Source organism: Nilaparvata lugens, chromosome 3, assembly GCF_014356525.2.
Source record: "Nilaparvata lugens isolate BPH chromosome 3, ASM1435652v1, whole genome shotgun sequence".
Classification (NCBI taxonomy): Eukaryota; Metazoa; Arthropoda; class Insecta; order Hemiptera; family Delphacidae; genus Nilaparvata; species Nilaparvata lugens.
This window is the reverse complement of record NC_052506.1, coordinates 95,150,529-95,216,548: the sequence shown is the minus strand read 5'-3', so window position 1 is coordinate 95,216,548 and position 66,020 is coordinate 95,150,529. Positions and strand designations below refer to the sequence as shown.

The 66,020-nt window shown below is 34.7% G+C and overlaps 3 protein-coding genes across 5 annotated transcripts; all 3 read left to right on the top strand.

The window, feature by feature from the left end:
* Window positions 1–9,968: 9,968 nt before the first annotated feature.
* LOC120350315 (gastrula zinc finger protein XlCGF49.1-like) lies at window positions 9,969–12,394 on the top strand. The gene has a single exon (XM_039422977.1). The coding sequence runs from the start codon at window positions 9,969–9,971 to the stop codon at window positions 10,740–10,742; it is 774 nt and encodes a 257-aa protein (XP_039278911.1). The 3' UTR covers window positions 10,743–12,394.
* A 19,610-nt stretch (window positions 12,395–32,004) lies between these two features.
* On the top strand, window positions 32,005–40,149 carry LOC120350659 (RE1-silencing transcription factor-like). 2 transcript variants are annotated; one of them, XM_039425152.1, is made up of 4 exons: window positions 32,005–32,117; window positions 33,544–33,645; window positions 35,554–35,701; window positions 38,315–40,149. In XM_039425152.1, the coding sequence occupies exons 3-4, from the start codon at window positions 35,554–35,556 to the stop codon at window positions 38,749–38,751; spliced, it is 585 nt and encodes a 194-aa protein (XP_039281086.1). In that variant the 5' UTR covers window positions 32,005–32,117; window positions 33,544–33,645; the 3' UTR covers window positions 38,752–40,149. The 2 variants fall into 2 exon arrangements, with proteins under 2 accessions (XP_039281086.1, XP_039281085.1); XM_039425151.1 differs by lacking the exon at window positions 32,005–32,117 and adding an exon at window positions 32,330–32,529.
* Window positions 40,150–53,354: 13,205 nt separating this feature from the next.
* On the top strand, window positions 53,355–65,119 carry LOC111055119 (alpha-ketoglutarate-dependent dioxygenase alkB homolog 7, mitochondrial). 2 transcript variants are annotated; one of them, XM_039425139.1, is made up of 4 exons: window positions 53,355–53,866; window positions 56,457–56,630; window positions 62,986–63,110; window positions 64,951–65,119. In XM_039425139.1, the coding sequence occupies exons 1-4, from the start codon at window positions 53,525–53,527 to the stop codon at window positions 65,075–65,077; spliced, it is 768 nt and encodes a 255-aa protein (XP_039281073.1). In that variant the 5' UTR covers window positions 53,355–53,524; the 3' UTR covers window positions 65,078–65,119. The 2 variants fall into 2 exon arrangements, with proteins under 2 accessions (XP_039281073.1, XP_039281074.1); XM_039425140.1 differs by having other exon boundaries at window positions 53,426–53,866; window positions 56,447–56,630.
* The last annotated feature ends 901 nt before the right edge of the window (window positions 65,120–66,020 follow it).

The following is a 66,020-nucleotide window of genomic DNA, read 5'->3' as shown; positions in this document are numbered from 1 at the left end:
AAAAAGGTTAAAGTGTTAACAGTCCGTCAATTATATATTAAAAACGTCATAATTTTCATTAGAAATAATTAAGATATTTTTCTATTCCGTGAATCAAACCTCAATTCACGACCCTCCAGAAATAGGTTTGAAAATATAAGAATGGATCTTAATGTTTGCCGGAGACAATACTTTACCTAGCTAATAAATTAATCAATAAAATTTCAGATTACCTTACAGAGCATATTAATCGAAATTCTGTTACATTGCTTAAAAAAAGAACTATTGAATAGATAACTACCAGTAAAATCAAGAGCATACTGTTTGAGTGGCTCTTATCTTTGTTTCAATAATATGTTGGCCATTTCTCATTCTTTCTCTTCTCCTCCTTTCTCTCTTTCTTTCACCCTTATTCCACTTACTCATCATCTTCTTTTATTAAATATTATAATTATTATATAATTTCTTATACTATACTATTAAACGAGCAACTTCTGTTTATATGTTTGTATTTCACCGGATCTCGAAAACGACTCTAACGATTCTCACGAAATTCAGAACATAATATATATTATTATAATATAATATATTATACTATAAACATAATAAATATATTCGATTGCACAGGGATGAGAACCTGGGAAAACTTGCCCAGGGAGTGAGCGAGTTTGTGTGTGGGACTGTGTCAAAATTATGACTCAGCTGTTGAACGTTTGTAATCATTCAATCAGGTACTTAGTGCCGGTTGCAAAAAGCCGGGTTATTTTCAATCCTTATTAATTCCAGTAGATTCGTCTTCTTGAAATGGTCTTCTCTGATTTGGTTCACGTGAATTTAATCAGGATTAAAATTTAACCGGCTTTTGTGCAACTGGGCCTTTGTGAGGGAATTTTTGCATTCCTCTGGGAATTAATCTCAATTTACTGTGATTAGATAGAACATTTCTGTATGAAGGTTATTATAATTTCTTCTTTCGTAATAAAGTTTTTATGCTTATGTGAGTTCTTAATGACTCATATTGAATTTGTATTAGCATTTCTCACCTGCACACAGGATTTTCCTTGCAGGTGATTGGTTTCCTATATTTTTGCTGAAAGTTTTTATTTATATTTATTCATATATATTTATTATGAGAAAACAAATAATAGTTTTTGAGAGTAAATTATGATTCAACTGTGAATCATATCACAGTAAATTGTGGTTCAACTGAATCAACTAGAACAGGTGACATCAGATACTTGTGGATGAGAAAACTGCGTGAGCTCTACTACGGCAATCTGTGAATTTAGAATTCAATGAAAATCCCTGCACATAAAGATCGATTTTTGTTTGTACTATATTTTGCCGTCTTTATAAATTCTATCTTATAAAATTGAAATTGACAAATATAATCTGTTTAATCATATAGAATTTATAAGGACGGCAAAATATGAAACAAAAATCGATGTGTGTGTGCAGGGCTCAACAGTGATCTCATTGAATGTGAAATAATGTCCATATGCCAATAATAAAATCTTGTCCATATGCCTGGGTGGTTGCGATATTTGATTCATATATCATGTAGTACAAACAAGGAAGCAACTGTCATTTGTTATTAAAATATCGAGGCACCGAGCTTCGCTCGTTATTTTCATTTATTGATAAACAACACAATTCTCTAAAATGATCTTTTTTATATTTCACAGCTGGCTACACGTCATCTTATGAATTTCGGGGATGCGATATTTTGATTTTTCACATACTAACTTTTTTACTATCCACAGCTGTTTCAGCCAAGGATGAATATTATCCTTTTAATGTCGTCAGTGAGTTTTCTCAAGGATGAGACCTAGTGCAATCGAATCTTTATAACATAAACCTTCTATGTTCCAAATTTCTTGAAAATCGTTAGAGCCGTTTTCGAGATCCGTTAAACAGATATAAAAATAACCAGATATATAAATACAGAAATTGCTCGCTTAATATAACAGGATTAGTACAGATATGTAAACGATATAATAATGTTTTTATGAAGATCATGTGAAACATTGAAACTATTAGTGCAGTTTGTGTTTTCAATTTATTATTTTATGTTGAAAACTTTTCAAAGAAATGGAAACTTACTATAATGTCATTTTATGAAATAAGCTTCTATATTTGGTTTTGAATAAACATGATATACTTACTAACGTAATTATTGATAAAGTGAGTTTCATTTGTAAATGAATATAAATTAAGTTTATTGATGTTGTTGTAGAGAGCATTTGCAATAAATTTTAGTTATTCAATAACTGAGCTGTTTTATTTAATTTTACCCATAATCTATATAAATAAAAATCGAACCTCAAATTTTGACATTCAATAACTTTTAGTATTATCTTCATGTATAGAATTTTCTGAGGATTTAAATAAGAACTAAGAATGATAATTGAGTTCCAAAAACCCTATTACTCTTATTGACCAAGGTAATAAACCTTACATATTGACTAGCCTTCATAGGTACTGCTGTACTTGATTGTTGTTTATAATGTCGTTTTCACAGTAACATTTTGCATTGCGCACCTGGTGTAGATAAGGCTTACGATGTACAGTAAATACAATGGGCAACCTCATCCAAAAATATATATATATATATAAATTTCAATTTAAATACATTTTATTATTATATATCACACATGTAAACTTGAGAGTAGAAATATTTTTAAAGCTCATGTTAGTGACGACCGTTTCGTTGTGTGCTGCATCATCAAACTAAATTATGTTCAAACAGTAGACTCTCAAAATTTGAGGGTTGTGGTGGGGGAATTGAACTCAGCCATATAAATGAGTTTTAAAAATAAGGTAGCTATTATACTTTAAAGTTTACATTTGTGATAAATATTCAACAAGTAAAAAAATTATGGATATTCAATAAAGAGAAACAAAAATAATTTATTAAAATAGAAACAAATAAATAATATACAAGCATAAAATTGTGAACTGAACGAATCATACAATAATCAAGAATTATTTGAATCATACAAGGATTGAAATAAAAATCTGATGAAATTATTGGTATTTTACCAGTCCCTTCAACACTGAAAGTCGCGTTCAAAGAAAAGTTTAGTTTTTTCTAGTTCAAACCATTTAATCAAGTGTTTTAAAAAAATACTGAAAATATTACTGCGTGCTGTAACAAAATATGCGGCAAACCTAACACTATTTATAGCATTTTTGTTTCTTTTAACTGTAGAAGTGTGTGTGTGACCACCATTAGACAATACTCCTGCGTGACATTGTCTCTTATCTCAACCTTATTTAGTTCTATTGCTTACTCTCTCTCATTCTCTCTCTCCCCCTCACTCACCCTCTCTCTATCACTCCTGCGCCTTTCTATCACTCTCTCTCTGTCTCACACACACACTCATTCACTCTCTCACCCGGTTGTGTGCTAATGCTCTTCTTTCTTTAAAACCCCTCAGGGTTTTGTTATTATTCCATATAACAAACAGACATATTAGACATATTATCATCAACCTATTTTGAATTTGACTTTCCCATGCCTAGATTTGTAAATTTTTTTGTGTCAATAATATTCATTACTATCAACTCTTGCTTGTAATATTGTGAATTCTCCCATTCCACTGAGTAGGATTGTATAATATAGTTAATGTAGCATCGTACTGGAAGGTTGATGGTTGAATGTGAGAGAGGGCCGGCCGTGCAAAAAAACTAAAACTGCAATCCAAATGAATCCTCACTTCTTCACTTTCTCACTATAGGCCTATATCCCTCAGAAACACACTCTCTTGTAAAATACTCAATCCCCTACACTGAAATAATTTGACTCCTTCAAGTTATGCGCTCCCAACTTGATAATACCGCCCGTTATTTTCTCAATAATATTTGTTGAACGAGCGTTAGCAAGTTCTTACTTTTTACTCAAGTTCAAAGTTGTTGCCAGTCTGTGGGTTTGCTTGTTTGTTTGAATGCACTACAATAACTCTAGAAAGAGTTGATCGATCAGCTTCAAATTTTGAACACGCACTCTTCGAACCTTTTTACAGGTCAAGTTCGTTGAACAACAAAATATTTTACTCACTTCTTCGTCCTTTTTCAGGATATAAAAGTAACATTGAAAGTACTACATGAGACAAAATAACTTGCTTCTGAGTGTCTGCCTGACTATTATCTTTCAGTAGCATACACGTAATATTAATGATACAAATTGTGATGGCAGTTGCTATGTCGTTGGTATTATTAATTTGAATTTCGATTCTGAATAATTTACCCATACGGAGAAACCTATGAAGTTCTATGGATTCACGTAGGCCTACAGCGTAATATTAATAGGAAAACAGCTTGATGTTCCTTTTCCAAAGATAATTTGACAGTGAGCTCCACTGGGATTCCTATTCAAATTAAAAAAAAATTCTGTAGGTAGCTTCAAAATTTAGGTCTGCCATCTTCGTTCCGCCACATTGAATCAAACATTTTCTTTGGGAAGGTTTTAATATAAGATTCAAATAGAGAATTTCAAGAGACAATGAATGGTGGAAATCGCTCATCAATATATCAAACCGTTTCAAAGATATTCACATTTTAGTGTTGAAGTTTTTGGATATCTGTGATACAGAAATATTTAATAATAGTCAATAATCAAAATACTTTATTACATATTCTTCAAGAATAGCATTGTTGTCAAGAATAAAAAAAATATATAATTATATATACCGTATTTGAATTGTTTGTATTTACAATTATATATTTTGTTCACTGCCAGTCTGTGTCTCCTGTTTCAAGAAATTCACATAGTTCGTACATGGGTCTTCCTTTGAGAAACTCACTAAGTCTTTTTTTCAATGTCACACAATCCAGTCATACATAGCCTATCTGCCTGCCGAGTGACGTATTTATGAACATCTGTGCCTCTCTGGAGATTTAGTCGGCTAACATGGGTGATGACTTCCATGATGTAGATGTTGGTCACCGTCATGATGCCCAGATGACGGAAGGCATCTCGACATGTCTCTTTTTGTTTGAGACTTGCCAGTGTATTAAATACTATTAAATACTATATTCGACTAAACAACGAGTGACCCAAATGAAACGATTTAAAATATGAAAAAAGAAAAATGGGAATGCGAAAAATATTATAATATTTGGAACTCCATAACTTATCATTTAATTAACAGACATTTATGGGATTAGTAATTTTCTGGAAAACACTATTAATTGGCAATACTAATTTAGCAATATTGCACTAATAGTTTTAATTTTAGATGACTCTCTCCTGGATTATTGAAATCTGTGCTGGAGATTCCTCAGTGATTGCTGCATCATCTGAGAAAACCCCGTGAAAGTGAGCTCAGTTCGAAATTAACAGAATACTCAAGTATAGACATTTAGAAGAAAACAACCATTTCATTTAAATCGTTTAAATAATTAAATAAACCATTCCATTTAAATAATTTGTTCATTGAAATCGACCACATCAGTATTTACTCGTGAATTACCGGTAGTGTATTGTTAATGTATTAAGATTTGAGAAAATAATATAAGCATCTTATTGGTTTTTCTCTCAATGATTGTAATGTATGGCTTAATTGCTTTTATATAATTATACAAATATCACAGTTCATTACATTACAGTACAATTATCTTGTTTCACATTCCATTTCTAAGTAGAGCTCATAAGTATCGTAATCTTGCCATACAATTACCATACAATAATTGAAGTTGATTTCATTCAACTTTAGTGGCGCCATTTCATCATACTGCTAGGGAGGGGGAGGGGCAAAAACCAAGAGGTATGGGGGGGGGAGGAATACCCCCAAAGGATAGAGGGACCTGGGTTTTTCCCCATAAACGAAGATTTTTTATTCGAAGATGTTATTATATGCTTCATTTTTTCCAGTTTTATATAAATGTGGTTGAAGTTTCAATACAAACATATACATTATCACTTATTAAATTCAATCATGAAATATTTATTAGAAATATAGGTCTACAAAGAGGCCATGAAGTAGGAATACACTAAAACAGATTTCTTAAAAATCATGGAAAAAGATAAATTTTTCTTTTACAATGACAATTTCAACAATTTCATTGAGGGATCATATTTTTATTGGAAAATAACTTTTAGTGGAAAACTAAAGATACATCAAGCTGTTCCCATAATTCTCCTCAACAACTCTACATACATTTTTGATTGTCTGATTGTGCCATATTTATTTATTTTTATTTATTTATACAATATGACAATTTCCACTGAGTCTAACAAGACCCATAGTGGTACAAAACAAAATAGCACTGTACATCAATAAACTATACGGTAAGTATTAATGTAAAACTAAAAGTATAATAGATGAGCACAGTAAAAATTAATATAGATTACTACAAAAACAAGATAGAAATAGAAAAATGAGGAGGGAAAAAAAGAAAAAAAAAAGTCATGCAGTTTGTGAACCCATGCAAAAAGCATTATCCACATTTCATAAGTAAGTAATTATAAAAAAAAGGAATACAATTTCTCCTCATATGGTACTGTCCTAAATGTAAAGTTAAAATAGCCAACCTGATCAAAGAAAATAAACATGAATCTATCAAAGTTGAAAAAACTAAAAATGAGAAAATAGAAAATGAGACTCTCTCGGAAATACTCTATGTTATCGGAAAGATTAGCGGAAATCTCGCAACACTAACAGGAAAAGTTAGAGTGCTTGAAGTGGGTAATGTAAACAAAACCCCATAGCCTACATTTCATTGCAGAATGACAAAAAACAAGAGCAGTTGCCCTTAAATTTGACTCAACAAGATTTGTTGCAAAATTTGACACCTTCTTTGTAGTGATAAGAATAATGACAATTCAGTTGTTGAAATACATGACCTAATTCAAATTAATTTCGATGAAATTCAAAATGGACAAAAGACAAATAGTCTAGCAGCAAACTGTGATAATATCTGTGATAATTTAAATGTGAATTTATGTGATAACTTTTATGTAAATGACTGTGAGATTGTTAGAGGTCAGAAGGTGAAGGACAGCTCTATGCTGAAGTGGTCGTTGCATCAGGTAAAAGAGCAAAAGAAATTCAAAAAAATCCAAACAATAAAGAACCAAGGAGCAAAGAAAATAAAACTTCAAATGCAAAGCCCCTGATGGTTGGTTCAAACAATATACAGCAAGACACAGAATTAATATCAGGTTTCACTGGGGATAAGAGAGCATGGTATCATCTTGGAAAGGTGAAAGGAGGTACTTCTGTTGATACTGTTGACAATTTTTTAAAAACCACTTTTCCAGGGTTGAGATTTGTTCTTGAAAGTCTGGAAAGTAAGAGTACAGCATACTGCAGTTTCAAGTTGGGTGTGGACTTTGAACAAAAGGAGCTTATTTTAGATCACACAAAATGGCCCAAATATGTGACAGTGAGACGTTTTTTATTGAAACACCCCTAAAGGGAAATATGGAAATAGATTGGAATAGTATCCAGGGTATAGGCCAGATGACCAAATTGACTGTTATAGCCTTGAATATTCAGTGCATTAGGACAAAGATGGACCTTCTTGAAATGTTCTTTGAAGAAATACTCCCAGAATTTTTTTGTGTAAAGAAGAAGCTGAGTTTTATGAAACTATTCTGAATCTCAATATGGCAAGCGCTTACTTCAGGCAGTTGCAAAAAAATGGCGGGTCAGCTATATACGTGAGGAACAACATTAGATTCAATCCTTTGGTAAACTTGGATGAATTCTGTAGTGAGTTGATACTGGAAGTGGCAGCTGTGGATTTGTTGGACTATTCAATAATAGTTGTTTCAGTCTATCGTTCACCAGATAGTGATTTCAAGCAGTTTCTGCAGCATTTTGAGATATGCCTTGTGAATTTATGTAAGAGGAATAAAAAAATTGTAGTTTGTGGCGACTTCAATGTTCATCTCGAATGTAAAACAAGGGAGAGTTTAAATTAATTTTACTTGCTTACTTAGGAGCTTTGGGCTTTTCATAACACATCAAACCCCAACCAGAGGAGATGCCTGCTTAGACGTGATAGCAACAAATTTAGACTTGTGGGAACACAAGACAAATTAATGTTGTTCAACCAATGATTTCTGACCACAGTGCAGTAGTTTTTGAAGTAATTGGACAGCAAAACATACATATAGTCAAGAGGAAACATGGACAAACAACTACTTGTTTCACAAGAGAATTGTCAGCGATGACCGCATAACCCAATTTAAAAAGAACTTGAAAAACTGAATTGGGGCTCAATATTTGAAAATAGTAGTCCTGAATCGCACATTGATTCTAACATACATCAACAAATTCAATGATATGTTCCCCAAACTATAACCAAAGCTCCAAAGACATATACGAAACAAACTATTCTCAGAGATAAGTCATGGTTCAATGAAAGTCTACAGGTCTACAGAGTAATGTAGTTCTAATGCATTCCCACTACAAAGCAGCAAATGCACCTGAGGAGAGAAACATTTTCTTCAAAGCATACTCTAACCTGAACAAAGCTTACCGGAAAGCAGTAAATGTTGCTAAGAAAAAGTCTATTGAGGAAAGAATAAAGTCAGCATCAAATCAATAAACAGTCATCGACCCAAAAGACCAGGAGTTAAACCACCACTGGATCCTGACAAGTTTAATGATTTTTTCATCACCACAGTTGAAAACATTGTTGCTAGTTTACCGGCTGTAAACATCAATCATCCTACTCCAAATCTCAGAGCAACCACTACCAGGTTAGACAAATGGAAGGAAATAAGCCATGTACAGATTATAAAAATGGTGAATAGCTTCAAGAGTTCAAGAGCTCAAGATGTCCATGGAATATCTTGTTCAGTTCCTAAAAAGACAATTGAGAATATTGCTGAGCCCATGGCAGAGGCAATAAACAACTGCTTAAGAAAGGGGAGATTTCCAGATATACTGAAATTGTCTAAAACTATTCCAATTTATAAAAAAGGGGATACAGTACAAATCAACCCTCAAACTTTAGACCAGTGTCAATTCCTCCAACAATGTCAAAGGTTATCGAAACTATTATGAAGCTGCAGCTTGTGGATTACTTCGACACACATTATCTGTTCTCCAGCTCACAGCATGGCTTCAGAAGCGGCCGATCAACAACTAGCGCACTGATATCAGTGTCAGAAAGAGTTCAAGAAGTCTTTGAATCAGGTGAATGCCTTGCTCTTACTCTATTTGACCTGAGCAAGGCATTCGACTGTGTCCCACACAAAATTTTAATTGAGAAATTGGAGCACTATGGAATTGGTGGTGCAGTGCTGAGTACCCTCAGTGACTACCTTAAGGATAGGAGGCAAGTAGTCTCTATAGGAGGAGCAACATCAGAAGTGAAAGCAAACTGTCACGGCGTGCCACAGGGTTCTGTGCTGGGCCCTCTGCTGTTTATCATACTCATGAACGACTTTACACCACAAGATGGCTCAGTACTATTTGCAGACGATACTGCAATCAGATACATATCCAGAGGTAAAACTATCAATCAGACAATGGATATAAGCAGATCTCGAACATGTGAGGCAAGGCAATGGTTCAACAATCACAGGCTGAAATTGAATGAAGACAAAACCCAGGTATTAGTCTGTACAAAGAAAAATGATATTAGACATACAGACAATGCCCCAGTGAAATTACTCGGTTTCTGGATTGACAGCAAATGATGTTGGAGTGTTGGAAGTAATGTCTCCATTAAATTGAGGAACATTGTCTCTGCAAACTACCTGCTTACAGTATATCACGCACTGTTCCATACACATGTCACATATGGCCTCCTAATGTGGGGACACACTCCATATTGCAAGGATGTGCTACTGATTCAAAAAAAGCTCTGAGAATAATGACGTTCTCCAATTATTTGGAACATTGCAGGCCGCTGTTCAGAAAGCTTCAAATAATGACTGTTTACAGCCAATATATTTTCGTTGCATTGATGCATGTGAGGAAGAATAATGAACAAATGAAAAGGAGAAATGAGGTCCACAACTACAATACATGGTCAGCAGGGAACCTGGAAATTCCACGAACTCGATTGACAAGCAATCAGAAGAGCTTCCAGATAGCGGCATTGAAGATCTTTCCCACCGATGTTCAGGGAATGGAACTGGTACTCAATCTGGTACTTTAAATAGGCATATCAAAACACATACAGGAGGAGAAACACCTTTCAGTTGTGAGTATTGTGACTATAAATGTACTCAATCTGGTCATTTGAAGGAACATATCAGAACGCATACAGGAGAAAGACCTTTCAGTTGTGAGTTATGTGACTATAAATGTGCTGGATCAAGTGCTTTGATGAAACATATCAAAACTCATACAGGAGAAACACCTTTCAGCTGCGAGTATTGTGACTATAAATGTGCTCAATCAAGTGATTTGAAATCACATATCAGAACACATACAGGAGAAACACCTTTCAGCTGCGAGTATTGTGACTATAAATGTGCTCAATCTGGTACTTTAAATAGGCATATCAAAACACATACAGGAGGAGAAACACCTTTCAGCTGCGAGTATTGTGATTATAAATGTGCTCAATCTGGTCATTTGAAGGTACATATCAGAACACATACAGGAGAAAAACCTTTCAGTTGTGAGCTATGTGACTATAAATGTGCTCAATCAAGTGCTTTGATGAATCATATCAAAACTCATACAGGAGAAACACCTTTCAGCTGCAAGTATTGTGACTATAAATGTGCTCGATCAAGTAATTTGAAAAGACATATAAGAACACATTGTAAAGGAGAAACAACTACTAGCTGAAAATTTCTGACTTTACGTGTGCTCATTCAAATTCATTTTACTGTGTTCCCAGTAAGGGGGTCACTAATAACAGGACAAGTGTGTTGAACATGTGTGTGCACACAAATGTCGTCCATACATTGTCGTGTCATCACAGCTAAAGGCTTTAAACAAGATTTTTTGAGGTTCTGAGTAAGTATCGGCTCACACCTCCCCCTCCTCTATTTAAATTTCCAGGGTCGCCCTGGGCTGGCATCTGTGGAGGGGCGGAGTGGGGGATGCTGCTCACAGTGTGGTGTGTGCCGGCGGGTGGTTGGGGACGGCTGGGCTCCTCGCGGTGTTGGGTGTCCTCCACATACACCACGGTTGTCATCTCACAACACTGAAATTCTCTCTTTTCTAAGGGTACAACCACACTGAAAGCGGAGCGTGGCGTGGCGTTGAGGAGCGTCGTGAACAATATGTTAAGTAATGAGCTAAAACACACTGCAAGCGTCTACTCGCAGAGCGGAGCGGAGCGTCAAATTTTGGAGCAAGCTGGTTTGTTTTTTGAAGCGTCAAAGCGCGAGTTGCATACTGATGTACATACTAGTAGTCTACTCTTGTACATAATAATACACTTGTTCTACTACATTTTCTATTACCATCTAGTACACTAGTATATTAAATTTAATGTTTGCCCAAATTCCCCTGTAATGTGTATTATTTGCTTATTCAAAAGAGAACATTCATCTATTGCACTTTGAATTCAAATGTAAGGCTATTCTAATCCATTTAATTCAATTTTTTATGAAATATAGTGCTATCTATTACAATGAAAATGACACTCATGTAATAGCATTGGTAGATAAAATAATAAAGTAGTCCTTGTGCTATTTTTCTTCCAAATTTATAGGTGACAAAGTCCTTTTTATACAATTTTAGTCCAAAATAAACATGAAAACTATGAATTTTGAATTTAGATGGCTTTAATTAATAAATTTACTACAAATATATATATATATAGATTTATTATGAAATAAATTTGGAACCACTGAAGAAACATAAACTTTTAAACTTTGTAATTAATTTTTAATTAAAAGGCTTTCTTCAGCAGATATTGGATTCCTCTAATAATTGAGAAGGTTGTTTCCAAAAGGTTACTAGCCTACAGTATATCCGTTTGGTGAAAAATTTCAGGGTATGATTAATTCCTCTCAACAATTAGTAGTAATAATATTTATTTTGATCATATGTTCAAACGAATCGGCATGAATTGTTATTGTCATTTAAATATTCACTTGTATTATATCATGACTACTAAAATTAATAAAAATAAAAAACTAATTTGAAATTTTTGGATATAGTACTTTTTGGAATAAAACTAGATGGATATAGTACATTTTAAAACATAAGAGAATCATTATTGAGAAGAGGGCTCGTTTGAAAAGCTAGCAATCTGTGTTAGCTTAAAACATTGGACCAAATTTATTCTTCATTAAAAATATATTCAAATATACCGCTCAAGGTTCTCATCTCTATTAATAACTTTAAGTTTTCTAAGTGAAAATATTAGTAAATATTCCCTCAAAACATATTTTCCTCATAAAATTGAGGTTGTTAATAGTGATGAAAAACTCAATGAAACTTTTCAGTTTCTCATGGATAAAAAATTCAAATAATCTATTATCTCGTATGTAGAAAAATAAAATCGATTGACCACTTTTTAAAAATATTATCATGGTATTTTATTATTGCACTCTAATTTCATGACAGATACAGTAGAAATAATGTGAAAATGTTGAATGCAAACAATATCAATGAATATTATTCAAAATTTAAAAAAGATCCTCATTCATAACATCTATATCATCTGAATTATTATTGCCTGGCACTTCTTGAGCAGATAGACAATCTCTGAAAAATTGATGATCTTGCCAGTTTATACCCAATTTCTGCAAGAGCGTTTTTACGTCCTTAATCTTGTCAACAGACATGTGATTGCATTTCTTCACTTGTCGAAGTGGCAAAGTAACTTTTGAAACATTTTTGAACTTACTTTTTAAAATAGAATGCTCAGTACCTGCGCCTTCTGTGTAGAACTGCCTAACGTTCACTTGTGATGGATTCTTGAATTTAAATGTAATCACTTTGGCATCCCTAATATTGAAACCCTTATTTGCTTTCAAATATGGTTGCACAGAGTCTTTCCAGTTTTAAATAATCACATCTCTAGTGTGAAGTGTCCCAATAGATGATAGGATCTCATCATATGGTCTGGGATCAATAACGTTTTGTAGTTTTCTCATCTTCTTTTCTACAAGTCGAAACGCACGATCCGCCGGGAGATAAGAATGTCCTCTTACAGGAAATGTCAATTTCAAATTAACACTCACTTTAAGGCAGTATTTCATCAGCATGAAGAGCATTGTATAGTTTTTATTTTGTCCCACACAACTGTCACAAAATACACGGAGCTCTTCTATTGATTATATTGGACCTCCAACTATATTGGGTAAAATCCTATTCAGAAAGTGCCACACACATGAGACAATTTCATTACAGCCTCTCCCATAGTTTGATTCAAGCCATCTGTAGAAATGAACATTTTGCTTGGTCAGTGTTGACGTATTATCATGTATTACAATACCAAATATGTAATACCACATTTGGCGAGAGTAAAAAGATTCGCCAATCTCAGCTCTTGGCAGAGGCTGATTTTGCATCAAATCAAAAACTATAGTAAGAGTCTTCTGTGGTCTCACATTCAGTTCCTTGTAGAATACTGCTGCTCTTTTCTTATGCACTAAAAGCTGCACCAGTAACACCTTTTTCTTCTCAATATCAGTTTCCATTTTTCGTTTAACTTTAAGACTGACACACTCACTACAAACGTATGTTTTATTAGTAACGAATCCCAAATTAAAATTGTGGGTAAAAACATTCCAGTAGATACCATATTTACAGTTCTCATCATTACATTTTTCTTTGTACATTTCCCACATTTTTCGAATAGATAAACTGGATGGAAGATAAGCTCGCCCTCGTGCATTGTTTCTACCATAATGTTTTTCCTTACACTTGAATTCACTTATATGTTCGATGATTTTCTTCCGTCTGTTGAGTTGAATACAAGAAACTCTTGCTCCACCTCTTCTCTCAGTCATTGATTCATCAGCAATAGAGATTTGTTTTGCAGCAATTTCAATTTTTCGCTGACCTATTGACAGAATACTCATAAACGTCTTTTTACAAACAGGGATAGGACCCTCAGGACCTTGAATAAAACAATTTATGGAAATTGATTGCTTCCTTTGAGCAGCATCTTCATCCACACGTCTCCTTTTCACTTGTGATACAGTAATTTGTCTCTGTATGAATTTTCTTTCATCGACAGCAGAAGTAAGGTTTTTATATTTTTCATGAAAAAATTGCATTGTCTCTTCATTGATAGTTTTCGCTTTACAGAAATTTGTATTGTGTTCACAGTCTATAGAACAGCCCTTATCCCTAGCTTCTTTCTTCTTTGCTTTACTGACATTTTTCGCCCACTTGCTTGGATCTGACTTACGTTTGCTTGGCTTCTCTGTTTCTCTGCAGTAGTCCCACCTGTCTTCATCTCTATCACAATGAAGTTCACTGCTAGGCATTTTGAAATCTATGTATACTGAACAAGGACAATTTAAATCACATATTAAAACTATTACTTTCAACTGAAATTGCTTTAAAAATATATGAATCAGAAAATAAAGATGAGCACATATGTACACAAACCACACACACTTTTAACCTCAATGCTAAAACAACAATCAGTAATTCCCGCTAGAAATCATATGATTGACTTCAGTGCAGCCAACAGATTCTTTCCAACACAAAAATATACTCCTCATTGGTTTATTTCAAGAAACACAAGTGATTTAACAATTCAGAGCATGGATATAGTACTTTTTGGCTTGAGAATGTGAAAGCTTGTAATGTGTGTATGGGATATAGCCTAGTACTTTTTGGACCAAAATGGAAATAGTACTTTTTGGAAAATTGGATATAGTAACTTTTGATATGGAAGAGCTATTTTAAAGCCAGTTTTATGCATGAAATAGTATTTTTTGGAACAAAATAATAGCTTCAACTCATATAAAATGGAATATATTACCCAAAAAAATAATAAAAACATTTTGCTAAAAATACGAATATAGTACCTTTTGGAAACAACCTTCTCAATTGGAATTAAAATTCTAATTATTAGTGACTTGTTTTTCCAAATCAGGCTCCACTCTCGTCAAAATATACGGTAATCAAAGGTTGAAGTTTGCATTCGCATGTAGTAGGCTACTCAAAAAATCGGGACTCATGCTTTCTTAAAACATTAAACAGATGGTGATATTCAACAAATAGTCTACGATTCAAATTAATTCCATTAACCTACTCTGTCCTAGCAGGCTTAGCTAAAATCCAATACTTTAAGTAATTGTTTTCACAAAGTAATATCCGTGCAAACTTGGACAACGCCATTTTCTAGACGCTTGACGCTTCCTGTTTGTATCATGAACGCTCTGACCACGCCACGCCACGCTCCGCTTTCAGTGTGGTTGTACCCTAAGAGGTGATAGGCCATGCTTTGGCACTACCTGGAGGGACGGGAGTCGCTAGGAGTGGTGGGAGAGTAGTGGCAGTCATCACCGTCGTTGTAGTGCATGACAACAGGTCAAAACTTGTCAGAAATGGTCTCCTAGTGTCTTCCAGACGAGCCTTTGTCACTGACTCCGGTCTGCCTCCAGATCAAGTGGTGTTCGGTTCGTCCTCTTAGTGACCCCTACCGGTCACCAAAGGTCACCTGACCTGTTTTTTTTCTAGATAAATGAAAATTTAAACTCAAATAGTGCAGCAAAGGAAGAATAAGCAATACAAATTTGGAGATGCAAAAACCTAACCTCAACAGATTTTGCTGGAAGCCTTTTGCTGTGATGACACCACAATCTATGACAATATGTGTATCATGCATGTCAGTGGCCAGCCTTATGAAATTAACCTCGCACTTTCCATTACCTACTCACAAGCATTACCTGCTCACATGGTCATCATCCACAATAAAATTATCAAGTCATTTGATAAAATAGTATCATGTTGATATTTTGCCCCACCATCAACTCAACGTCATGCAGCTTGATCCTCTGCTTCTCCCTCATTAGCTCTCCTTTAGTGAGGTCTACGTCTTAATGGCAGTATTTGATTAACATTGGTGTTGCTTTCCTTGTCTATCATACTTCAAAGCAGAAAGCTCTATCCTTTTCTAGTTCTGCAACATTTCCAGATCCTTTTCTAACCATGTTGAGTTATAATCAATTAACAAAATATTCAATCTCAATAATTATGAAAATTTAGTATTTAATCTTTGGCAAATATATTTTCATGAGGAATAAAATAAAATTGATCACTCTAAACAAGATTTTCCTGTTAATATTACATCAGATATATCAGTAGCAGATATCATCCATAGAAGACAGTGACAATGCAGAGAATTGGCAATGCTGTTCTGCTATCTTTCTCCACTGCCATTATAACATAACCTCACTATAATCATAGTCAGCCTTAACCTGGCTTCACCATCCTTGCCGAGGTCTAGAAATACTTGTGGAGCTCTCACTTTCAGTAGATTTCTGAATATGATAGTGTCCTTCGTGAAACCCTGCTCCATGCCATAGAGATGAATTCTCTTAATTCAAGAAATTAGTCTTGATTTACTAGGTAATGTGTAGGTATTTATATATGTGAATCTACAACATTTTCTAATAAATCATTCATAACTTATGAATGAATGAATAAATGAATTTATTTCCTCTACAAATTACAAAAGTAGAAATTAAATAGTATCTTGGAAATTATACTGATCACGTATCCAGTTGTGTGATCAGATAATCAAGGTATAATTAACAAGGTAAAAACATTATCAACTTAAATAATAAAAATAAAAATAAACTTGTATGAAAAGAAATAAAAGCTGTGAGTCTAGTCTAGGTGATTAAGATTGCTAAAACAATACTGAAACTACTGCCTGTAGCGCATGAGATAAAAAAACAAATAAATTGAAACAGCCCAGAAAACGAAAAACTGGAATAAATGAAATGCATTTAAATGTAATAATATAATACCGTACATGCCTGAGTGGAATAGTGATTCAATTGAATAATAATTTTTTTATGAGAATGGTGCCGTTGAACAATGCTAGCTCAACCTGCACCATTATCTAACAACATTTCTAACCATCCATACGTCGTTCACTGTAAATAACCAGCTCTTTGCTCTCTCACAAAAGATAATATAGGAATCACACCTTCTCAATTCAATTGGCAATTTATTGTAAATATAAGGTCCTAAGTACATAAACGAGTGCCTAAAAATTTCCCTGCTCACCTTTGGTGTCCTACACAGTAGCTGGTTAACGCTTCTCATATTGTAATAAAGATTTCCCGTACCACAGTTTCCGCTTTTCAAATAAAACAATTTTAACACTTTAAAAACGAATAAATTTTGGATAGGCATTATTTTCAAATTTACATACAAAGGAAATGAACTCTCTCTTACATTTTTAAACATTATCAATCTTATATAATAATTCTGGGTTATTCTTAACCTATTAATAATAGTTTTAAAAGTTCCACCCCAACATACCAAACCATACTGTAATTGAGAGTGTATGATAGCATAATACAATGTTTTCATTAGCTGCTCATCGCAGATGCTTCTCAGGAAATAGAACTTTCTTATTGCTCTTCTAACATTTACATGCAAATTTTGAATATGAGTTTTCCATGACATTTTCTCATCATAAGTTAAACCCAAGTACTTAAATGACTTTACCTTTTCAATTTCTTCACAGTCACAACTATCACGATTGTCACAATTTTGTGTATGATATATAATTGGGCCTGCAAAAATGAATGCCTTAAAATCGAAATTGATATATTTTGTCTTTGCAACGTTTACTCTCATTCTATTTATTGTGCACCACTCTTGAAGGATTTTTAAGTCAAAGATAATATTATTTTGTACAGTCTCTTTATTTTTATTGGAATAAAAAAAGGCAATATCGTCAGCAAAAGCCTGAATGTAACCATGAAAGTTTTTTGTAAGCAAATCGTTGATAAATAAAATGAATAAAATAGCAGAGGATACGGATCCCTGAGGTACCCCGACAGTGACTGGAAGAGGCCCGCTGAGGCAGTTGCCCACTCTCACCCGCTGCTCCCTACCAGTCAGGAAGCTGCGGAACCACCGCAACGCTAATCCCCTTATCCCAGCCGCTTCGAGCTTCATCAATAAAATTTCATGATTAACAAGATCAAAAGCTTTTGTGAAATCTACAAATAGCCCGGTTGTTTTATTGCCATTATTAAAACTAGAATAAATTAAGTTGGAAAAATTGAAAAGAGCATCTTCTGTCGATTTTCCTCGTTGAAAACCATATTGGCTTTGGGAGAAAAAATTTAATTTATTGAGATAATTAGCTAAACGCTTGATTATTAATTTTTCTAGAATTTTTGAAAAAAAACAGATAGTAGAGTAATAGGTCTAATATTATTCAATTTCAAAGAGTTGATTTTCTTATAGATTGGCGTGACAATATTTTGCTTTAATAAGTCAGGGAAAATTCCATCGTTAAAAAGGTTAAAAATATAGGTGAGGACGGGTGCAATATAAGGGGCGATCTTTTTAATCAAAAGCACGTTAAAGCTATCAAAACCAGATGACTTTTTATTTTCTAAACTGCGTATCGTTATCAATATTTCGTCGATAGTTGTTGGCTCTATAAAGAAAGATTGCCAGTGGTGATGAAGACCCAGGCCGAGAGAAGAAGGTGCGATATTATCAGGCTGTACAACATTCATGAGATAATTATTAACTTTATCAGCTACGCTTTGCGGTTCACAGTCTAATTCTCCGTTTTCTAACTCAACCTTATCAAATTTATTATTTCGGCATTCACCAGTTAAGCTGTTTATAATTCTCCATTGCTTTCCTGGGTCGCCATCAGCACAACGAATACTATTAGAATAATAACGTTTTTTAATGTAATCAATTTCAACTTTAAGTCTATCATAAAAATTTGTATAATAAGACCCAAAAGTTAAATCATATGGTCTTTTCTTTACTAGTGCATACAGTTTCTTCCTTTTCTCTATTTTCCTTAATAGGCTAATCATCATTCAAGGGCTTAGGTTCTTAGCTCTAGCGAGCTTTCTATTAGAGATAGTTACAGTTTTTGAACATTTATTCACAATATCAGATAGAATAGAATGGAACCTTTCATAACTTAAGTTAACGTCATCAATAGAATAAACTACATTCCAATTTATCGCCTTTAGAATATCACATACGTTATCAATATCCACATATTTTTTAGCTAGGGTTTCATCATTTTTTCTAAAAATGAGTTTAATAGAACTAAATAATGCTGGAGAAATTATAATATTCTTGATTGAAAAAAATTAATTTTAAATTAGCTGAGAAAGATTTTTATCAGATGGAAAGATATCACGGAACTGGATAAATTATCATATGGGATACAAATTCAAAGGTGAACTGAGTTTATTAACATAAGTGAGATTTTGATCTGGATAAAACAAATAACAGTTTTAAGAGTAAATTATGATTCAACTGTGAATTCAACTGAATCAACTGGAACAGGTGACACCAGATACTTGTGGATGAGAAAACTTCGTGAGGTCTACTACGGCAATCTGTGAATTGAGAATGAATAAACAAGATATACTTACTAATGTAATCATTGGTAAAGTGAGTTTCATTTCTAAATGAATATAAATTAAGTTTATTGATGTTGTTATAGAGAGCATTTGCAATAAATTTCAGTTATTCAATAACTGACCTGTTTTATTTACAGTTACCCATAATATATATAAATAAAAATCGAGCCTCAAATTTTGACATTCAATAACTTTTAGTATTATCTTCATGTATAGAATTAACTGAGGATTTAAAAAAAATTAAGAATGATAATTGAGTTCCAAAAACCCTTTTACTCTTAAAAATAAGGTAGCTATTATACTTTGAAGTTTACATTTGTGATATATTCAACAAGTAAAAAAATAATGGATATTCAATAAAGAAAAACAAAAATAATTGATTAAAATAAAAACAAAAATATAAGCATAAAATTGTGAACTGAACGAATACTACAATAATCAAGAATTATTTTTATCATACAAGGATTCAAATAAAAATCTGAAGAAATTATTGGTATTTTACCAGTCCCATCAACACTAAAAGCCGCGTTCAAAGAAAAATTTAATTTTTTTTCACTTAGAACCATTAATCAAGTGTTTCAAAAAAACACTGAAAATATTATTGCGTGCTGTAACAAATATGCGGCAAACCTAACACTATTTATAGCATTTTTGTTTCTTTTAAACTTTTATTTAGAAAATGTTTTAAACTTCGTTGTGAACCTAGTAGGCAGTTTGATAGAAATTTTTCCAATAGTATATGATGGTGTTGGAAGAAGGCGTGTGAATGACCATTGCCAATATAGGCCTAGGTACCATAACACCAAATCCATGTTATGTTAGTTTAATTCACTTCAGGTAGGATTTTTAATATTATGCTGATATTTTGTAGATAGAAACATGATTCTGATGACTATATCGTCAAGAACGTTAACCATTATAAAAATAAAAAAGATTAAATCATTGTTCTACATTTCCTTGTTTTTAAAGATATTTTCAGAAATGTCAACACAGTATAGATATTATATTTTAAAAGAATATTAATGTACTCACCTCACTAAGTATGAATCGAAAATGTGCAATAAGACAAGAATAGAGTGTATTCAACAATCAAAACTCAAGCATTATTTGCATATGAAATATATAATTAATTTTTCCTACAGTTACCTTGAAAAGTGGCCATTCCTGCTCTGATTACAGAACGCAAAGAATCACTTTTCCGCTCTAGTGCGGGAAAAAATTTTTCTGCACTCCAGATTTGCAACATGGCAACACAAAATAGTTGGTGGGTTATATGGAGGATTAGTGCACGAAAACAAAAATTAAGTTGGTAACAATGACTGTGGTTAGATTTAGTAAGAATCATTTCAATGGCTACCCTACATTTATGATAAAATCCCAATCTAGAAATCCAAAACAAGAATAATGTTTATCTAAATCATAATTAAATAATAACTTCTTATCATTTAATAATAAATAATACTTATTTTCTATTGACAGTAATAATTATTTCAACTCCAAGCAATGAGAAATGTAGCAAACACACATTATGAAATTCGAATTTTCAGGTTAAATAATTACCATTTGAAATCTATGTCAATAAAATTAATAAAATAACATTAGAATATACTACAATAAAATATTTTCGGTTGTCTATGTTATTTTATAAATATTTTTTAGTTTACTTATAGTATTTCTCGGTAATTTTAATTAACCATAATTCTAAATATCTGAATACTGTTTTTAGCCGGATGAAACGAAGTTAGGTACGATTCTTCCCGCTAGGTCGCGCGCTTGTCGGTTCAGCCATTTTGCAGGCATTCCAACCAGCTGTTGGCGTGTATTTTGAATGCGAAATTTTTGTTTTATCTGTATTTTTTCTGATTCTTGAATGAATAAAAATGAGAAATTTGGTTGAGAATTTTAAACTTCAATTGGATTATTAATTTTTAAATGAATTAAGGTTGTTATTAATAACAGCATCACACACACAAACATTTGATGGATTTCAGCAATCATTTTATCCATAATTACCCACTTTTCATATTCAATGGTAACTGTAGGAAAAATTTAATGTGAAATACATGTGCAAAGTTCCTCTGCTGCACTCAAGAAGCCATTCCGCCCTCGCCTATGGCTTGGGCATAAACGTTTCTTTCAGTGCAGCAAACTGTCACTTTTCACACTAGTTGCACAAATAACTATTTTGCCCCACTTGGATGTAATGAGCTGGTTTTCGTGCGTCATATGGAGGCCGAAAATGATTGGTTTCTGACCAGGCTGGTAAAAGTTTTACGGCCCTAGGGCTGTAAAATAACCTTGAAGTAAGCTGATTTTGATTTGATGTGAATGTGTTTACAAAATGGTTTATGAAACGGAATCAGTTTATGCTTCTAGAATTGAATAAGTATTCTGCAATAAGATACTATCATTTTATTTGGATGAATAAAATACAGATAAGATATATATTATAAACTATTCAAATTCGATTTTCAGAGTAGGATAGAACCTCTAACCTAAACTTCTGAAGTCAACGACAACAAGCATTGTTGACGTTGACATTCAGATTGGCCAAATTTCAAGTGTGCTAAGACACAGCTGATCAAGAAACTTTTCATTATTTGTGTTTATTATTCAAGAATCAAAACATTTATAATAATATCATCTGATTGTCATTTGGAAGAATAAAACATATAAACTCCTCTTACATAATTGAACATAATCTTCTAGGTTATTTAGACAAATCAGAATAAAAAATAAAAATACTTGGACAATTTCCTGATATTCAGAATACCTCAGATTTGCCAGAGCTATGACCTTCCTGTTTTGCTTTTGGAAGTGCCTAATAAAAAACTATTCTCATATTTATATTGTTTATTTTCCTGTGTGGCAAAAAATAATGTTCTCACCATGGGCAAAAATTTTTTCCTGGCTCTCAATCTTTTCTAGTCCTCGGCCTATGGCCTATGACTTGATAACCGATTTCGAGCCAGAAAAGTTTCATTTTTGGCCCTAGGTGCGAAATATACTTTTATGGCCATAGGGCTGTAAAATAACCTTGAAGTCAGCTGATTCTGATTTGATGTGAACGTGTTTACAAAATAGTTTATGAAACGGAATCAGTTTATGCTTCTAGAATTGAATTAAGTTTTTGCAATAAGATACTATCATTTTATTTGGATGAATGGAATACAAATGAGATATTATAAACTATTCAAATTCAATTTTCAGAGTATAATAGAATCTAACCTCAAACCTCCTAGTTACAGCGTTTATCACGGAACATGGTGGATAAACGGAATCATTTTATGCTTCTAGAATTCATTAAAGTATTCTGCAATAATATACTATCATTTTATTCGGATGAATAAAATACAGATAAGATATATATTATAAACTATTCAAATAATTCGATTTTCAGAGTAGGATAGAACTTCTAACCTAAAATTCCGTTGACATTCAGATTGGCCAAATTTCAAGTGTGCTAAAACAGTTGATCAAAAACTTTTCATTATTTGTGTTTATCATTCGATAATTAAAAAATTTATAATAATATCATCTTATTGTCATTTGAAAGAATAAAAAGTATAAACTCAACCTCTTACATAATCTTTTAGACAAATCAGAATAAAAAATAAAAATACTTGGACAATTTCTTGATATTCAGATTACCTCTGATTTGCTAGAGCTATAATGACCTTCCACTTTTGCTTTCGGAAGTGCTTATAATAGACAATTATTCTCATATAAGCTAAATAATGCGTTCAGTAATATTTCTTTTTAAAAAGAAATCTTTATTTTTACAAAACACAAAATTTGGAATAAAACAATTTAAACAAGTGAATTTTGATAAAGTGAGTACCTCTCGCTTCGATGTTGTAAGCAGGACTGACGCTCGATGCGTGAGAAAGCTGGCTCCAACAGTTCCAGGAGAGTTCTAAGAAGTTGTATTGAAACTGCTGACTGCTGTAGGTTCTCACAATGTAACTCCTCCCTCCCTAAAGAGAACTTCGGGGGTTGGTAGCGAAGTTCTTGAAGAAGGTTGCTGTCCTCTTTTGGAGATTCTTTTGTACACGGTGAAAATCACGCAAAGAACAATCACAATGTACAAAATGGTTGTGAAAACATTGATGTCCGTGGTTAAATATGATTTTCGGATGACTGGAGACACTTGAATGTTTTTAAATTGGTTAAAGTTGTCTAAATTTTTCAAATGAATTTGGAAATCTGGAATTTGATGATCTTGAAGTTCTAATTGGATGTCCTCTCGTTTGGGAAGAGTGGAACAGAGGTTTTCCTCGATAGTAAATTTTTCCTTCGGCTGTATTGATGAAATAAATTCCTTGAAGTGTTGTCACAGTAGTTTCGGTTTTCGTTTCTATGTTGAAGGTCTCCAATTTTGGTAAGACTGCCAAATATTGTTGTATTTCGGGAATCCATTTGATGAGGTTCTCTTCAATTTGGACGGCGGTGAATTTACAGTTGTCAGTGGAACCAGTAGATATGATAGCCGCTTCACATTGCAGTTGTTGATGGGAGATGGCTTCGGATGAGCACAGATAGCATTCGTTATCTCCTATCAATCTACATTCTTTATACAATCCTTCAATTTTTAAAGTATTGGAACTATCAGAAGATTTCAATAGGTATTTGTTTTGTGGAAGTATTGTTACAAAATTTGATTCTACTTTACTTGGTATTGGTAATAATTCAAAAAGATCAAAAGTTACTTCTTCTACAATCGGAAATTCGAGAAAATAAATTATTTCGTTCTTAATTAGCTTACAATCTACATTAATCAATTTTTCTATTTCTAACATCTTATTATACTTAATTTCCAATGGGAATTTCTTGTCATAGAATTTTGAAATTTTCACAAGTTCATTGAACAATTCTTTAGTAGACATTATACTAGGATGCAGAACGCCTACTTTACAAGATGCAATAGAATTTTCAATGTCATGAACTACGTCTAATAAAATATTATAAGCTATAAGTAACTGATTCAAAATATCTTTAATTTTTTCTAATTCTATGAAATCGTTTAAATCATCATTAATTATCAAAAATTTCTCTTTCAATTCATTGAAGTTTTGGTTCACAAGTTTAATTGTTTCATTGAATTCTACAATAATGTTTTGACTGATTGAATAATGGTTTGAAATTTGATTGGCTAAATTATCTTGGTTATTATACAGTTCGAGAATCAACTTATCGTATTTTTGTTCGTCATAAGCGTCCAAATTACCAGTGATAAATTTTAAAACAGATCCAAGACTATTTATTAAACCTCTTTTATTGCGTTTGACGTTTTCATTGTAAAACAAAATCATTTCCAATTTTTCTTCAATAACAGACTTTGTATGGTTGATGAATTTCAAATAGTTGATTGCATCTCTTAATTTACTACTGTTTTCTGTAACGAAATCGGTTTTTGAACTTATACTAATATTTTCCCAAAAATAGTAAGATACCTTATCATAGTAATTATTCAAATTTTCAATTTCTGAATACATTGATTTCAGATCATAATTATGTACAAAAACGTGCGAGTTATATACAAGTTTGGCTTTGCCAAGGTTAATTGGTACAATTCCAGAATTAATAGTAACATTCTTAATGTCTATTGCTGTTCCTGATCTTGCTGCGTACAGGATGAAGAGGGACCTGGAAAAGGATTGTCATTGTCAATAGTCAGTTGAGTCACTGTCTTAGGTTTTTCAATGTCATTAGTTTTGATGATTTTTCTAGGTCTTTTAATTTTGGAAAGGTGTATTTTAGATTTTGTGTTATGGTGTCTCGGTACGATTTTAGCTGTTTTAAGGTCTCTGTTCACAGATTCGATTTTCTCTTTGTTATATTTGTTTTTTGTCTTACTCTGTTTCTGCATATTTTTAACGTAGATATCGGATGGAATTTCAGGCAATGGTTCTCTATTCTCGTTCACTTTCTCGATAACCTTTTCTTTAATTGCTTGATTCGTTTCTCTAATGTGTTCATAGAGCTTTTTGGTTTTTTCTCTGTGTTGATTGACATAGTCGTTCATCATCTGTTTGCCAATGTCAATGTCAAATAAAGCATTTGCGTTTATGTGTCCGTTCAGAATTTCAAATGGAGTTAGTTTTGTTACAGAGTGAATACTATTATTGTACGCTAAAATTGCATGTTTCACTTTTCTCTCGATAGAATCATCTTTGAATTGAGTTTGATTATTAAGGAGTCTAATATGCTCGACAAGGGTTGAATGCAATCTTTCACACATGCCGTTTGACTGGGGATGCTGTGTGCTGATAAAGTGAATCTTTATCTTATGAAGTGCCATCAATTCTTTCACCACATTATTAGTGAACTCAGTGCCATTATCTGAAACTATACTTTCTGGAACACCGTGATGACTGAAGAAATCCAGTAGTTTATCAACTATTTCAATTCCTTGTGCACTAGTAAGTGGATAGGCTTGTGCATAACGTGAAAAACTATCTATTATCGTCAAAAATTTTCTTTTGTCAAAAGTAATGCTATCGATATGAATAGTTTGAAGTGGTTTTGAAGCAGTGGGGGTAAGATTCATTTCCAAGTTCAAGGGTACTCTTTCGTATTTTGTTTTTAAGCAAATGTCGCATCTATTGATGAAATTTTGAATTCTGTTTCGAGTATTTGGCCAGTAGTACTTTCTTTTAATTTGCTCATAAGTTTCTTGAATTCCACGATGATTATTTTTTCCGACATGATAGTTATCGATTATCTCTTTTATCTCTTCCTCGTTTGTGACATCAATCAGTTTTTTCGTACAACGTACTAGTTTGAGTTGTGTATTTTTGAAATAAGTTGCAATTATTACAGTGAATCTTTCGTAGAAATCATTTTCAAAGTATAGACAATATTTTACATTCGGAACTAGATATTCTTTTACAAATTCTACTACATCTTTCTCAAAATTATTCTCGGAAATTTCTACAATAATTCGGCACTTGTTTTCAAATAGTTTTTGTATTTTCACTTTTCGTGGATTGTATTTCACTAGATTTAATAATATTTGATTTTTTGCAAAGTTTACTGGTTCGTCAAGAGTTTGAATTCCAATCATTTCATTACCGTGATAGTCTGAATGCACTGTTTGATCGTCAGAGTCATGTTGTTCTTCTCGAATGTCAAGGTTGTTGTCACGTACATCATTGTCGTCTACATTTCCTATCATAGATTGATCGTCAAGTTCAGAAAAATGCATTTCAATAGCTTCGTTTATTATCTTATCTACTTCTTCACCTGTGTTTTGTCTTGAAGGACCTGGAATAACATCATTATTATTCAATTGGATCCTAGATAGAGCATCAGCGTTTTGATTCAAAATTCCTTTTTTATAACAAATCTCGTAATCGTATTCTTCTAGTTTCAATCTCCAGCGGAGAAGTTTGGAGTTTGGTTCTTTTATTGAGAATAGCCACTGCAATGGTTTGTGATCAGTATAAATTTTGAATTTTTGGCCGTACAAGTAAGGACGAAAGTATTTGGTTGCCCAAACTATCGCTAATAATTCTTTTTCTATTGCCGAATATCTGGTTTCGCTTTCGTTCAGGGTTCTACTAGCATAAGCTATAGGTAAATCAGCACAATTTTTCTTCTGACTCAGGATAGCTCCTACTGATACGTTACTAGCGTCTGTTGTTAATAAAAATTCGGATGAAAAATCAGGATATTGTAAAATTGGGTCATTACACAAAAGGGTTTTGCAATATTCAAAGCATTTCACATAATCTTCATCTTCAACATTAATTTTGGTTCCTTTCTTTAGGCGTTTTGTTAGTGGTTTGGTTACATCTGCGAAATTTTTTATGAATCTTCTGTAATAGCCTAACAGTCCTAGAAATCCTTTGATTTCTTTAGTAGTTTTTGGAATAGGAAATTGTTGTATTGCTTTTATCTTTTCTGGGTTTGGTTTTACTCCTTCTGGTGTGACTATGTGTCCTAGATAAGCTACTTCTTTTCTCAAAAACTCTGTTTTGTCTGGCTGAATTTTGAAGTTAGCATTTCGTAATCTATCAAATACTTCTCTCAATCTTTGGATGTGTTCTTGGAGACTGGTAGAATAGATTATTATATCATCTAAATAGACAAGACATTTTTCGTTCTGAATACCTCTCAAGATATTGTTAAGTACTCTTTGAAATGTAGGTGGGCTGTTTTTTAATCCAAAAGGCATTCTTAGAAATTCATAGTGACCTGTATCTGTGGAAAAAGCTGTTTTCTCAATACTATCGGGATGCATTTGAATCTGGTGGAAACCACTTGCCAAATCAAGAGTTGTAAAATATTGACATCTTCCTAATTTATCCAGGATTTCAGCAATATTTGGCAATGGGAATCTATCATCAATAGTTTTAGCATTTACTCCTCTAAAATCTATCACAATTCTGTATTTTTGTTTTCCGGATGCATCACGTTTTTTGGGTATAATCCAAATTGGTGAGTTCCACGCTGAATGACTGGGTCTAATAATTTTTTGATCTAGCATTTCTTGGATTTGTCTATCAACTTCTGCTTTGTAAACAACAGGATATCGATAATTTCTTGAATAAACTGGAATTTCATCGGTTGTTCTGATAACATGTTTGACCTGATTTGTGAATGTCAATTTATTTCCGTCTACATGAAAAATGTCTGCATACTCTTTTATCAGTTCTAATATTGCTTCTTTTTCTTCGGAATTCATGTGTTCGGTTCTAATTGTTGAAAGATCTAATCTAGTTTGGTCAATTCAAAATTATTCAAGTTATTACTGTTTGGAGATGAGGTGGATTTTGAATGAGGGACTAGTTCATAGTTTTCCAAATTTTCAACTTCAAAAGGTCGTGTGATTGTCAATTTTTTATCTTCCGTAAATGAATTTGTAATTAGACAGATTGCTTTATTGTTTTCAACTTTTAGGATAGATTGTGGAATTTCTAGTCCAGAGAGATTTTGGTATTTGAGAAAGCATTCTCCGTTTGACACGTTTTTTATCGGAATTGATATTGTTTTCTGACTACGTGCTTCAATCAAGTAAGTCCACAGTTGACGAGGTTTATTGACTTTAGAAGGTTCATTGTGTTGCAAAGTTGTATTGTAATACAGTATTGGTACTTGTTTGTTGTTTCCATAGTAAAGTTTGTTACTAATGTAATCCAATCTTACTCTCAATTGCTTTATAGCATCCATTCCTAACAAGAGATCGAAATCTTTATGAAAATCAAATACGAAAAAATCAAATTTTTTTCCTAGGAATGGTATTTTAGCACTGAATTTTTCTTTTGATTTACCATGGGCTGTAGTAACTTCAAATGGTGTTGGTTTCAAGGAATCTTTAAAACCTTCATGTGCAATTACCTTTTTTATAAAGGATTGCGTACTTCCGGGATCAATCAGTACTCGAAAGTTCGTTTGTGGGTCTAGAAAGTAAGAGAGTTCGTTATCTTTTGTTTGCAGGTTCATAATTGAAAATTTGTTCCAAGGCTCGTTTCTCCTAAAAAATGATTTTGTTCTGTTTGGTCGGAAGTCATTTGATTATTGTAATCATCATTCAATTCCAAGTTTTCAAAATTGTTCATGAGATTTCCAGTCATTTCGGGGTAATTGAACGGTTCATTTGAGAAATTGTCAGTCAAGAGTTCGTTTCTGTTAGTATTGAGTAATTCGTCATTGTTTGTAGCGAATTCGGTTGTCAGTTGATTGAATCTGGGGTTCTTTTTCGGGGGTTCAAGTTCAGTGTTTCTGGTTGAAATACTCATTGGAGTTGGTTGCGATTGCATTTGTGGTCTGTGTTGTTGACCGAAAAATTGCCTTTGAAACATTGGTCTCTGTTGGTTCATTGAACTGAAGTTGCGAAATTGTTGATTGTTATTTTGATGTGTAATCATTGGTCTTTGTTGTGATTGGTTTTGGAAGTTCGGATAAGTCTTGTTTTGGGGAAAGTTTTGCATTGGTCTAGTATGAGGAAAGTGTTGGATTTGTTTAGTCAGAGGAAGTTGTTGGAATGGTTGTGAGATTGGTCTCTTATTGAGATTGAAATTATAATTACTATTTCTGTTTTTGTACTGCATTTCGTTTGTGATCATACTCAAAGCTTCACTTAGACTTGAAGGGTTTTTTGTTCTCATCAGTGATCCTATAGGTTCATTCAGACCTCTCAAAAATACCCTAAGGGCAAGCTGCTTTGCGTATTCGCATAGAATAGTTGAGTTTGCTGCCATCTTCGTAAGGAAATATGCAAGTTGTAAGTTGAGAATCTTTTGAATTCTCTCGTGAAAATGAAAAGGGCTTTCGCTACTTTCTTGTTTCAATTCTGTCATTTCAATATTCAACGTGAAACAATCACGTTTGTCAAGATAGCCGTCGAGAAGTACTCTTCTCACTTCAGGCCAAGCATAAGTGTTTCCACTGGTTACAAGTTCTAAAGCTCTACCTTTGAGTCTAGAAATAATAGTGGAAAATAGATATTCATTTTGAAAATCATCGGGATTCGATTGTACAAAAAACTTAGCAACTACTTTATCGCAAATCGATACAAATCTGTTTAACAATAATGGCTCTCCAGAGAATTCTGGTATCATATCCAGGAATTCTTTTCTTAGAACAGGGGTAGCAGCAGAGGGTGCTGTATCTACTGATTGATTAGGCATTCTGAAATATTTAAATGTTTCGAGAATAACCAAACTAAAATATTACAATATTAAAACTTAAAATTAAGACTTACACTAAAACGAATGCTATGCTCATCTCTTCTGATGTCCTTTCAGCGTTGATGATGCACGTTCGATGAAGAAGATTTGGTGATGATGATATCGAAGTTTGATATCCACTGCACTTCACAATGTTGGTGTTTCGCAGCTTGATAATTCACCACACTTTTCGGATGTCGCGAACGCGAGGTCCTTATATTACAAACGATCGTTAACAGTTTAAAAACTGAAGATTATGTTCATTAATCCCGATTGTCCTACCGACTGCGCCAGCTAAATAATGCGTTCAGTAATATTTCTTTTTAAAAAGAAATCTTTATTTTCACAAAACACAAAATTTGGAATAAAACAATTTAAACAAGTGAATTTTGATAAAGTGAGTACCTCTCGCTTCGATGTTGTAAGCAGGACTGACGCTCGATGCGTGAGAAAGCTGGCTCCAACAGTTCCAGGAGAGTTCTAAGAAGTTGTATTGAAACTGCTGACTGCTGTAGGTTCTCACAATGTAACTTATATATATATATATATATATATATATATATATATATTATATATATATATATATATTATATATATATATATATGTCCGAGACCGTAGGCCGAGGACTAGAAAAGATTGAGAGCCTCGGATAGGGGCCTCGGACTTGAAAACCGATTTCAAGCCAGAAAAGTCTCATTTTCGGCCCTAGGGCTGTAAAATAAACTTGAGTCAGCTAATTCTGATTTGATGTGAACGTGTTTTGGAAATAGTTTATGAAACGGAATCAGTTTATGCTTCTAGACTTGAATAAAGTATTCTACAATAGGATACTATCATTTTATTTGGATGAATGAAATACAGATAAGATATATATTATAAAATATTCAAATTCTATTTTCAGAGTAGGATAGAACTTCTAACCTAAACTTCTGAAGTCAACGACAACAAGCATTGTTGACAATGACATTCAGACTGGCCAAATTTCAAGTGTGCTAAAACAGCTGATCAAAAAACTTTTCATTATCTGTGTTTATTATTCAAGAATCAAAACATTTAAGATATAATAATATCATCTTATTGTCATTTGGAAGAATAAAAAGTATAAACTCAACCTATTACATAATTGAACATAATCTTTTAGGTTATTTAGACAAATCAGAATAAAAAATAAAAATACTTGGACAATTTCCTGATATTCAGATTACCTCAGATTTGCTAGAGCTATATGACCTTCCTGTTTTGCTTTCGGAAGTGCCTAATAAACAATTATTGTCATATTTATATTGTTTATTTTTCTGTGTGGCGAAAAATAACGTTCTCGCCATGGGCAAAAATGTTTTTCCGGCTCTGAATCTTTTCTAGTCCTCGGCCTACGGCCTCGGACTTGAAAACCGATTTCGAGCCGGAAAAGTCTCATTTTCGACCCTAGGTGCGAAATATACTATACCAGCCTGGTCAGAGAACAATCATTTTCGGCCTCCATATGACACATGTAAACCAGCTCATTACATCCAAGTGTGGCGAAAAAGTATAAACTCAAACTCCCACATAATTGAACATAATCTTTTAGGTTATTTAAACAAATCAAAATAAAAATACTTGGACAATTTCCTGATATTCAGATTACCTCAGATTTAGAGCAATGATTAGAGCAATGACCTTCCACTTTTGCTTTCAGAAGTGCTTAATAAACAATTATTCTCATATATTGTTTAATTTTATTTGTGGCGAGAAATAGCGTTCACACCATGGGCAAAAATGTTTTTCCGGAAAAGTCTCATTTTCGACCATAGGTGCGAAATGTACTATTTTAATGTGAAATACTAAAACAATCTTATTCGAAGTGAAGTTCATAATTGGCGGTTAGTGTGTGCAGTGCATGTCATGGTTGGAAACCTTCTAAATAACTAAGGTATTCAACACCAGGTCTAGTGTTAATTCTTGAAAATTTTAACGAAACCAGAGTTAATCATGTATTCAAGTGAGTAAATCATTGCTTTATTGTTATTAGTTTTAGGATGAAAGATCAAGCATTTAGGTACTCGATATTGGGTAGGATATGTTGTTGCAATAAAAATACATAGAAGTTAGACATTTCATTTGTAAATATTATGAAAATATTATTAAATGGATCTTATCAGGAATAAAAAATTGAAAATTAATTATTTAATTTCATAACCTGAAAAGTACATGAAATATGAAAATATCTAAGTCATTGTGTTGGTCAAGCTGTTAGTCAAAGTCTATTATTTTGATTTTTCAAAAAATAACAAGGAAAACTGTAAATATACGTAAATCATTCTAATAAATTAAACTTAGAAAACGAATATTTTAATTTCATTGTTCCCTTATAGTATATTATTTTTCCTATTTTTAGAAAAATGGATAAAGAGGTGAGTTTTTGAAATAGATTTTCTACAACATAACCTTAAAAAACAGTATAGCATATTTATAAAATTCATACAATTTATTGTTTTTTATTCCATATAATTATTTGGAAGTGAATTTTTTATTAGAATTCATATTCATATTGTTATCTTGTCCATATAAGGGTAAATGCATTATTTTATGTGCCAGTAAAAGATTCCTCAACATAACCTTAAAAATCAGTATCGCTTAACGCTTATTAATTCATACAATTTATTGTTTCTTATTCCATATAATTTTTTGGGAATAAAGTTTTTATCAGAATTTATATTTTTATGCATGCTTATGCGTGACCAAGCGGGCAGATGAGAAACAAAATCTGGTAAGAGCCTGCACACAGAAGCAATAGTAGCTGCCACTAGCTTTTTAGGAATGTGGGATTGTCCGATACTTGAATACATAGATGGCATTTCCAATTCTGTGTTCCTGCAACAGCAAATTGAGCTAGTGAAAAACCTACTGTTGTCCCCTTGTAAGCTGTGAGCACGCTAAACACAAAGACATTAGTGGCCTCCAAATTTAAATTCAAGTTGAGAAACAGGAAAGTGCTTTTGATGACAGTTGGATTGGAGCTGCACGTAGTGATACAGCTACTCAGCAGGCATGTATTGTTGAACAATCCACCTTGAAATTTACTGACTACAGCTATATGATAGAGTTCAATCCAATTTTCTTTCAACTTCTCTACTGTTGATTGTATATAATGAAGATAGTTGAAAGATTATTCCTGTATCAATATTCTTTATAATTATGCAATATTTTTATTGATCGCCTTTCATGCATCTTATAAAATAGTAGAGTAGACATCAATGGAAACAATAGTAAAAGGTCCATTCTTGAATCTTTTCACTGCTATTCTAACAACAGAAGAAAACAAACATCAACTACTACAACCCATATTTTAATAGTGAGCACTATTACTTGCTGAGTTTGATATTCGTCTAGTTTTCAAGTGACACAAGAATCTCTTATGTTCACAGATCAAGATCGAGAAGCAAGAGGATGAATTTGGAGAATGTGAATTAGCAACTAGCAACGTCAAAGATGAGTCATCCTCGCACAATGGTTCAACTTCCAATCAGGCATGTATTCTATCTTGACTAGAATAAATAAATAATGCAGTTTAGTTTGAGATTTTCTCATCAAATTATAATTAAAAATTATTGCTGAATGAAAACTTTACTTCCAGATCCGGCAGAAAAACATGAAAATTCAAAATTGTAAAAAGCTCTATCAAATAACCATAGTAATCTTCAATAGGCCTATAATAATGGAAAGAATCGGCTCATACAAGTAGGGATAGGAAATACATGAATGACGCATCATCACGTCTGAACTACTGATCTGATTTACTTGAAAGTATGCATATAGATTCCTAATTTACTTAGTATGGTTATACGCCTTTTTCAGTTCTTCAAGATCTCAGAACGTCAAGTTTTAAGCACAGGTCACCAGCTTGTTGTTGTTATTATTAGAGCATGGCTTGAATTGTGGGGAGTCCCACAGGAAGACCAGCTTGTTTGGAATAGATGGATAGAATTCTATTTCCTTCAAATTCAAGGAACACAATCAATGCCTATATTGCAATATTGTCAATAACATTGAGGCTCAACTCACACTTATTGTTTTTCGTTTTTGAAGGGACGGATTCAAGGATCCAAAGGTTCAAAGAACCCCAAAAGTCAACCGAAGCTTATTGTGTTCCCAAGTAGTATGTTAGTTAGGCAAACCAATACTTGTGTCCTTTACAAGAACCTGGAGTTTTTCCCTATACTAACATCCAATTCATCACCTGGTTGCTTGTCGCAATCCAATGTGATATGCTTGGCAGTCTCTTCAGACTGATTAGTCCTCGATTCAGCCTCTTGACCCGCATTTGTGCTGGAGTTTCACCCATCTCTGGTCTCTTGGGTTTTTCTTTTTGCCCCTCCGAAACTGCCCTGATGGGGCAGATCCCGTGAGTTTGAAGGCAAGGCAACTTCTGGAGTTGCCTTGGGGTCCCTTTTGGTCGCCTCCTACGACAAGCAGTGATACTGTGGGTGAATTCTGGTTTTCAAAACATTCTTGAGTATGATGTTCGACTCAAAGCTCCCCCAACCCACAGGGGGCAACTCACACTTACGTGAATCAGGTCGAGAAGAGACTCGACTCTAGTCGCAATCTTGAGAGCCACCATAATGTTAATCTTAATATCACCCCTCATAAAAAGTTAGCTAAAATTACATAATGTAAAGGTGCATTCACTATTATTAAACCTATCAAAAAAAGGCATAGGACCTTTTTTGTAGAGAATTTTACGTAGTTTAATTTCACTAATGACAACCTTTTTCCTGGAGGCCATAGTTTTTGAGTTATTCTCTAAAAACCGAAAAATGCACCTCTAGACCCCCCTCCCCCCTTAGCTCCACCCCAACCGGTCAGTACTTTTAGTATGTTGTTTAAGAAGCCTTCCCCTACAACTGTACCAATTTCGGCTTATACATGAATTTCTTCCCCTATTATGTCTTCGTTGCCTGGACTACTATAAGTATATGAATATAGAAGAAAGTCCATACAGTAAGTTGTAAGTAGTTTGACTAGCGTTCTTGTCTGTTTTCTGTTTACACCCACCAAACTTGCAATCAGTTTATCTAGATCTAGAGAGCATAACTTGATTGCTTCTATTTCAACTTCAACTACCCCTCACTCACTCAGCGCACAGTAGTATTTCTTGCCTGTCCAGGTTTACTGCAGAGTGCAGTCGAATATCTGTACAGTTGTAGCTCTCTGGCAAACCTTAACGTGAATGGCTGGCTTTAGCTTGAAATTTCATAATAGTTAAGAACCAGTACAATTACTGTCATTAAACTGGAATTATCGTGATAATTATAACTCTACCAGACAGCTATCAAACTCAGTAGCTGCTGCTCCTTCACCAATATTTGTGTCTTTTACATGAAGTGTAACAATAATCGATTGTCTTCTCATTGTTTGTGATGTCAATATTGCAGATGGTGAGAGTTAAGCAGGAGAATGATAGCAGCCAAGAACCAGCGCCAGAGTGCAGCACTGCATGCTCTCCAACTGATGATGATTTCAGCCAACAACATTATCTAATCCCTGGCTATAATCTAATATTCATCAAAGAGGAAGAATATGGTGAGATTCTTGTTATTATTTCATTCAGTTTTATTCATCAATGATAATAACACAAAATCTGGTGTGGCGCACTCACACAACTTTCCTTGCCGTTATGAAAATTGATCACCTGACGCTAGTGTTCACGCGCATCTCAAGTCTACTATTCAAAGATCTGAGCCAGCTGGTGACAGGAAATAACACTGGAGACACACGAGGTCTGCTATCTCTTCATAGTGAATGATTCAATAGAATCAACAGTTGCCAACAGTTTGCAATTGAATAATCACAACCATGGTTGAGTTCAAAGCCACTGATCGGTGAGTGAACGATGAGATCGGTGAGTGAACGTGGCTCTGAACGAAGTACTGTTTTGTCGTTGAACGATGCATAGACTCACATGCAGCGCTAGATTATTTGGAATTGAAATCGGCCATTAAGGGGACAGCCTGAAAGATTATTACATACTAAAGATCTTGAAGATTTTTGTGATCTATTATATTACAAAAAATATATATTATATAATATCTAGCGCTTAAATACCTCAATGGAACCTTTAATTTCAAGTAAGAGCATTGGGAAGGCATAGGTATTGTGCGCTTATACCTCTTCAAGGTCTTTGGTCTAACTGATAAGAAAAAAAATACGTCATATCCGGTTCGTTCACTGATCAGTTAATCGTACTTTTCCAGCGATGGAAAAGAACGTAAATAGAGTAGCTGAACGTAAACAGACATGGCTGAATATGAGGTTGTTTACAAATGATGGACTCCATTATAATGTATTTGGGAGCAGAGAAATGCATGATTACATAAATTCAATAACATTTAAAATATTTTACAAAGCATTTAAAACTACTCCAATCACCTGATGGTTTTCCATTTTAATTGATTACAATGAAATAGATTAAGTTCTAGTTTTGTTTACAAAATATGATCAACAGGGGAAACATCTGTCAGTCATGACTCATGAGCAACAGTTCAGCCACAGAATACACACAAAATGGAAGGTATCAATCTAACCAAGATTTGAGTGCACCAAGACCACAACACATGACTGCATCATCTTGTTAGAAATTAAAACTACTGCTGTATTACAATGCTACACTTTCTTTCAAGATGGCGGATTATGGCGTCAAGATACTAGCCGACTTTTCATTCTGTGGTTCATCTGTGATCACTAATCTGTGATCAGGTTTTTACTGAACGTAAAAAAAACCGATTGAATTGATTAGTGGCTTTGAACTCAACCATTTTCTCGATTTTCGTGCTTATTTTCAAATTTAGGTAAAATGTTACTGAACATAACTTGTAGAGATTTTCATGCTCAATCTTTTTCACTTGATTTTTTTTGTTTAAATTGTAGGCTATCTGAAGCCTGATAATTGGGAAACTAAAATCAAACTTTGCATAGATGGGGCGGAGCTCCTGAAATTTGTACAGATATGGGACTTGTGGCAGTTGATAGAGCTATTGTATCAATGACTATTTCAGGTATAAATATTATCTAAATCGTTGGAGCCGTTTTCGAGAAAATCGCGAAAACCCCTGTTTTTGACAACATTTTCGCCATTTCAGCTGCCATCTTGAATTGCATTCAATCGAAAATTGCATTTGTGTCGGATGCTTATATTGTAAGGACCTTAAGCTCCAAATTTCAAGTCATTCCGTTAATTGGGAGATGAAATATTGTGTACACAGAAACACATACACTCATACACATACACATACACATACAGCTCCAAAAACCACTTTTTTGGACTTGGGGGACCTTGAAACGAAAAGAAATTTAGAGTCAAATTTTAAAGGTAAATTTTAGTCAGGTGTGATCGCCTTAGCGACAGTTTTAGGTATAAGTTGCATTTATACACATTCCTTCAATAATTTGATTTTATGTGAGGATATATTATATACCACTATGTACATAGTGGTATTGACAACATCAACGTCTTATTCTTCCAATAAATTGCCCTTCACTTGATTACTTGTGTTCACTACAGATTATCATCCTATTTCCAGCACAACTGATACGTAATAATGTGCTGTGTCTGCCAATTGTAGTCATGTTGCTCTTCTGAGTAGTCGATGAATAGTTTGGATGCCCCACTCATCAAACTAGAGCTCACAATTTCATGCCAGTTTATAGTTTTAATTTTGATGCACATTTCTTACAGTTTGTGTCAAAACACAGGTAAAATTTCCTATTCATTTAACAGTATTTTCATGTTTTGTAACAAAAAAGATAGGCAGCCATTTACATAACCAATAATTTTCAGATAATTCAACCTATATGTATGTCAATTGAGAGAAAACCATGTTCTGGATTAGCAATCATGGATCATTATTCAATAAAAAAATAGCTCATGGCATAATTCATTTGTTATTATCATTTCTCTGATTGTTCATAATCTAACCCAATATTTAACACTATAATTTGTTTTATGTATATACTATTTCTACAATCGGCTGCAAAACTCTTGGTTTGTATAAACTATTGTATCAATTGGTAAATAGTGAGGTATGATTGAGGTGAGGCAAGGAAAATTGTGTGAGTGTTTTACACTATATTTTATCATTACTTTATTGTATTTTTTCTGCTTCAATCATTTACAAGCTACATTATCGGTTTTTGCAGTTGAGCAAGAGGCAGAAGGATGTTCAGTGGAGAGTGAACCGGAGATGTGGCCTTCAAACTGCAGCACATCTGAAACTGCCAATGCAACAAAAGTGGGTGGACTGAATGCACATTTAATCTCTCCCTTGGAAGAGTGCACAGAGCTATCTTTGGCTGGTAAAAAGATCAAGCTCTACAGCTGTGCTGACTGCAGCTATAAAACTACACGGATAACTTATTTGAAGAGACACATGAGAAAACACACTGGGGAAAAACCTTTCAGTTGTGAGTATTGTGACTATAAATGTACTCAATCTGGTCATTTGAAGGAACATATCAGAACGCATACAGGAGAAAGACCTTTCAGTTGTGAGTTATGTGACTATAAATGTGCTCTATCAAGTAATTTGAAAAGACATATAAGAACACATCATAAAGTAGAAACAACTACTAGCTGAAAATTTGTGACTTTACGTGTGCTCATTCAAATTCAGTTTACTGTGTTTCCTAGTAAGGTGGTCACTAATAACAGAACAAGTGTGTTAAACATATGTGCGGTGTTGGGTGTCCTCCACATACACCACGGTTGTCATCTCACAACACTGAAATTCTCTACTTTCTGAGAGGTGATAGGCCATGCTTTGGCACTACCTGGAGGGAGGGGAGTTGCTATGAGTGGTGGGAGAGTAGTGGCAGTCATCACCGTCGTTTTAGTGCATGGCAACAGGTCAAAACTTGTCAGAAATGGTCTCCTAGTGTCTTCCAGACGAGCCTTTGTCACTGACTCCGGTCTGCCTCCAGATCAAGTGGTGTTTGGTTCGTCCTCTTAGTGACCCCTACCGGTCACTAAAGGTCACCTGACCTGTTTTTTTTTAGATAAATGAAAATTTAAACTCAAATAGTGCAGCAAAGAAAAAATAAGCATTATAAATTTGGAGATGCAAAAACCTAACCTCAACAAATTTTGCTGGAAGCCTTTTGCTGTGATGACACAACAATCTATGACAATATGTGTATCATGCTTGATAGTGGCCAGCCTTATGAAATCAACCTCGCACCTGCTCATTAAATTCATTAAAACTATTTTAGGTAAACCTTGTCTTTATCCAACTAAATATTTATTCAAAAAGGTTAAAGTGTTAACAGTCCGTCAATTATATATTAAAAACGTCATAATTTTCATTAGAAATAATTAAGATATTTTTCTATTCCGTGAATCAAACCTCAATTCACGACCCTCCAGAAATAGGTTTGAAAATATAAGAATGGATCTTAATGTTTGCCGGAGACAATACTTTACCTAGCTAATAAATTAATCAATAAAATTTCAGATTACCTTACAGAGCATATTAATCGAAATTCTGTTACATTGCTTAAAAAAAGAACTATTGAATAGATAACTACCAGTAAAATCAAGAGCATACTGTTTGAGTGGCTCTTATCTTTGTTTCAATAATATGTTGGCCATTTCTCATTCTTTCTCTTCTCCTCCTTTCTCTCTTTCTTTCACCCTTATTCCACTTACTCATCATCTTCTTTTATTAAATATTATAATTATTATATAATTTCTTATACTATACTATTAAACGAGCAACTTCTGTTTATATGTTTGTATTTCACCGGATCTCGAAAACGACTCTAACGATTCTCACGAAATTCAGAACATAATATAAATATTCGATTGCACAGGGATGAGAACCTGGGAAAACTTGCCCAGGGAGTGAGCGAGTTTGTGTGTGGGACTGTGTCAAAATTATGACTCAGCTGTTGAACGTTTGTAATCATTCAATCAGGTACTTAGTGCCGGTTGCAAAAAGCCGGGTTATTTTCAATCCTTATTAATTCCAGTAGATTCGTCTTCTTGAAATGGTCTTCTCTGATTTGGTTCACGTGAATTTAATCAGGATTAAAATTTAACCGGCTTTTGTGCAACTGGGCCTTTGTGAGGGAATTTTTGCATTCCTCTGGGAATTAAACTCAAATAGTGCAGCAAAGAAAAAATAAGCATTATAAATTTGGAGATGCAAAAACCTAACCTCAACAAATTTTGCTGGAAGCCTTTTGCTGTGATGACACAACAATCTATGACAATATGTGTATCATGCTTGATAGTGGCCAGCCTTATGAAATCAACCTCGCACCTGCTCAAATTCATTAAAACTATTTTAGGTAAACCTTGTCTTTATCCAACTAAATATTTATTCAAAAAGGTTAAAGTGTTAACAGTCCGTCAATTATATATTAAAAACGTCATAATTTTCATTAGAAATAATTAAGATATTTTTCTATTCCGTGAATCAAACCTCAATTCACGACCCTCCAGAAATAGGTTTGAAAATATAAGAATGGATCTTAATGTTTGCCGGAGACAATACTTTTACCTAGCTAATAAATTAATCAATAAAATTTCAGATTACCTTACAGAGCATATTAATCGAAATTCTGTTACATTGCTTAAAAAAAGAACTATTGAATAGATAACTACCAGTAAAATCAAGAGCATACTGTTTGAGTGGCTCTTATCTTTGTTTCAATAATATGTTGGCCATTTCTCATTCTTTCTCTTCTCCTCCTTTCTCTCTTTCTTTCACCCTTATTCCACTTACTCATCATCTTCTTTTATTAAATATTATAATTATTATATAATTTCTTATACTATACTATTAAACGAGCAACTTCTGTTTATATGTTTGTATTTCACCGGATCTCGAAAACGACTCTAACGATTCTCACGAAATTCAGAACATAATATATATATTATTATAATATAATATATTATACTATAAACATAATAAATATATTCGATTGCACAGGGATGAGACCCTGGGAAAACTTGCCCAGGGAGTGAGCGAGTTTGTGTGTGGGACTGTGTCAAAATTATGACTCAGCTGTTGAACGTTTGTAATCATTCAATCAGGTACTTAGTGCCGGTTGCAAAAAGCCGGGTTATTTTCAATCCTTATTAATTCCAGTAGATTCGTCTTCTTGAAATGGTCTTCTCTGATTTGGTTCACGTGAATTTAATCAGGATTAAAATTTAACCGGCTTTTGTGCAACTGGGCCTTTGTGAGGGAATTTTTGCATTCCTCTGGGAATTAATCTCAATTTACTGTGATTAGATAGAACATTTCTGTATGAAGGTTATTATAATTTCTTCTTTCGTAATAAAGTTTTTATGCTTATGTGAGTTCTTAATGACTCATATTGAATTTGTATTAGCATTTCTCACCTGCACACAGGATTTTCCTTGCAGGTGATTGGTTTCCTATATTTTTGCTGAAAGTTTTTATTTATATTTATTCATATATATTTATTATGAGAAAACAAATAATAGTTTTTGAGAGTAAATTATGATTCAACTGTGAATCATATCACAGTAAATTGTGATTCAACTGAATCAACTAGAACAGGTGACATCAGATACTTGTGGATGAGAAAACTGCGTGAGCTCTACTACGGCAATCTGTGAATTTAGAATTCAATGAAAATCCCTGCACATAAAGATCGATTTTTGTTTGTACTATATTTTGCCGTCTTTATAAATTCTATCTTATAAAATTGAAATTGACAAATATAATCTGTTTAATCATATAGAATTTATAAGGACGGCAAAATATGAAACAAAAATCGATGTGTGTGTGCAGGGCTCAACAGTGATCTCATTGAATGTGAAATAATGTCCATATGCCAATAATAAAATCTTGTCCATATGCCTGGGTGGTTGCGATATTTGATTCATATATCATGTAGTACAAACAAGGAAGCAACTGTCATTTGTTATTAAAATATCGAGGCACCGAGCTTCGCTCGTTATTTTCATTTATTGATAAACAACACAATTCTCTAAAATGATCTTTTTTATATTTCACAGCTGGCTACACGTCATCTTATGAATTTCGGGGATGCGATATTTTGATTTTTCACATACTAACTTTTTTACTATCCACAGCTGTTTCAGCCAAGGATGAATATTATCCTTTTAATGTCGTCAGTGAGTTTTCTCAAGGATGAGACCTAGTGCAATCGAATCTTTATAACATAAACCTTCTATGTTCCAAATTTCTTGAAAATCGTTAGAGCCGTTTTCGAGATCCGTTAAACAGTTTTAAAAATAAGGTAGCTATTATACTTTAAAGTTTACATTTGTGATAAATATTCAACAAGTAAAAAAATTATGGATATTCAATAAAGAAAAACAAAAATAATTTATTAAAATAGAAACAAATAAATAATATACAAGCATAAAATTGTGAACTGAACGAATCATACAATAATCAAGAATTATTTGAATCATACAAGGATTGAAATAAAAATCTGATGAAATTATTGGTATTTTACCAGTCCCTTCAACACTGAAAGTCGCGTTCAAAGAAAAGTTTAGTTTTTTCTACTTCAAACCATTTAATCAAGTGTTTTAAAAAAATACTGAAAATATTACTGCGTGCTGTAACAAAATATGCGGCAAACCTAACACTATTTATAGCATTTTTGTTTCTTTTAACTGTAGAAGTGTGTGTGTGACCACCATTAGACAATACTCCTGCGTGACATTGTCTCTTATCTCAACCTTATTTAGTTCTATTGCTTACTCTCTCATTCTCTCTCTCCCCCTCACTCACCCTCTCTCTATCACTCCTGCGCCTTTCTATCACTCTCTCTCTGTCTCACACACACACTCATTCTCTCTCTCTCTCTCACCCGGTTGTGTGCTAATGCTCTTCTTTCTTTAAAACCCCTCAGGGTTTTGTTATTATTCCATATAACAAACAGACATATTAGACATATTATCATCAACCTATTTTGAATTTGACTTTCCCATGCCTAGATTTGTAAATTTTTTTGTGTCAATAATATTCATTACTATCAACTCTTGCTTGTAATATTGTGAATTCTCCCATTCCACTGAGTAGGATTGTATAATATAGTTAATGTAGCATCGTACTGGAAGGTTGATGGTTGAATGTGAGAGAGGGCCGGCCGTGCAAAAAAACTAAAACTGCAATCCAAATGAATCCTCACTTCTTCACTTTCTCACTATAGGCCTATATCCCTCAGAAACACACTCTCTTGTAAAATACTCAATCCCCTACACTGAAATAATTTGACTCCTTCAAGTTATGCGCTCCCAACTTGATAATACCGCCCGTTATTTTCTCAATAATATTTGTTGAACGAGCGTTAGCAAGTTCTTACTTTTTACTCAAGTTCAAAGTTGTTGCCAGTCTGTGGGTTTGCTTGTTTGTTTGAATGCACTACAATAACTCTAGAAAGAGTTGATCGATCAGCTTCAAATTTTGAACACGCACTCTTCGAACCTTTTTACAGGTCAAGTTCGTTGAACAACAAAATATTTTACTCACTTCTTCGTCCTTTTTCAGGATATAAAAGTAACATTGAAAGTACTACATGAGACAAAATAACTTGCTTCTGAGTGTCTGCCTGACTATTATCTTTCAGTAGCATACACGTAATATTAATGATACAAATTGTGATGGCAGTTGCTATGTCGTTGGTATTATTAATTTGAATTTCGATTCTGAATAATTTACCCATACGGAGAAACCTATGAAGTTCTATGGATTCACGTAGGCCTACAGCGTAATATTAATAGGAAAACAGCTTGATGTTCCTTTTCCAAAGATAATTTGACAGTGAGCTCCACTGGGATTCCTATTCAAATTAAAAAAAAATTCTGTAGGTAGCTTCAAAATTTAGGTCTGCCATCTTCGTTCCGCCACATTGAATCAAACATTTTCTTTGGGAAGGTTTTAATATAAGATTCAAATAGAGAATTTCAAGAGACAATGAATGGTGGAAATCGCTCATCAATATATCAAACCGTTTCAAAGATATTCACATTTTAGTGTTGAAGTTTTTGGATATCTGTGATACAGAAATATTTAATAATAGTCAATAATCAAAATACTTTATTACATATTCTTCAAGAATAGCATTGTTGTCAAGAATAAAAAAAATATATAATTATATATACCGTATTTGAATTGTTTGTATTTACAATTATATATTTTGTTGACTGCCAGTCTGTGTCTCCTGTTTCAAGAAATTCACATAGTTCGTACATGGGTCTTCCTTTGAGAAACTCACTAAGTCTTTTTTTCAATGTCACACAATCCAGTCACTTTATCTTCTCCGGTACCTACATAGCCTATCTGCCTGCCGAGTGACGTATTTATGAACATCTGTGCCTCTCTGGAGATTTAGTCGGCTAACATGGGTGATGACTTCCATGATGTAGATGTTGGTCACCGTCATGATGCCCAGATGACGGAAGGCATCTCGACATGTCTCTTTTTGTTTGAGACTTGCCAGTGTATTAAATACTATTAAATACTATATTCGACTAAACAACGAGTGACCCAAATGAAACGATTTAAAATATGAAAAAAAGAAAAATGGGAATGCGAAAAATATTATAATATTTGGAACTCCATAACTTATCATTTAATTAACAGACATTTATGGGATTAGTAATTTTCTGGAAAACACTATTAATTGGCAATAATAATTTAGCAATATTGCACTAATAGTTTTAATTTTAGATGACTCTCTCCTGGATTATTGAAATCTGTGCTGGAGATTCCTCAGTGATTGCTGCATCATCTGAGAAAACCCCGTGAAAGTGAGCTCAGTTCGAAATTAACAGAATACTCAAGTATAGACATTTAGAAGAAAACAACCATTTCATTTAAATCGTTTAAATAATTAAATAAACCATTTCATTTAAATAATTTGTTCATTGAAATCGACCACATCAGTATTTACTCGTGAATTACCGGTAGTGTATTGTTAATGTATTAAGATTTGAGAAAATAATATAAGCATCTTATTGGTTTTTCTCTCAATGATTGTAATGTATGGCTTAATTGCTTTTATATAATTATACAAATATCACAGTTCATTACATTACAGTACAATTATCTTGTTTCACATTCCATTTCTAAGTAGAGCTCATAAGTATCGTAATCTTGCCATACAATTACCATACAATAATTGAAGTTGATTTCATTCAACTTTAGTGGCGCCATTTCATCATACTGCTAGGGAGGGGGAGGGGCAAAAACCAAGAGGTATGGGGGGGGGAGGAATACCCCCAAAGGATAGAGGGACCTGGGTTTTTCCCCATAAACGAAGATTTTTTATTCGAAGATGTTATTATATGCTTCATTTTTTCCAGTTTTATATAAATGTGGTTGAAGTTTCAATACAAACATATACATTATCACTTATTAAATTCAATCATGAAATATTTATTAGAAATATAGGTCTACAAAGAGGCCATGAAGTAGGAATACACTAAAACAGATTTCTTAAAAATCATGGAAAAAGATAAATTTTTCTTTTACAATGACAATTTCAACAATTTCATTGAGGGATCATATTTTTATTGGAAAATAACTTTTAGTTGGAAAACTAAAGATACATCAAGCTGTTCCCATAATTCTCCTCAACAACTCTTTACATACATTTTTGATTGTCTGATTGTGCCATATTTATTTATTTTTATTTATTTATACAATATGACAATTTCCACTGAGTCTAACAAGACCCATAGTGGTACAAAACAAAATAGCACTGTACATCAATAAACTATACGGTAAGTATTAATGTAAAACTAAAAGTATAATAGATGAGCACAGTAAAAATTAATATAGATTACTACAAAAACAAGATAGAAATAGAAAAATGAGGAGGGAAAAAAAGAAAAAAAAAGTCATGCAGTTTGTGAACCCATGCAAAAATCATTATCCACATTTCATAAGTAAGTAATTATAAAAAAAAGGAATACAATTTCTCCTCATATGGTACTGTCCTAAATGTAAAGTTAAAATAGCCAACCTGATCAAAGAAAATAAACATGAATCTATCAAAGTTGAAAAAACTAAAGATGAGAAAATAGAAAATGAGACTCTCTCGGAAATACTCTATGTTATCGGAAAGATTAGCGGAAATCTCGCAACACTAACAGGAACAGTTAGAGTGCTTGAAGTGGGTAATGTAAACAAAACCCCATAGCCTACATTTCATTGCAGAATGACAAAAAACAAGAGCAGTTGCCCTTAAATTTGACTCAACAAGATTTGTTGCAAAATTTGACACCTTCTTTGTAGTGATAAGAATAATGACAATTCAGTTGTTGAAATACATGACCTAATTCAAATTAATTTCGATGAAATTCAAAATGGACAAAAGACAAATAGTCTAGCAGCAAACTGTGATAATATCTGTGATAATTTAAATGTGAATTTATGTGATAACTTTTATGTAAATGACTGTGAGATTGTTAGAGGTCAGAAGGTGAAGGACAGCTCTATGCTGAAGTGGTCGTTGCATCAGGTAAAAGAGCAAAAGAAATTCAAAAAAATCCAAACAATAAAGAACCAAGGAGCAAAGAAAATAAAACTTCAAATGCAAAGCCCCTGATGGTTGGTTCAAACAATATACAGCAAGACACAGAATTAATATCAGGTTTCACTGGGGATAAGAGAGCATGGTATCATCTTGGAAAGGTGAAAGGAGGTACTTCTGTTGATACTGTTGACAATTTTTAAAAACCACTTTTCCAGGGTTGAGATTTGTTCTTGAAAGTCTGGAAAGTAAGAGTACAGCATACTGCAGTTTCAAGTTGGGTGTGGACTTTGAACAAAAGGAGCTTATTTTAGATCACACAAAATGGCCCAAATATGTGACAGTGAGACGTTTTTTATTGAAACACCCCTAAAGGGAAATATGGAAATAGATTGGAATAGTATCCAGGGTATAGGCCAGATGACCAAATTGACTGTTATAGCCTTGAATATTCAGTGCATTAGGACAAAGATGGACCTTCTTGAAATGTTCTTTGAAGAAATACTCCCAGAATTTTTTTGTGTAAAGAAGAAGCTGAGTTTTATGAAACTATTCTGAATCTCAATATGGCAAGCGCTTACTTCAGGCAGTTGCAAAAAAATGGCGGGTCAGCTATATACGTGAGGAACAACATTAGATTCAATCCTTTGGTAAACTTGGATGAATTCTGTAGTGAGTTGATACTGGAAGTGGCAGCTGTGGATTTGTTGGACTATTCAATAATAGTTGTTTCAGTCTATCGTTCACCAGATAGTGATTTCAAGCAGTTTCTGCAGCATTTTGAGATATGCCTTGTGAATTTATGTAAGAGGAATAAAAAAATTGTAGTTTGTGGCGACTTCAATGTTCATCTCGAATGTAAAACAAGGGAGAGTTTAAATTAATTTTACTTGCTTACTTAGGAGCTTTGGGCTTTTCATAACACATCAAACCCCAACCAGAGGAGATGCCTGCTTAGACGTGATAGCAACAAATTTAGACTTGTGGGAACACAAGACAAATTAATGTTGTTCAACCAATGATTTCTGACCACAGTGCAGTAGTTTTTGAAGTAATTGGACAGCAAAACATACATATAGTCAAGAGGAAACATGGACAAACAACTACTTGTTTCACAAGAGAATTGTCAGCGATGACCGCATAACCCAATTTAAAAAGAACTTGAAAAACTGAATTGGGGCTCAATATTTGAAAATAGTAGTCCTGAATCGCACATTGATTCTAACATACATCAACAAATTCAATGATATGTTCCCCAAACTATAACCAAAGCTCCAAAGACATATACGAAACAAACTATTCTCAGAGATAAGTCATGGTTCAATGAAAGTCTACAGGTCTACAGAGTAATGTAGTTCTAATGCATTCCCACTACAAAGCAGCAAATGCACCTGAGGAGAGAAACATTTTCTTCAAAGCATACTCTAACCTGAACAAAGCTTACCGGAAAGCAGTAAATGTTGCTAAGAAAAAGTCTATTGAGGAAAGAATAAAGTCAGCATCAAATCAATAAACAGTCATCGACCCAAAAGACCAGGAGTTAAACCACCACTGGATCCTGACAAGTTTAATGATTTTTCATCACCACAGTTGAAAACATTGTTGCTAGTTTACCGGCTGTAAACATCAATCATCCTACTCCAAATCTCAGAGCAACCACTACCAGGTTAGACAAATGGAAGGAAATAAGCCATGTACAGATTATAAAAATGGTGAATAGCTTCAAGAGTTCAAGAGCTCAAGATGTCCATGGAATATCTTGTTCAGTTCCTAAAAAGACAATTGAGAATATTGCTGAGCCCATGGCAGAGGCAATAAACAACTGCTTAAGAAAGGGGAGATTTCCAGATATACTGAAATTGTCTAAAACTATTCCAATTTATAAAAAAGGGGATACAGTACAAATCAACCCTCAAACTTTAGACCAGTGTCAATTCCTCCAACAATGTCAAAGGTTATCGAAACTATTATGAAGCTGCAGCTTGTGGATTACTTCGACACAATTATCTGTTCTCCAGCTCACAGCATGGCTTCAGAAGCGGCCGATCAACAACTAGCGCACTGATATCAGTGTCAGAAAGAGTTCAAGAAGTCTTTGAATCAGGTGAATGCCTTGCTCTTACTCTATTTGACCTGAGCAAGGCATTCGACTGTGTCCCACACAAAATTTTAATTGAGAAATTGGAGCACTATGGAATTGGTGGTGCAGTGCTGAGTACCCTCAGTGACTACCTTAAGGATAGGAGGCAAGTAGTCTCTATAGGAGGAGCAACATCAGAAGTGAAAGCAAACTGTCACGGCGTGCCACAGGGTTCTGTGCTGGGCCCTCTGCTGTTTATCATACTCATGAACGACTTTACACCACAAGATGGCTCAGTACTATTTGCAGACGATACTGCAATCAGATACATATCCAGAGGTAAAACTATCAATCAGACAATGGATATAAGCAGATCTCGAACATGTGAGGCAAGGCAATGGTTCAACAATCACAGGCTGAAATTGAATGAAGACAAAACCCAGGTATTAGTCTGTACAAAGAAAAATTATATTAGACATACAGACAATGCCCCAGTGAAATTACTCGGTTTCTGGATTGACAGCAAATGATGTTGGAGTGTTGGAAGTAATGTCTCCATTAAATTGAGGAACATTGTCTCTGCAAACTACCTGCTTACAGTATATCACGCACTGTTCCATACACATGTCACATATGGCCTCCTAATGTGGGGACACACTCCATATTGCAAGGATGTGCTACTGATTCAAAAAAAGCTCTGAGAATAATGACGTTCTCCAATTATTTGGAACATTGCAGGCCGCTGTTCAGAAAGCTTCAAATAATGACTGTTTACAGCCAATATATTTTCGTTGCATTGATGCATGTGAGGAAGAATAATGAACAAATGAAAAGGAGAAATGAGGTCCACAACTACAATACACGGTCAGCAGGGAACCTGGAAATTCCACGAACTCGATTGACAAGCAATCAGAAGAGCTTCCAGATAGCGGCATTGAAGATCTTTCCCACCGATGTTCAGGAAATGGAACTTAAGAGATTCGAGAAAGCCCTGAAAACTCAACTTCTTGAGTGGCCCTTGTACTCGCTCAACGAACTGGACGAAGAGACGATTTTTCCTGTTGGATGACCCGGCTGGGTACACGCCTACGATGCAGTCTATCTGGCACCCCCAGTCAACGACCCAGACATCAAGTAAGTATCGATCAAAAATGTGAAATAAAACAAGAATAGAGCAAATTCAACAATCAAAACTCAAGCATTATTTGCATGTGAAATATATAATTGATTTTTAATGTGAAATACTAAAACAATCTTATTCGAAGTGAAGTTCATAATTGGCGGTTAGTGTGTGCAGTGCATGTCATGGTTGGAAACCTTCTAAATAGCTAAGGTATTTAACACCAGGTATGGTGTTAATTCTTGAAAATCATAACAAAACAAGAGTTAATTTATGTATTTGAGTGAGTAAATCATTGCTTTATTGTTATTAGTTTTAGTATGAACGATAGCATCGTTGCATGTGATTTAAATGTGGATAACTATATCGAAAGCTGGCAAAGAGAATATTTATGTGATTTATTAGATTCTTATGGATTACATATTGCTGCTAAATACACTACTAGAGAAAGGAGTCAACTTGAATATTTCATCACAGATCTTCAAGCATATAAATACAAAACAAATACATTACCACCACTATTATCAGACCACAGTATACTTGTATTTAACATAATGATGGAATTGGATAACGACGTGAAGAGAAGAGTTGAAAGAAGGAAATTGAACCCTCCAAATCTTGAATTATTCCAGCACATGATGGGGCTCCAGACCTGGCCTATGAACAATGACTGCATGAATGTTGAATATCTCTTTGAAGACTTTTATAAAACTTTTCTACATGTTTTCAACAATTGTTGTCCTGAAACTAACTTTTACATTAAAGACAAGTCTCAGGTCAAGTGGAATACAAATGGAATAAAAAACTCAAAAGACAACTTGAAAGAGCTGTATTGGAGAAGCAGAAATACAACAAACAATCAAAATGAAATCAAGTTAGAATACAATAGAGCTAAAACAATGCATGATAAACTGATATAATTAGCAAAGAAAGAGTATTTTAAATCAAGAATAGAAAATTCAAAAACATAAATAAGGAAGCTTGGCAGATAGTTCGAGACTTGACTTGTGATGATGACTTGAAAAATTCAAATGTACAGCTAACAATAAATAACGAGCTAATCACAAATCCTTGTTCTCACATGAATTGAATGTGTGTCAAGTTTGCTGTATCTCTTCTGTACCAGAACTATGAGTTGACTCAGGACAGGATGGCTAAAGAAGTAGCATTTAGCAGGTACTCAAGGGCACGGAAGCTTCTCAATCAGGAGGTGGACCAAGCAGTTAAGAGGAAAAATGCAGATGCTATACTTGACTCTCAGAACCCATGTAAATCGGCCTGGAAGCTTATTAACAAGTGCAGAGCGTCTACACAGCCTCAATGTGATTTCAGTCCAGATGTTATGAACAGTCACTATCTGAACTCCGTGGAGGCCATTCTTCAACAGATTCCAGTGACTCAGCCAAATGGTGTTGGAGATGTAGAAGCGCAACCTGCTGTTTTTCTGTATGGAGGAGAGTCTCGAAGAATGATGTATTGGAAATAGTGACTGCTTTTAAAAATTCACCTTCTCAGGACATCTATGGATTTACTGTGGCTTTCTTGAAATCAGTGGTTGATGAGATGGCACCTCATCTTGCCAGTGTCTTTAGTCAGTGTCTTAAACTGGGCTACTTTCCGAATTGTTTGAAGTTGGGTAAAACTGTACCAATATACAAAAAGGGAGATGAGAAGGACTAGAATAACTTCCGACCAATTACTGTTACCCCCTTACTTGGAAAAATCTTAGAGGTTGCCATGAAGGATCAGCTAATGGACCATCTTGAGAGGAATAGTTTGCTGTCTGATAGACAACATGGCTTTAGAAAGTCCAAGTCCACACAAACCGCCCTGCTGGCCCTGATCAACGAAGTCATTGATGCATTCGAGAGTGGAGATTCTGTGGCAGTGAGGCTGTGTGACCTGTCACGTGCTTTTGACTGTGTGTCTCATGAGCTTCTCCTTGGAAAGTTGAGTCAGTATGGTATAACGGACATTGTTGCTGACACTTTCAAGTCCTATCTTTCTGACAGAAGGCAGTTAGTGAATGTTCGGGGTGCATCGTCTGGCGAACTGCATGTATGGCATGGGGTACCGCAGGGCTCTGTCCTTGGGCCAGTCCTGTTCATCCTGCATATGAACGATTTGAGAGTCAGCAGAAGTGAGCTGCTGTTTGTGGATGACACAACCCTTGTTGGGAGAGGATCCTCGCCTGCAGCTGCCACCATTGAGTTAGAGGAGTCCTTTGCTGGTGCAGAACGCTGGTTTCAGGAGAACAAGCTGTTGCTCAACGTTGGCAAGACACAGAATATCATGTGCACTCTGAGAAACCACTTCAATCATTCATTTAATGAACCGGTGAAGCTTCTGGGATTTAACATTGATCCAAAGTTAACATGGAGTGCTCATGTGGATGCTGTATGCAGAAGATTGTCTCGTGTGATCTACCTGTTGAGAAGACTGAGGTGCTTGCTGACTGAGGAACATTTGATTATGGCCTATTATTCACTGTTCCATAGTCACATTATCTATGGAATACTGCTGTGGGGACACTCTTCACACTGTGAGAGTATTCTTATGCTGCAGAAGAAGGCAGTTTGGATATTGACATCCAGTGGTCATCTGGAGCACTGTAGGCCACTCTTCGCCAGACTCGGAATTCTCACAGTTTTTAGCCAGTTCATCTTTGCTTCCCTGGTTGGTATTAGGAATACCAATCTGACAGTGAATTTGAGGGGGTTGCAGAGTGCCTACTCACTTCGAAATGCTCTCGAAGTCAATGTTCCTCGATGTAGGCTAAGTAAGGCTCAGAACTCTTATCCCAATATCGCTATTAAAATGTTTAAATATGCTACCTCCATCTGTGCGTCATTTGAGTGACAGTGAGTTTAAGAGGAGACTCAAGTCCTTGCTGCGTGCCAGACCATACTACTCCTTGAGTGAATTTTTTCAGGAGTCTACAGTTGACATTTAGTGGCCATCACCGTGTTTAGCCATCTATGCCATTATGTTTTATTTTTTTGACGTGACAGTGTTGTCAAAAACTTCTGTGTGAAATTGTATTTTTGACGTGATGACCAACCCAGCTCATCTGGCTGGTTAATGGTCCTACAAATGAAGATTGAAGATTGTGATATAGCAAACACATTCAATGAATACTTTGTGGAGGAAATTAAGAGATTGAGAGTGGAGGATGATGAGGAGATTGACGTGCGTTGTGGTGTTGATGGAGGATTGGTGCTGTGGCCTGCTACAGAGAGAGAGGTGAGGGAGATTATTGATGAGGTTGGTGAGAGGACGGGTGCTGGAATTGATGAGATACCTTGCAGTCTGCTGAAACATTGTAAACATATAATCGACAAGCCTCTAACTATGATGATAAATAAATCCTTCGAGACTGGCACATTTCCTCCACCAAAAACACCATGAATCTGAAATAGACACAATCTGAAAGTTTTTCATACGATGCGTGACGTCACTGATGTGACGTCAAGATGGGTGGATTTGGCAGTAGATGTTGGCTTCAGAGGCTAGACTTCCCAACGTGTCTATTCTATAACTGGTCTAAGGAACAGATGAAGACAAGAAAAGAGAAAATTGATTTTTGATGTTAGATTTGGATCGAATGGTGCTTGTTTTGAAGTGTTTATTATATTTAATTTTATAAACTTTTATTTTGTACACTATGTTAAAAAAGGTGTCTCATAGCTTATCATATATCAAATGCAATACTAATCAAAATTTAATAAGATCTTTTCTCTTGAAAAAATCAAATTTTAACTCCACATCAATTTACACTAATGACAATAATTCTCAAAGGAAAACAAACATTTCAACCACTGATTTTGATCAAAATAAACATTTGTTTTCATTCAGTGATAGCTGTGACCCTGTTATTAGAGAAAATCTAGTGAAAAATATGACTGTTCTAGATAATTTTATTCTTGAAGAAGAAGAAAAGGCAATTATTGACGAAATAGAGCCGTATATGAAACGTCTTCGATATGAATTCGATCATTGGGATAACGTAAGTAGTTGAGTATTGCATTCACATATTTAAAGTACCCTTTCTGCTCTAATATATATTAGTGCAAATGATCTATTTTTGTCAAATGCTTCATGAGTTGAACTTGTTCTAGAATCCCATTGTTTAATGAAATGTTATATTGATTCTTGATAGTGTATTTTATGCAGAATCAGAAACTTATACTATTGTAAGTTAGGCAAATTGTAATGAGTTATCACTTATCGGTTACTCTGTCAGTAAGAGAAACATGAGTACAGTTTTTTTCGATCCTCCCAGTGCTTGTTAATGAAATGACTATACTTTATGAAGAGCGTTTTACTTCATAAAATTCAATCTTTTTGAAACTTTGATAATTTGCATGTCACCCACTAGACTACCAAACAAATTATAGAATAAACAAACCAAACCTGTACAGATGTAGACTGGCGAGGGTGATGAGTTAAACACTTAGTGTTTTGGTGCATGGGAGACAAATGTTAAAGGAAGCTTTTGCTTAAGGTCTAGAAAAGTTCCTGATTTTTTGAAAACTTCAAGGACTGTCCCAGTCTTCGAAAAGGGTGATCGTGAGAGCCTTTATTGTAGCTTCAGGCCATTACCCCTGTCTTTGGTAAGGTGTTCGAAGCAGTGATCAAGCCACAGCTGGAGGCTTTCTTTGAGGAGAATGGCCTGTTCTCCAAAATGCAATTTGGCCTTCGAGTTGGTAGATCGACAGTGGATGCAGTTGACCATGTAGCTGAGCGAATTGACGCTGCCTTTGAGGTTGGTGAGTATCTTGCTCTTGCTCTTTGTGATCTGAGCTGAGCCTTTGACTGCGTGGACTATGGCATTCTTCTTAGAAAGCTGAGCTTTTATGGTCTAAGAGACTCAGCCCTTTCTATCTTGTGCTCTCACCTTTCTGGAAGGAATCAGCTTCAGCTTGTCTCCCTCAATGGTGCAGACACTTCCGGTGACTTTTGGTGCTCCTCAGGGATCGATGCTGGGGCATACACTGTTCCTAGTAATGATAAATGACCTCGACGCAACGACCACGGTTCCTCTTTGATGTTTGCGGATGATGCATCTCTACTATCATTGGGTGCTAACCTTGAGCGTGCTTTGGAGGCATCTGCGGAAAATCTTCGATTTGCCACTTCATGATCTTCAGCCATTACATCCTTCTGTTCTTGGTATATGTCAAGAGGGTACAGCATATTATGACTGCCCGTAATGTCATTCACTACTACAACTCCAGGCACCGCGAGCTGCTGGATGTCCCCTGGAGACGTCTTCACCGTTCAAAGGCCAGCTTTAGAGTTTCTGAAATTCTTTAACAAGCTGCCTCCTGGTGTGAAGCAGATAAATGAGACCGCCTTCAGGAGAGCTGTCAGGAAGCTGCTTTGTGATAAGGCATACTATGATGCGAATGAATTTATGAGTGATGATTTGAATTTTGTTTTAAAGTTGTCAATGTTTCATCTGTCATCTGATTAGTTGTTATGTTATGTATATTGAAATAGAATTCTATGACGCCATCGATCCCACAAGTGTGGGTAACGGATGAAGCAGAAGATATTAAAGGAAGCTTCTGCCTGTTTTTGTACTACAAATTAAGCATTATGTCTTGCTAGACTTAGTTAAATAGAATAGTTTGCAGCAACTCAGCTGTTAAACTAATGTTATTGCTATGCAAAGTAGCTTCTTGATACTGTGGAATAGGTAAGTAGGCTCAGGGATCAACTTGTGAGACCACAACTGTACTCTGTCCTACACTAAACGTTGCTGTTGTAAATATACTAGAGGTGATTGCTCCTGTCCATGATTAGGTTGTTACTTTTGCTGAAGGATCACTATTTTAGCATAATATATCAACCAGGGATTGTTTGTACCATAATGTTATTCCTTCATTCCTCCTCCTGCATCCATGACCAGTTTACTGGATAGAAACCATAAAAAAGCAAGATGGCCGGTAAAACTATGCTGTCCCTGTGCGCATCAAAATATTCCTTAAATGAGTAGAATGGATTTATCTTCACCCGGATTTCAACTCGGTTTCTATAAGCAATACCATGCAGGTTCTTCTCACTAACAGGCAAGTCTTTGAACAGGCGCAGTGTAAAGATAGGGAAAGTTTCCTTTCTCTTGCTGGTTTTGCAGCGCGGTATGTCAATTTCAAGTCTCCTTCTTGTTATATGTGCATGAAGATCAGCTTTCAACATAATTAAGCGATTGCACCAAGTCCTTGGTGTACTTGAAATGTAGTAGACTGGACAGTATAATATAGGCCTACTGATTGAAGACCGTAAGGATGCTCAGCTCAACAAAGAAAGTTAGCCAGTTTAGTATTTGGCATTTTAGGTCCATTATATGGTCACAAAAACAACAAGGACACAAAAAAATAGAAAAGAGAAAAAAATGCTCATTACAATAAGATAAATCAAAAACATGAACTCACCAGTGTGTTGTCTAACATAAAGAACTCACTGATGGAATACAATGGGTTCTCCACCAGCAATCTCCTCAAGCATCTATATTTAGTGAATTATAAAATAATTCTAAATTATTTTATGAACAATGCAATACATAGTGACTTATTTCAACTAGTCATTTCCAGGCAATTCATGGGTTCAGAGAAACGGAAAGACTGCAGTGGAATGAACAGAACACGATAATTCTGAGACGGATTCGAGACATTGCTTTTCCGGATTCTGACCAAACATTGGGACACGTTCACATATTGGATTTGTCCGAGAAGGGTCATATTAAACCTCATATCGACAGTGTTAGGGTAAGTTTGACACTAAAAAAAGGAACTTATATTTATACCCAAGTTCTACTCTTTTAAAGGAAGTGAGCTAAAGTATGGGGATGATCAATTCAATTCATGATCAGATATTTTTCCAAATTTCGTTATAAAAAAACTATGGGCCGTGTCACACTAGGCTGGGTCGCTAGCGGTACACCAGAGAGACACCAGTGCTGTTCAAGTGTGAAGCAAGCTGCGTTACTAATTGGCTACAACTTATATAATGGAACCTACAATTGTAGTACAGAGATCACCTCAGTAGTACTAAGATCATTTCAGTTGTTTGTTGTGCTATATCCCTACTACAATACTGGTATAGTTATTTGTGCAACTAGTGCGCAAAGTGTCAGTTTGCTGCACCGAAAGAAACGTTTACGCCCGAGCCGTAGGCGAGGGCGGAATGGTTTCTTGAGTGCAGCAGAGGAACTTTGCGCACGTATTTCACATTAAGTTTTTCCTACAGTTACCATTGAATATGAAAAGTGGGTAATTATGGGTAAAATTGCCTGAAATGCATCAAATGTTTTTCTGTGTAATTTTATTATTGATAAAAACCTTAATCCTAAAATCCTAAAGTCCTCGTTGTCCTTGGTTTTAATATACCTATAATGAATAATAATTAGCGCGTTGTGCTTCGTTGCACCTCTGCTCACTATAGCAGCCCAGTCACTGTTACCAACTTCATTTCGATTTTGCTGCACTGTTGCTCCATATAACCTACTAAGTATTTTGCGTTGCCATGTTGCAAATCTGGAGTGCAGAAAAATTTTTCCCGCACTAGAGCGGAAAAGTGATTCTTTGCGTTCTGTAATCAGTGCAGCAATGGCCACTTTTCAACGTAACTGTAGGAAAAGATCATTTCAGTTGTTTGTTGTGCTATATCCCTACTACAATACTGGTAAATAAATATCGAGTGACTTGGCTGTCTCAGATGTGGTGTCAGAGTTTTCATATCGCACCTGATCAATTTCTGGGTCTCTGACGTGATTCGACTAGTTGTAGGCAGCCGGGACCGATGGTTTAATTTGTCCACCCGAAATACGGAAGTGACTTGCAAAAATATCTTGCCCTATCGAGATTCGAACCTGGCACCTTTGGTTTAGTAATAGAGCGTCTAAACCACCAGACTACAGTCATCATTCCAATGCTGGTGTCCCAGCGGTGGCCGGGCTAGCTTAGATCATTGCTGTAGTTGTTTCTTTAGTAGTATTTTCCACAGTCTGTTTACAGACTAAGGATAAGTCTTAGTTCCTTCAGTAGGGTATTGGACAGTAGTCATCTTTAGAGAGGCATACCTCTATTTGACGTGTGTGTAGGCCTATGTATGCTCCTTGATGAATTCAACAAAACTGCTGTTAGTTTGGGAGTAGTTCAATGCACAAATTGGTCGAGAAAGGAAACACAGGAAAACGGTTGGCTTATACCCAGCGCACAAAATGACCAACAGAAATGGTATGAGACTGATCCAGCTTTGCCAACAATTTAATATGAAAATCAGCTCAACATCTTTTAAGAAAGTGCCTAAAAAACAGAAGACATGGAGGTCTCCCATAAACCAACTCGGAGAGTTTCAAATAGACCATGTTGCTATCTCGTATGATTTTCAAAAAGAGATCAGAGACATACAGGTTAGAAGAGGCGCAAATATTGACTCTGACCACTACTTGACTAGAGTTCGAGTTCAATTCACCCCAAGAAGGAAAATGCCTAGAACACCACCAGCAGTCCCAAAATTTAACCTAATGAATCTAAAAGAGTCCGAAACAGCAACAAAATGGGAAAATGTTCCTGCAAATAACTGGCAAGAATTCAAAGAAAAAATTACAGAAATAGCAAAGGAACACATACCACTACAAAAGAAACCGAAACATCCATGGTGGAACAGGGAATGTGAAAAAGCAGTTGAATCACGCAAAAAATCGTTTGAAAAATACTCTTCAAATAAGAATGAGATGACCCACAAAGACTTTCTAGAAACAAGAAAACTTTCAAACAAAATCATCAGACAAGAGAAAAGAAAATATGTAACTCAGCAAATAGAATCAATTGAATCCGATTTTAAAAATTATAACACGCACAGATTCTACAAAACGTTTTCAAATCAAATTAAAGGTTACATTCCTCAAAACGTTTGCTTCAAGAAGCCAGATGGAAGTCTTGCACTTAGCAATGAAGAAAATTGTGAAGTACTAGCTAATTATTTTGAAAATATTCTAAACTGTCCAGAACCTGTAGAAATTCTCCCGATTTTCAACCACATACCTCTACAACAGGATGAATCATTACCACCAACAGAAGAAGAAATCATCAAACACATAGGTAAACTAAAAAATAACAAGGCGTCTGGAGAAGATGGGATTGTAGCAGAATTTTTAAAAAACCTAGGGTATAATTCGAGAAAAGAGCTAGTTTCAATTATCCAGAATGTATGGATCACAGAGGAAATCCCTGAAGATTGGAAATGTGCTCTAATACACCCATTGCATAAAAAAGGAGATAAGACCGATGTGAATAACTATAGGGGTATTTCTCTTCTTGCTGTCGCCTATAAAATATTATCAGCTTGTCTTCTTGAAAGAACCCAGAAACAACTAGAACCCAAAATTTCAGATTTCCAAGCTGGATTTAGACCAAATCGTTCATGTCCAGAACAAATATTGAACTTGAAATTAATATCACAGATAAGAAAATTACGAAGTAAAGCCACAATATACGTATTTGTTGATTTTAAGAAAGCCTACGATTCAATCCACAGACCAACACTATTTAAAATTCTTGAAGAGAAAGGCCTGGATCAGAAAACTCGAAAAATCATAGAACAAACATTGACAAACACAACATCAAAAATAAAATTTATGGGAGAACTTTCGAAGCCTTTTGAGATAAAGACTGGTGTTAGGCAAGGTGATGGATTATCACCACTGCTCTTCAACATAGTTCTTGATAGAGTAATGGAAGAATGGGAAAAGAAACTGAAGGAGGTGAACCACTGGAAGCCAATCTCGCTGGGAACCAAGAAAAATAATCTTCAAATTCCATACTTAGCTTTTGCAGACGACCTTGCTATAATGTCAGATTCATTGGAAAGTGCAATAAAACAAATAGAAATTTTAAAAGAATGTGCTGAACAAGTAGGCTTACAAATATCATTTGAAAAAACTGTTTTCACAACATCAAATATAGAAGTTACTAAATTACAAACAAAATATGGAACAATTAAGAAGGTACCATACTTTAAATATCTTGGGGAAATTATATCAGAAAAACATGCACAAAATGAAAGGATACAGAAAGCTGTTAAACTAATGTTATTGCTATGCAAAGTAGCTTCTTGATACTGTGGAATAGGTAAGTAGGTTCAGGGATCAACTTGTGAGACCACAACTGTACTCTGTCCTACACTAAACGTTGCTGTTGTAAATATACTAGAGGTGATTGCTCCTGTCCATGATTAGGTTGTTACTTTTGCTGAAGGATCACTATTTTAGCATAATATATCAACCAGGGATTGTTTGTACCATAATGTTATTCCTTCATTCCTCCTCCTGCATCCATGACCAGTTTACTGGATAGAAACCATAAAAAAGCAAGATGGCCGGTAAAACTATGCTGTCCCTGTGCGCATCAAAATATTCCTTAAATGAGTAGAATGGATTTATCTTCACCCGGATTTCAACTCGGTTTCTATAAGCAATACCATGCAGGTTCTTCTCACTAACAGGCAAGTCTTTGAACAGGCGCAGTGTAAAGATAGGGAAAGTTTCCTTTCTCTTGCTGGTTTTGCAGCGCGGTATGTCAATTTCAAGTCTCCTTCTTGTTATATGTGCATGAAGATCAGCTTTCAACATAATTAAGCGATTGCACCAAGTCCTTGGTGTACTTGAAATGTAGTAGACTGGACAGTATAATATAGGCCTACTGATCAAAGACCGTAAGGATGCTCAGCTCAACAAAGAAAGTTAGCCAGTTTAGTATTTGGCATTTTAGGTCCATTATATGGTCACAAAAACAACAAGGACACAAAAAAATAGAAAAGAGAAAAAAATGCTCATTACAATAAGATAAATCAAAAACATGAACTCACCAGTGTGTTGTCTAACATAAAGAACTCACTGATGGAATACAATGGGTTCTCCACCAGCAATCTCCTCAAGCATCTATATTTAGTGAATTATAAAATAATTCTAAATTATTTTATGAACAATGCAATACATAGTGACTTATTTCAACTAGTCATTTCCAGGCAATTCATGGGTTCAGAGAAACGGAAAGACTGCAGTGGAATGAACAGAACACGATAATTCTGAGACGGATTCGAGACATTGCTTTTCCGGATTCTGACCAAACATTGGGACACGTTCACATATTGGATTTGTCCGAGAAGGGTCATATTAAACCTCATATCGACAGTGTTAGGGTAAGTTTGACACTAAAAAAAGGAACTTATATTTATACCTAAGTTCTACTTTTTTAAAGGAAGTGAGCTAAAGTATGGGGATGATCAATTCAATTCATGATCAGATATTTTTCCAAATTTCGTTATAAAAAAACTATGGCCCGTGTCACACTAGGCTGGGTCGCTAGCGGTACACCAGAGAGACACCAGTGCTGTTCAAGTGTGAAGCAAGCTGCGTTACTAATTGGCTACAACTTATATAATGGAACCTACAATTGTAGTACAGAGATCACCTCAGTAGTACTAAGATCATTTCAGTTGTTTGTTGTGCTATATCCCTACTACAATACTGGTATAGTTATTTGTGCAACTAGTGCGCAAAGTGACAGTTTGCTGCACCGAAAGAAACGTTTACTTGAGTGCAGCAGAGGAACTTTGCGCACGTATTTCACATTAAGTTTTTCCTACAGTTACCATTGAATATGAAAAGTGGGTAATTATGGGTAAAATTGCCTGAAATGCATCAAATGTTTTTCTGTGTAATTTTATTATTGATAAAAACCTTAATCCTAAAATCCTAAAGTCCTCGTTGTCCTTGGTTTTAATATACCTATAATGAATAATAATTAGCGCGTTGTGCTTCGTTGCACCTCTGCTCACTATAGCAGCCACAGCAGTCACTGTTACCAACTTCATTTCGATTTTGCTGCACTGTTGCTCCATATAACCTACTAAGTATTTTGCGTTGCCATGTTGCAAATCTGGAGTGCAGAAAAATTTTTCCCGCACTAGAGCGGAAAAGTGATTCTTTGCGTTCTGTAATCAGTGCAGCAATGGCCACTTTTCAACGTAACTGTAGGAAAAATAAATATCGAGTGACTTGGCTGTCTCAGATGTGGTGTCAGAGTTTTCATATCGCACCTGATCAATTTCTGGGTCTCTGACGTGATTCGACTAGTTGTAGGCAGCCGGGACCGATGGTTTAATTTGTCCACCCGAAATACGGAAGTGACTTGCAAAAATATCTTGCCCTATCGAGATTCGAACCTGGCACCTTTGGTTTAGTAATAGAGCGTCTAAACCACCAGACTACAGTCATCATTCCAATGCTGGTGTCCCAGCGGTGGCCGGGCTAGCTTAGATCATTGCTGTAGTTGTTTCTTTAGTAGTATTTTCCACAGTCTGTTTACAGACTAAGGATAAGTCTTAGTTCCTTCAGTAGGGTATTGGACAGTAGTCATCTTTAGAGAGGCATACCTCTATTTGACGTGTGTGTAGGCCTATGTATGCTCCTTGATGAATTCAACAAAACTGCTGTTAGTTTGGGAGTAGTTCTATGTATATTCTGTTCATATGAGAGTAGAATAATAGAGAGAAAATATCATAAGAAAATATTCCATAGTATAAGGCGTTTGTGTACCAAATTTCACTGTTTGTTCAAGCCGTTAATTGGTTAGTGCATATAGATCTTTTTCGTGAAGCTGTGTGACGCTGGTAGTCTCTCATACTGTGTCGTTCATACATTCTCACCTGGCCAAGAAATTAATTATCGGCTTGATCACACAGTGAAATCTGGAACATGAACGCCTTATACCATTTGCATATATTTTTATGCTATTCTTTCTCTATGTTAGAATGCAATTCCCCTCCCCCACATTGGTCCTATGTACTCTTTATCTTATTATAAATCTCCTCATTTCAATTCATTTCTTTATTTTCCCAACACAAAACAAACAATAAATTAGTACATTGTATCATACTACTATTATTGGTGATTTGTATCAGGGAACTATTCCCTATAAAATTATTTTGTCTAATAATTCCATTTAATAAACTCTAGACTTTAGCTTAGCAATCGTTGATGCTATCTTACATGACTGAAATCATTTTTAGGATGTTCAAAATACAAGATAATTATCCATGTTTTTGTTGTAATTGCAGTTCTGTGGTAATACCATAGCTGGCCTCAGTCTGCTGTCAGATTCAGTAATGCGCTTAGCCCACGAGAAGAATAAAGATGTATTTGCTGATGTACTTTTGAAACGAAGATCTATGTATATTATGAAGTAAGTAATCTGTTTTTACTGCCAATAACAACATTTTCATTACCGTATTTTGATGCATAGATATGAATAAGGTTTATTTGTTGTTACTTTTCAACTTCCTATGTGAGTAGTCCATCACAAAAAATCATCAATTCAGTTTCTGGATTACTGTCATACGTAGTTGTAATAGTCTTCACTATATCAATTGATTAATTTGTGCTGTAGGTATCCTACATCTATCATTTACATTCTATTGTGTATCATGTACTTCATTCTTGGATTTTTTTCGATTCCGATAGCATTGTCATGCTCTAAAATTTTAATAATTCTTTAATCCCTTTAATTCTTTAATATTTAAAAATCTGGTGTGGCGCACTCACACAACTTTCCTTGCCGTTATGAAAATTGATCACCTGACGCTAGTGTTCCCGCGCATCTCAAGTCTACTATTCAAAGATCTGAGCCAGCTGGTGACAAGACAATAACGCTGGATACACACGAGATCTGCTATCTCTTCATAGTGAATGATTTAATAGAATCAACAGTTGCCAACAGTTTGCAATCGAATATCACATTTTCTCAAATTTCAAGCTTTAAGCTTTTTCATGCTCAATCTTTTCCACTCAAAATGTTTCGTTGAAATTATATGTGAGACCTGATAATTGGAAATCTAAAATCAAACTTTGTATAGATGGGGCGGAGCTCCTGAAATTTTTACAGATATGGGACTTGTGGCAGTTGATAGAGCTTATCAATTACTATTTTAGGTATGAATTTGATCAAAATAATTGGAGCCATTTTCGAGAAAATCGCGAAAAACCCTGTTTTGACAAGATTTTCGCCATTTTAGCCGCTATCTTGAATTGCATTTGATCAAAATTGTTCGTGTCGGATCCTTATAGTGTAAGGACCTCAAGTTCCAAATTTCAAGTCATTCCGTTAATTGGGAGATGAGATATCGTGTACACAGACGCACATACACTCATACACACACACACACACACACACACACACACACACACACACACACACACACACACACACACACATACAGACCAATACCCAAAAACCACTTTTTTGTGGAAAGTAAAGCAATACTTTCCTTACCTATGGTAATAGGGCAAGGAAAGTGAAAGGCAAGCGTGTGTAAAATATTTCGTTTTTTCCTGTTTCCCTAGCAACGAATTCAAATTATGATGAAACCTATTTGTGTCGAGGGGGCGTGCGGTGCTATGCGGTTGCTATTCGGTACCGAATTCAAACCGAATCATCGTTATTTATTTATTTATTTGTAATTTTTACAAAGTAGCACTGATTGGGAGAGAAAAACTAAGGATTCTCCTTGTATTATCTCTCTAAAATTTAGATAACAAGTCCGAAATAGGGTTATGGTTTCACTTTTCTAAAATTTAGTCCATTTTCACTAAAAAAACAACGAAAAACTAAGAATTTTAAATTTTGACAGTTGAAAACAAAATAAAAAACAAAAATATCACACTCAAATCACCATAATTGGAACATTTTTGCGTAATTTGACAAAATTTAAAACCAGAAAAAACACAACTCACTATTCAGTACAGCTGATAGTTTCACACATCAGAATTTGCCGAAAACGGAACGAACCGAAAGTGTGTGAAAGTAGCCTCTCGCTAGGAACGAATTGAAACCTGAAGGAATTTATTAGAGTCAAGTGGGCGTTCGGTTCTATGCGGTTTCTATTCGGTACCGAATTCAAACTGAATTACCGTTTCACACTTATCGGAATTTGCCGAAAACGAAACGAACCGAATAAGTGTGAAACTAGCCTTAAAGTACTAAGTTAAGACAAGAGAAAATTAATTTAAATCTTCATTTATTCCAGAGATTCCGTGAGATACGACTTCACACACGAGATACTGCCAAATAGTGAGTCGAAATTCAAGGGGGAAACCATACATCGATTGAGAAGGATCTCTTTAATGTGTAGAAACAAACCTAGTCCTAGTTAATTTTTTGTTTTCAAATTCTAGATTAAAACTATCTTTATCAAATACTGTATATTATTTATCCGATTCCAATGCTCTATAAACTGTAAGGGAGATTCGAGTCGGGAATGAACCAGAAAACGGAGCTCAGATTTTTTGCATGTTGCTTAATTTAGTTAGGAGTTTGTTGACTGTAGTTTGTGCACACCTTGATTAAAACAAAAGTTATGTTTAGTTTACCCGTGATGCAAATTGTGCAAAATTCCAATCTTTTCATGCAAGTCCATACGGCTGGATATATTCAATTTGATAACACAGTCAGTTTAGTCTTCACACTACTTAAAAAATTTTCTCAAGTTCTTAATGGATTCTGCTGAGTGAAATTATTTCTACTTGTGGAGATATTACATTCTAAGCAAACTCGCTTTATAAAACCTTATTCACACAAAAGTGACATAGACTTTTTTCACTCCTATATAAACATGGTGCCACGTCTCTTCTTTTTGCATTGAACTATATGTTTATAATATGAGTGGCATTATGTATTAAATGGAAATGGCAGAAGTCCGTGCAACTTCTGGCTGAATTGGACCTAAAGGCAAACGCACACAGCAACAGATAGATGGAGGAAAAATCCCTATCCAGGTGTTCGAATGTTGGAACGCTCTCAGACGTCCGTCTGCTAGCATAATTATGTCTGCATGCAAACTTTTGTTTTTTCCTGTCTGCTGCTGCATGCTTAAGCGGTCCATGTCTATGTAGTCCAGTCAAATGGTCGTTTTTCAGGAAACAGCCCCGAAAGTATTTTTTAAGGGGTTTTCAAAATTATGCAGACCTACCACTTCTACCCTATACAACTTGGATATTTTTCTAGTATAGATAGAAAACCACACATCACGTGAAAGAACAATTAATTCTTGAGGAATTTTCGAATTTAGTAGTGTGGGGAGGGGTAATACACAGCAAA

Bases quoted from the DNA above. Each gene is read 5' to 3' on its own strand.
- LOC120350315 (XM_039422977.1), top strand. From the start codon at position 9,969: ATGGTCAGCAGGGAACCTGGAAATTCCACGAACTCGATTGACAAGCAA.
- LOC120350659 (XM_039425151.1), top strand. The intron at 33,646-35,553 runs GCATGTATTCTA...TCAATATTGCAG, and splicing joins ATGGTTCAACTTCCAATCAG to ATGGTGAGAGTTAAGCAGGA. The intron at 35,702-38,314 runs GTGAGATTCTTG...CGGTTTTTGCAG, and splicing joins CATCAAAGAGGAAGAATATG to TTGAGCAAGAGGCAGAAGGA.
- LOC111055119 (XM_039425139.1), top strand. From the start codon at position 53,525: ATGTTAAAAAAGGTGTCTCATAGCTTATCATATATCAAATGCAATACT. The intron at 53,867-56,456 runs GTAAGTAGTTGA...AGTCATTTCCAG, and splicing joins AATTCGATCATTGGGATAAC to GCAATTCATGGGTTCAGAGA. The intron at 63,111-64,950 runs GTAAGTAATCTG...CATTTATTCCAG, and splicing joins AGATCTATGTATATTATGAA to AGATTCCGTGAGATACGACT.